A 72,089-nucleotide genomic window follows, 5' to 3' on the forward strand; every position below is an offset into this window, starting at 1 on the left:
CGCTTGAAAGTAATGGCACAGCTTCCGGGAAGCGATGAGCACGGCGTAGAGCAGCTTCTGAGCCTGGGGATACCTTGCTTTGGCCTCCCGGAGAACTTCACTGACGAAATACACCGGTCGTTGTACCCGGCGGACCCGGGCGGCGGCTTCACCCGAGGGGCTGTTACAGCCCCTAGGCTCGGCGGCGTGGTCGGGGTTGGTCGGGTGCCCGGGCTCGACTCCCTGGTCGGGAGGAGTAGAGTGCTCGGACTCGACCCCTTGCTCAGGGGGGCCAAGTGCTCGGGCTCGACCCCCTGCCCGGGGGGAGCCGCGAGGACTGGGGAGTGCCCGGGGGCGGCCGGGAGCTGGGACCCAGCACCTGGCCCCGCGCACTCGTCGCGCTCCATCACCAACACCATGCTTGCGACCTGAGGAGTGGCCGATACGTAGAGCAGTAGGGACTCGCCTTCGGAGGGAGCCACCAGCACGGGTGGTGAGGTGAGGTACTTCTTCAGATCGCGGAGGGCCTGTTCAGCCTCCGGCGTCCAGTCGAAACGACTGGTCTTCTTCAGAAGCTTGAAGAGGGGGAGCCCTCGCTCCTCGAGCTTGGAGATGAAGCGCCCGAGGGCCGCCATGCAGCCGGCGAGACGCTGGACCTCTTTGAGTCAAGCCGGGGGTCGCATCTGCTTGATGGCCCGGATCTTCTCTGGATTGGCCTCGATTCCTCGGCCGGAAACCAAGAAATTGAGGAGCTTGCCTGCCGGCACCCCGAAGACACACTTCTCGGGGTTGAGCTTGAGGCGGGTGGTGCGGAGACTGTTGAAAGTCTCGGCAAGGTCCTCGAGCAGGGTGGCGCAGTCTCGGGACTTGACCACGAGATCGTCGATGTAGGCCTCGACGTTGCCGCCAACCTACGAATCAAGGGTAATGCGAATGGCGCGCTGGAAAGAAGACCAAGCATTGCGCAAACCAAAAGGCATTGACATATAACAGTAAGTCCCCACCAGAGTGGTAAAAGCAGTTTTTTCTTTGTCCTCAACGGCCATGCGGATCTGGTGATACCCGGAGTTTCCATCTAAAAAACATAAAAGATCGCATCCCGCGGTTGCATCTACAATTTGATCAATGCGGGGCAAGGGAAAAGGATCTTTAGGGAAAGCCTTATTCAGGTCGGTGTAGTCCACACACATGAAGCTTGCCGTTGGCCTTCGGGACGATGACTGGATTTGCCAGCCAGTCGGGGTGGAGGACCTCTCGGATAAATCCGGCGTTAAGGAGCTTGCTGACCTGCTCCCGGATGAACTCCTGGCGCTCAGGCGCCTGCCGCCGGACCTTCTGCTTCACCGGGCGGGCGTCCGGGCACACCGCCAAGTGATGCTCGATCACCTCCCTGGGGATCCCGGGCATGTCGGACGGTTGCCATGCAAACACGTCTGCGTTGGCCCGGAGGAAGGTGATGAGCACGCTTTCCTATTTGCTGCCCAGGTCACCGCCGATCCGGACGACCTGGGTAGCGCCTTCGCCCACCACGACCTCCTTCGTAAGAACAAAGGCATCAGCGGCGAGTCGGGGTTTGGATGAAGAGGGTCCCGGGCCCCCTGTGCAGCCTTCGACTTCGGCCCGTGCTGAAACCAGAGCCATGTACGACTGCTCGGCGTAGGAGACGGCGCCGCCGGAGTTGGCAATCACGGAGATGGGGCCTGCTGGGCCCGGTATCTTAACCGTGAGATACGCATAATGCGCGGCCATCATGAATTTGGCGAGCGCCGGACGCCCGCGGATGGCGTTGTAGGGGAGGGGGAGCTCCGCGACGTCGAAGAGGACGTTCTCCGTGCGGAAGTTGTCCCGACTCCCAAAGGTCACGGGTAGCTCGACCTGCCTGAGGGGCAGGGAGTGCCCGGGTGTCACTCCGCAGAATGGGAGCGACGGCTTTAGGCGCCTGGAGGACACCTGCAGCTTTTCAAAAGCCTCCTTGGAGAGGAGGTTGAGGCCTGCACCACCGTCAATCAGCACTCTGCCGACCTTGACATTGCAGATGGTGGGGGACACTACCAGGGGTAGTCGCCCCACGGCTGCAGTACTCGCGGGGTGGTCGGCCATGCTGAACGTGATCGGGGCGTATGACCACCTTAGGGGCCTAGCGGCTTCCTCGCTCGGGGTTGTCGAGCACACCTCGCGCCGCATGACCTTGATGCCACGTCGCGAGGAAGGCGTGTAGGCGCCTCTGTCGATGAAGGCGATGGTATGCTCGGGCTCCTGGAAGCCGAGCTCGGTGTTGCCAGGGCGGCCTCAGCATCGCCTCCCCCGCGAGACTCGTCGCGCTCCTTCTGGCGTTGCTTGATGAGACCTTTGACCATACGACACACCGTAAGATCGTGCCATCTGGTCTGGTGTATGGGGCACCATTTTCCTGGCTCGGGCCCCGCAGGAGCGGGGACCCTCGCTGGAGCAGGAGCCCGGCCAGGTGCCGGGGCTCTTGCGGGAGCCGGTGCCCTAGCTGGTGCCGGGGCCCTCGCAGGGGCCGGGGCCCGAGGAGGGGCCCTGGCAGGGGCCCTTGCGGGGGCGGGCCGTCTATCGGCGGTCGCCCGGCGTTCTTGCCGGCGGTCGGGCTCTTGGGCCGGCCTATGGGCGGGGCCCTGGGCCGGTTCGACAGGAGCGGCTTTGTGCTTTCTTCTCTTCTTCTTTTCCCGCCTGTCGGAACGGGAAGAACTTGGCTGGTCGGCGGTGGGACGCGGAGCATGCCACGCCCGGGCCTCCGCCGCCTTGGCGCACTTATCGGCCAGTGCGAAGAGCTCCGTAGTGGTTTCAATTTCGTGCGTACCTAACTTTTCGAGCATCCGCTCGTCGCGGATGCCCTGCAGGAAGGCGACGATGACAGCGTGGGGGGCTACCCGCAGGATGGTGTTGCGGACCTGGCTGAAGCGCTGAATTAAAGTGCCGCAGCGTCTCCCCCTCCTGTTGCTTGACGGCGTGGAGGTCGCACTCCAAATCGGGGCGCGTGAATGTTCCCTGAAAATTAGCCACAAACTGGTGGCAGAGGTCATCCCAGGAGCTAATAGACCCTGGGGGTAAGTTCATGAGCCAAGAACGGGCAGAGCCCCTCAAGGCAACATGGAAATAATTTGCCATCACCTTTTCACTGCCCCCGGCCGCTTGGACGGCCGTAGTGTAGATCTGGAGGAACTCGACGGGGTCGATGGACCCGTCGTACGTCTCCGGCAGCTCAGGGCGGAACTTGGAGGGCCATTTGACCCGATGGAGCTCAGTGGTAAAGGCACGGCAACCGGTGCTGTACCCCATGGCGCGGGTGGTAGTCCTTGGTGGCGAATGCCGACGAGCTGGGGATTCCTGGCGATCGTGGGCCGGGAAAGAGGAAGCCTGATCCTCTGCCTCGGCCTCCTGCTGGGTCTCCCGCTAGCAATCGAGAGTGACGCGCGCATCTTCGTGGCCCCTCCGCTCGTTGAGACGCAAGCGGAGGTCCCGGGCTTCGGACGCGGCCAGGGGGGTGGCGCTCCGCCTGGAGGCCCCCCGGCCCGCACGAACGTTGCCCGTTGATGAGCCAGTTCTGGTAGCGCCACGCTGGGTGGTGGCGCGAGAACTCCCGGCCAGCACCTGGCAGCGAGCAGTGCCGACCAGGGCGACGACGTCTTGGATCCACCGGCCTTCCGGAGTGTTCGGCGTTGCCTGGATAGGCGGATGCCTGAGGAGAGTGTGCGCTGCAAGCAGCGCGCTCCCCGGGCCGGCCTCGCTGAAAGCGAGTCTACGCCGAAGTGGCACCCGGCATTGTCCAGAGGCGGACCTGGCGGTCGAAGTTTCGACCACCTGATGGGGGTCGGACGGTGCACCGGCGGCGGCGGCGGCGGCCCTGCTGGGCCCAGCACCCTGGTCCCCTTGGGAGGGGAAAGCCGCGCGTGCAGATAGTGGCTGCTGCTGAAACGCAGCAGCGACTGGGGCCTCCTGGACGTCGGGCAGCATTTCCTCACTGGAAGTGGAGCCGGAACGCTGGAGACGGTGTCCACCGGCCATTTTTCCTGCGGAAGAAAACAAACGAACAGATTCAGGGATGTTCCCCCCTACCTGGCGCGCCAGCTGTCGGAGGATTAACTCCTGTTGCAGGGATCCCGAGAGACCCCTTTTTAGAGATTCGGCCGGGGGGATGATCCTGAATAAGTTCGTCGGAGAAATAAATGGAAGTGGAAGTAAATGCAACAGCCGGTGGTGGGGGATGATCGACCTAGTGCAACGGGAAGCAAGTGCACCGGAGTTTAGACAGGTTCGGGCCGCACGGGGGCGTAATACCCTACTCCTGTATGGATGCAATAACTTATCCTGAGGGGGATCCCTCAAGGATGTATCTGGTTACAAGAATGTAGTGTCTAACTAAGAGCTTGAGGCTCCTTGTTCTTCGGCAGGAGCTCTGCTCAGGCTTGCTTGCAATGTTTTCATCTGTTGGCTTGGTTCATTGTGCGGTTCGTCTTTTTCGTCTGAGTGTAGCACGGTCGACTGCTTGGGCTTGTGTTCAATCCAATTGTTCTATCATTCTTATCTTCTCTCTGTATGCCGATCCTTTTATGCACTCGCCGGCCGCGACATACCCCGAACGGGAAGGAAGGGGCACAAGTTCCAAGACGCCACGACTGAGAAAGGCGTCATCATTTTCTCTGGGCGAAGTGACTGGGGCGGTGGAAAAACGCGACGCGCGTCCGGTCACTCGTCACTATGGACGCCCTGGCGACGGGCGCCGTTGAGAGGGCCCACCGGGCAGCCACAGAGGCACCTGGCGTGCTCGCCCTGACTTGTTCCTCTGCCACGGCAGGGCGGCAGGCGGAACGCCTTGATCCTGGTGACGTTATCCCGAGACACACCGGATGATACGGGACGGGACCCGTGCAATTAATGGCCCCACGCGCTCTCTACCAAAGCATGGCAGGGACTGACACTGCGGCGGGAGCAGTTGGGGATGTCAGGCCGTGCACGCCCATTAAATGCGGCCTCGAACCTCTGACTGGTTGACACCTCATCGGTGGGCCCCTCGGGGGCCCTTCTGGGTTGTCGGGGCACCGAGTGTTCGGGGGTACTGTTCACCTCCCCGAGCACCCTCTCCCGAGAACTCTCGCACGAACCTTCGGGGAACCGAGTGCTCAAGGGCTGCCACGTGCAACCCCGAGCACTCTCTCCCGAGCACTTTTGCACTGACCCTCGGGGAACCGGGCGCTCGGGGGCTGCCGCACGCAGCCCCCCGAGCACTCTCTCCCAGAACTTAGCTCTTCTGATCGTCAGGGGACTAGGGTGCTCGGGGGTGACCGGGCACCTCCCCGATCACTTTCTTTCCGGTACTTGGACTCTGCGGGTCGTCGGGGAACTGGGGTGCTCGGGGACCAGAGGCTGTGGCCCCGAGCGCCTTCTCCCGGAACTTAGATTTTGCGGGTCGTCGGGGAACTGGGGTGCTCGGGGACCAGAGGCTGTGGCCCCGAGCACCTTCTCCCGGAACTTAGATTTTCCTCATCCCGCGGGAGGGACCTCGCGGGATGGTGACACATGGCAGATGGCTGGCCTGGCCTCGGACCTCAGGGACTCCCGGTTCCTGATACGCCGACAACCTTCACTACTTTGACACTCTCTGCTAACAAAGAAAATAGTTAGAGAACAACAAAGTTTAAAAAGGTACCGAAGGGAATCCTTGTACTTACTCGGCGCCCCTTCGCAGATGATGTTAAACAGGCGAAGGCCATCCACGGTGCCAGTGGACGAGCCTTCGAACCTCCACACTCCATGCTTAGCAGCCAAACTCCGACCGTGCAGTAGTCCTCAATGAGGTCATGCACACCAAGCCGTCAGGCGATCATCGTGATGGTGTCGACCTTCACTGTGATGGATGATACCATCTTTACCACCAGCTTCTAGATGAACGCGATCCCCTTGGCCTTTGAAGACATCGTGTAGCCCTCCGAGACGCGGTGGTAGAACCAGTAGTCAGCCCAGTCGTTGCTCTACCGGTTTAGGTTGGCCTTCACTAGGAGACGCTGTCATACAAGGCCACGTGGTTGACCCCATTGATCTGTAGCTGCTTCAGCCGGTAGTGAGCGTAGTAGAGATGGGCAAAGGCCGCGGAGCTGAGAGCTTGCCCTTCAATCCTCCGGGACCAAGCGAAGGTTTAGAGGCGGGCAATGGAGTTTGGTGTGAGATTTTGGATTACTAACTCGTACTGATTCAGGATGCTGGCCACCATATTCGTCCATGGGTAGCGAAGGATGGCCGCGAAAAACTCGATGAAGATGAGCACTTCGCCTTCGCGAGGTTGGGGCCTCTGTTCCCCTTGAGGGGGCACCCACTCGTTGCTAGCCTCGCGAAGCCATCCGTTCTCCACCATTTGTGCACGGATGTCTTCGGTGAACTTGCTGGCCCCGAAGAGTGGTGTTGAAGGCAGTTTGTTGCTGGCGTGCTGGATCCCGGACTTCGACATGATGATTGGAGGGAGCGAAGCGAGTCTCGAAGGGGGCGGCTATGTTAGCTCTGAAGGGTCATTGAGAACTCAACGAAGGCAAAGGAGTGAGCACGGAAACGAGTGGAAGCAAAGCAAATGGCTAAGTTACCATCAGGAGGGGGGCAGTAACTCTTATATATACTACTCCCCGCCCATGCGAGCGAAAAACTAAGGCACACTCGCACACGGAGGGCACATAGCAGAGTGACTCGTCTCTAGGAACCGAAGTGTTACAAATCAACGCGGAAAACCGTTCGTGAATTAAAATCAATTAGAGATGCTTAATTACTCCATTAAGGTGAAAAATTAACCTAAATTAACTTTATCTGTTATAAATCATTTAATCAAGACATAATTATCATTTCAACGTTATTTTGGGGTGAGTTCGGTAGACCAAAGGGGGGGAACCGAGCGAAAGGGTACCATCCCACCTTCTAAAGAATCTCAGCTTCGCCTCCCCGAAGTCGAACCTCAACCGTGAGGGGCCACTATTGGGAGAATCGTACTGTGCTAGTTCTCTAACCCCTTATTGGCTTTGACCAACCTTGGAAAATTCTAGACAAGAATGGACAATGCTAACATAATAAAGAAGTGGTTTTGGAAGTTGTCTTGCAGAGATGAAGTCGAGGGGGAAGGCCAACGCCAAGTACAAAAACCGGAGGTCTTGAAGGGCACATCGAAGGCCTCAAGAGGCCCCGAAGGGATACTGGGTGAGGGCCGAAGGCCTGGAGGCCAAAAGCACCCCTACGGGAGGCACAGACAAAGAGCGAAAGACCATCTACGACGAAGTGGAGGACCCAAAGGAGATTCCGGAGGTGGTCAACCAACAGCCGAAGGGAAGCCCGAAGGTGGTCCACCACTGGGCGAAGGGTTGGCTGATACGCGCAGCTGTAGACACGTGTCACGTCTAGGATAATATAACGTTATAATAGTGTATTGGTTGTAATATCCCTGGAATATCCTAAGAATATTCCAAAAAACAGGGACACTAATGTAAATGATGATTATGGTGGTTAAGGTATGGTTATAAATACCACCACCCAACTGATGTGATGGAATGAATAGTCAATATACCACTATATACCAGCCCACTAATGTGTGATTGTCTAGTGTGTTAATACTGTTCATTGTGTTGACACGAGTTGTGTCGCCACCCGCGCTGCCGGCTGCAGTGGCCGCGCCGGCACCAGCCGTCGATGTGCTGACACCAGCTGCCACGCCGGCCGTGCTGACGCTGGCTGCAGAGGGAAGAGCTAGAGAGGAAGGACTGGAGTATATGTACAGATAATTAGTGAACTGGTAAAGCTAGCAGAGGGAATAACTAGTATACGCTATTAATTAATTATTTTCAGAATATGTTTGGACAGAGGGGACTGGAATGCCCATCCAAATTCCTAAGTTCAGTTCAAAATTAAAATTAATCATAAAAATTCTAGGAGCAATCACTTCTTGCAAATAATCCCTTTAAAGTAAAAAAAAAAAAAACTGAACCAACAATGAGTCACTGGCTGCAACTTAATCAAAGAAGTTGTTTCGTGGAAGTTAAATTCAAATTTGCGTGTTATCTTAGTCAGCAAAGTTGTTTAATGGATCTATCTAAAAGGCTTGATTTCTGATTCCTTTTTATTTATTTTTGAACTTGCACATGATTTTTTAACAGGCTGGTAAGAATGTAAATTGCAAATGCTGGGGTTAGAGAATAATTTGCATAAACCAGGGTATAGCTGTGAATATTGAGCAAAATCTTATCCGCACGTAAAAGGCTTGGGGAACCGGATGGTTGTTGTTTCGTCAAAGTCAATGCACCACCAAAACAGCAGGACGCAGAAGGTCCAAGGTCCCACCTCCTACCTTGGGGAGAGAGAGAGAGAGAGAGAGAGAGGGAGGGAGGAGGGAGGGAGAGAGAGAGAGAGAGAGAGAGAGAGAGAGAGAGAGAGAGAGGGCCCTCATGGATCCTGCTTTTGAGGTGTGATTTCTCCGGTGAGTTCCACCTGTGAGAGAGAGAGAGAGAGAGAGAGAGAGAGAGAGAGAGAGAGGGCCCTCATGGATCCTGCTTTTGAGGTGTGATTTCTCCGGTGAGTTCCACCTGTGATCTCTGCTTCATCATACCTTGGCTCTCTTACTCCTGTTGAGAAGTAGCAGTAATCTTCTTGTGTTTGTGTTCCGTCCGCAGGCAAAACAAAAGAGACGCGATGGATGATTCGATTACTTGCTCGCTCGGCGCCATGGGCCCCCTGCTTGCGCAACTCCATTCACTGACGGATACCGAGCGGAGTCTGCCACATGGGATTAGTAAGGATGAGCTCCAGGGTCTCATACAAGATCTCGAAGAAATTAACAGCTCCGTCATGGATCTTGCAAAGGAGGAGGACCCTCTCTCCACGGACAAGTTCTGGATGAAGGAGGTGCGGGAGATTTGTTATGACGCGGAGGACTACTTGGCAACGGTGATGCACGCCGGTGCCAGAAACCGGATTGCACAAAATTTCTCAGAGTTCAGGGCTCGTTTGAAAGATGAAAACGAAAGGCACGAAAGATGGCTTGCTGGTCTGAGGGCGCAAAAAAGACGCAAGAGGAACAAGCCTGATCTTGCTGATTTCGAAACCATCGTCGAGTTAGTGCTACAAGCTCCACATGCACGCCCTGACGGGCCCATGAATGAGCTCGTCAGCTTGCTAGCTTTCGACAGGGACCAGCAGCTCAAGGTGGTGCCTATCTTTGGATCTCCAGGTGTTGGGAAGACAACACTTGCAAGAAGATTATATCATCAATATGGGGGGAGGTTCCAGTGCCGAGCTTTTCTTCGGGTATCTCGGAATCCAGATCGCATGAGGCTTCTCACCAGCATGCTCTCACAAATTAAGGGGCCTCGGCCCCGCGGCTTTTTTGATGTGCAGGATCTCACCGACAACATCAACAAACATCTACAGGGCAAAACGTACGTATCTTCATCTATCATGTACAAATGCAAAAGGTCTTGTCTTAGTGTGCTATACGGTCACTAGTCAATTGGCCCGCACAAGAGCATGGTCATACAACATGGTATCTTACAATAGAATTGTATTATTTTAAAGTCAAGCTATTCTTAAATAAAATTAGATGCACACTAGGATTAAACTAGCACTAATCAAGTCCTTAATATTGTGCTAATTGTCTTGATTTTCAACTTCAACTCAAATGTGCCTATGAAACTCTCCGAGATAAGTATGTATCTTCCCTGGAGCTTCAGCCACCTCAAATAGCTAGGAGTGGAGTATTTATATAGCGGACTCTAAAAACTAGCTGTTGGAGTAATCTACCTAGAAACTTAAATCACCGTAAGATACGATGACTCGCACTGTATAATATGGTGGCCTACTCCCAACGGTCAGAAATTTGATAGTTGGGACCTGCCAGTACCTCACCGTATCATACGGTAACTCCACTATATGATATGGTGGCCTTCAGTCTTGAAGTTGCTACTCTATGGAAACGTAGTATGGTGATCATCGTCCTATACCTTCAAATGATTCAATGATCTCCACCATATAATATGGTGACTTAATCATCTCATGCACCATTTGATAAACAATCTGTCATGTGGCACGATACCCCACCGTATGATACAGTGACCCCACCGTATGATAAGTGACTCTGAAGAATTGTTGATGTCTTATGTTTGCCTTTTTCCTTTATCACTATATGTTACGCTGTCCCATTGTATGATATCATGACCTCACCGTATGATACAGTGAACTATTTTCTAGAGTGGACTTGTCTAATTCAATACTACTCAAGTTCTAGTCTTTGTAGCTTCTTTTCTTTGATGTCTTGGATATTTCTCTGGTCTATTAGAGCTAACTAAGTTTAGTGTGCATCACCTACTAGATAACTAATAATAAAGATATTAGATCAAGCTATTAAACTTAAACCTCTCTTATATTACAACTAAAGGAAACAAACTATCTACATAAGTGATGCTCTCAACATTATAATCGTTTGTCCAAACAATTGATCCTTATATTTTTATGAAGCTCTTTTTTTACCTTGATGTTTATCCTATTGAGGTGTTTGTAACCCTAAATCTATCTCATAGCATCTATGGGACTAAACCTTATCCACTAGCAAACTATGTTAGTCCCCTTAACTATATTAACATTAATCATCAAAATTAAATTGATCCAATGCTAGGGCTATTGATTTTTCAGCGGACTAGGGCGGTAATGGTCATGCAATCGTGCATGATTTCTGTGGGTAGGCGGTGGCCCAGTGGAAGTTGCGAGCGATAGTGTCAAAAGAAAATGACTCTGGTCGGCCGGGATAGTGTTGAAGAAGCAAGGTGGCCAATGTGGTCGCTCGGACCAATATCAGCCGTGTGTGGTTGTTCGGCTTTGGCCATAGTGGGTGGTCTGATCTGTTCAGCTATATTGGCTGATTTGTTCCAGTCCAATGGGCCGTGTCCATATTGTTTAGTGACCAGTAACAATATATTGGGTAATACATCTGATAGTAGAAGATTTCTATAATTTATTCTTTCTTTGTGTTTCCTTAATTACCTTTTGTTTCTTTGGTTGATTGAAATATAATGTACTTATCATGCACAAAAATGTTTTGCAGTTATTTGATTATAGTTGATGATTTGTGGGATGCATCAGTGTGGGATATCATCAGGCATGCTTTTCCGGCGGGTAATTGTTGCAGCAGAATAATAGCAACCACACAAATTGAGGTTGTTGCTTTGGCTTGCTGTAGTTATTGCTCAGATAATATATATAAGATGAGACCTCCCAGTAATGATCTATCACAAGAAATATTCTTTGGTAATTTTGAAGTGATGAAAGAAGTGGTAAACCTTATCTACAATGATCTTTCATCGTATTTGAAGACATGCTTGCTATATCTTAGCATATATCCTGAGGACTACACGATCCGGAAGGATGATTTGGTGAAGCAATGGGTAGCTGAAGGCTTTATCAGAGCAGTAGTCGGGCAAGACATCGAAGAAGTTGCTCGGGGTTATTTTGATGAGCTTGTGAAAAGAGGAATGATCCAGCCTTTGTATACCAATGATAATGATAAAGTGTTATTATGTACAGTTCATCGCATGGTACTCGATTTTATTACATTCAAATCCATGGAGGAGAACTTCGTCACTATTGTAGATAATTTTGAAGCTGATACTGGACTTCCTGATAAGGTTCGTCGACTTTCCATGAAGTTTGGAGGTGCAAAAAGTGCACAGATACAAGGAAGCTTCAGAATGTCCCAAGTTCGGTCCCGTATATTTTTTGGATTCTTCAAACGTGTACCTTCCATTGTGGACTATAAGCTTGTTCGAGTTCTAATTCTTCATATTTGGACTGATCAAGACACAAGGAGTATTGACCTTGCTAAAATCTGTGAACTATTTCAACTAAGATATCTGAAGATTGAATGCAATATGACCGTCGAACTTCCGACCAAGATTCTAGGGTTGCAATACTTGATTACTCTGGAAATAGATGCAAGAGTAACTGCTGTTCCATCAGACATTGTTCGTTTACAGAGTTTGTGGCACCTTCGCCTTCCGAGCGAGGCTGATCTGCCCAATGGGATTGGGTGCATGACATCACTACGCAGTCTGGGCTACTTTAACCTCAGCACTAGTTCAAGAGAGAATGTGCTGGACCTCGGCAAGCTGACCAAATTGCGTGATCTTCATATAACCTGCTGTACAGATCCTGCTAACCGTCTGGTTACCAACATGGAACTTCTTGCCTCAATTCTGGGGGGATGCAGCAGCCTCAAATCTCTGGTTCTGGATGGTGGAGCTTCCTCAAGCATGTGCATTTCTTGTGATGATGGCTTGGGCAGCATGTCTACTCCTCCGGCCATTCTTGAGAGGCTTGAGTTGTCTTGGAATTGTATGTTTTCCAGCCTCCCCAGGTGGATTGGAAAACTCAACAATCTTTGCATTTTGAAGATTGCACTAGGAAAGTTGTCAAGGGATGACATTAATATTCTCAAAGGACTCGATGCCCTCACTGCTCTCTCGCTGTATGTCTGGACCGCTCCTGCAGAAAGGATCGTCTTTCACAAGGAAGGATTCCCAGTTCTCAAGCACTTCAAGTTCATCTGTTCTGCACTTTGCCTAGCCTTTGAGAAAGGAGCAATGCCCAATGTCCGAAGGCTCAAGCTAGGATTGAATGCTGAAAGAATAGAACAATACAGCTTGGCAGGTGCTGGCTTCGAGAACTTGACAGGCCTTGAAGTGTTCTCTGCAAAAATTGGGTGTGCTGGTGCTGCTGAGTCCGGCAGTCAGGCTGTAAAGTCTGCACTGTACGACGCGTTTAGAAATTGTGTAAGCCGTCCCGTCATCAATGTACTAAGCGTGGATTGGTTTTTTCATGGTGACAAAAAAATGAGTACCGTATCTCAAACGGAACAGCCCCAAACTTTAGGAAAAATAGACGTGATCACAAAGGGAGGCTCAGATGAACAACATAGAACTGGAGAAAAGGGTTCAACGGAAGACACAAACGTACAAGCTGATAGCAGGTACAGACATATTTCCTTCTAAACTCCTCTCATGCAGCCCTTCGCCAAATCCTTAATACTACCTGTATTAGTTTAACCCATATTCTAATGAGTGCTAAACATTTTTTGCCCTTAGGTTTACTCTGCCATCGGAATTCCCTTCACATATGCAGATTTCAGGTACTCTTTTATGTTTCATTTTGCAGTTCATTTGCCTTTTCTGTTCCACAATTTATTTTACCGGCGATAAGTTCAACATGTATGGTTCCAAGGTTGTCTGTGTAGGATCAAATATGCGCAAAATACCCAATCAGAAGGGGGTGAATGATTACGGAAGTTAAATTTAAAATTAAATCACCCTAATCAAATATCCAATTTATTCGCGAAATTTAGTTCAGGACAGACTGCTATCACGTCACTAAAAACGATTATCACGTTACTAAAAGCGATGCCCAGAAAGATTCAACCGTTATATTGTCCTAAAACTTTTACTGTTCCTTTGTTTTTGGTCAAAGGCAAGAAATTCTCCTTTCTTCAAAATCAAAATTCTCCCACTGAGAGAAATAAAAAGAAGAAAAGAAAATCTCACCTTTGACCAAAACAAAGGAATAAAATCCAAAATCTCTCCCCTTTTGACAATGAATTCATCAAGAATACAAAAGATATATTTTTTAATCTCTCTTTCATTTTTTATCATATGTTTATATAACGAGCATCATAATTTATCCACATATATAGCAAATACTCAACGAAGCTATGATATCAAAAATAATTGCACCAACATGTCTACACATGTAAAAATGTATTGTAAGTGCAACTCATCAAGTACAGTTTAAGATTTATTTGCAAGGCATGGTCTCCCAATCTCAACTACTTCAATCTCAGAAAAACATTGAACCTTTATAACCTTTTGTGCTTCAAAAACTGATTGATTGCTTGAAAGCATATAATATAAAATTCATTTGCAAGAAATTATATGCACCATCAGGCTTACTTTTCAACCATACCAAACCTATGTAAAAAAGACAATCAAAAGCTTAAGATCAATAATTTCGGTCATATACAACTTCTTTAAAGTTTATATCAAAGTGCAATGATAAGCAGTCTCATAAAGAAGAAGTATGACAATGCATATTTTCTTGATCTTTCACCTATCAACTATTTTTCAGTATTTAGCACATAACTTTGATACTTCACATTTAGCACTTTTAGAAGAGATCAAAGCAATCAAGAAAATTTGACCATGCGATTTAATTCAAGTTTTCATTCTGATTAAAAAGTCATGACAAAAACTACATTGGTACACATATAGATATGAAAGTGCAAAAACCTTGTAGCATAAACATGACTTCAAATGTCATATATGTATAACGTACCACGCTCATTACATTTTTGTTGTTGTTTAAAGAGCAAAAAACTCCCCTTCAAACTGATCCTCTCAAAAACTCCTTTTTCAAGGCAGTTAAGCGAAAGAAAAACCTTCCCTCAAAGCAAAACAAAGGAATTTTCAAAAATTACTCCCCCTCAACAGAATAACCAATGAAATCAAGGGAGACATGTGGATATGTGTTTGAGATATCATGATATGTTCTTTTAAGAATAAATATGAATCATGATCAGCACATCTTAAATGTGAAAAACCATGATATATTATATAACATGATCGAACATATGGGGATATACAAATGATCATATAAACAAGCATCTCACTCATACCACAAAGTAGAAATTTATGAATATAAAAAGTATGAGTGTATAGAATATCTCACAAAATCGGTGAAGATGCTATCGTGTCCATCAAGCCTCTTGAAGACCATCATAAGGGTATGGAAAACCATTCATATCTTAATTACATCAAGCAAAGAACCGAGATCAATCAAGATTTTGTTCTCCATCCCTTGTTCCAAAAACCTACATATCACTTGAAGATGTCGAGGCCTTGGTGCTGGGGTTAGTGATAAAATATTTAGGAATCCAGTACTGAGACACATGACCAAAAGTAGGCACAACACGAGTATTCTTATGAGCAACATTAGTTTTAGCATTTCTCGTGTTACTAGGAACAAAAGGTGATAAATGTTTCACCCGATGCACAAAATAAGGAGTCACAATCTCACGTGGAACAAAATGCACCTTTCTCAAATTAGACCTAGCCTTAAACATTTGTTTCTTTTATTGTTTAGCTAGTCTAAAGAAAAAATCTACTAGATGACCATCTCTACTACAATGAGTGCAAGTGTCCATATGTTTGAGATTTAACATGTTACTTAGATTTAGAAGAAGAAACAACATTTGCATTCATGGTAGAAGATAAAAATTCAGCAGACTTAAAAGCAACCTTCTTAGGTTCAGCAAGAGTTTCAAACTTATCATGATTAAGAGCTCTAACAACAGTTAGTGCATTTGACTTAGAACGAGCATAAGGATCAAAACCTAAACCTTATTTACACGTACTTGTCTTAGATGTATCTAAAATCAGGTTTAGATTTTTCTTACACTTAGAAAAGCGCTCTAAAACTTCTTTTAAGTAATCAACTTGTTTAGAAAGAGCTGGGCATTTATCACAAGCAACATTCATGGGTTTGTTTTGATTATGACAATTAGAGCATGAAAGAACCTCATGAGTAATCATGTCACTAGCTATTTAAGAAACTCTAGTATTAGCATCGTGCAACTTCAATTTAAGAATTGAGCAATTAGAACAAGAAGTTGAACCAAGCAAATCAGAAGTTGAACAACTAGCATTATTAACTTGTTTGCAATTCAACATAGCAAGTTTCTCATTCTTCTCAATTTCTTCTCTAAGTTTCTCAATAGTTGAAGCATGAACATCTCTAAGAAAAGTAAGCTAAGAATAAATTAAGTCATGTGATTTGCAAGAATCATAAAATTTTAAGTCTTGCAATTTCAGATTTAAGCGATTATATTAAAATATCATGTTTCTTAATTTTCTTGTTACATTTATCTAAAATAGTACCGAGACGAACAACAGTATTAGATAATTCATCATAAGTGGGTAGATCATCGTTACCGTCGCTGTCAAGTTCATCCTCAGTAGAGCTTTCTTTGTTGCTTGCCATAAGACATAATCATGTCAAATCACGTACCTTCTTACCTTTGGATGTTGTGTCATCTTTGTTGGTCTCCGGATCAATATCGCTCAAATCAACTTGCTCAAGCGCCGCAAGAACTCAATGCACCACCTTGTGGTTTAGAAAGTTCTTTTTCTTCTTGTTCTTGTCGTTGAAAGAGCGCTTCTTTTTCTCCTTCTCCTCACTTGATAATATACCTGCAAGCTTAGATAATTTATTTTTCTATGATTAAGCTCACTGAATTTGAAACATCTTGGAGGTTATCTTCTTCTTCTATTCCTTGCTCTCACATTCTGCAAAAGATTTATTAAAACGATTAGAGAGCAAAGCTAAATCTCCTTCAAAAATTTCCTCAAATTGATCATCGGTTAGTGAAGATAAAAAGGATAAAACAACACTTGATGAAGAAGAATCAGAATTAGACATGTTATGTTGGGAAACCAAAGCAATTGATTTATTCGGATTCTTTCTAGCAAATACATCTAGCTCATGAGTTTTCAATTTAGAATAAAGAACTTATGATATAAGTATACTCATGACAGTAGATTCTCTAATAGATGTCACTTTCATCTCCCAAACCGACATATCTAGAGCACCTAGTAATTGACGTGCATTCTCAACATCCGTATATGTAACATTAACAGCACGCAAATTACTAAGAATTTTATTAAAGCGAGCAAAGAAATCATCAAGTGACTCACCAGACTTCATCTCAAATTTCATGTAATCTTTTTTATATAAATATTGGCGTACCTCTTTTATATAAATCTTGTCGCACGGCATCCTCTTCTTTTATTTGTTGGTCGACGATTCCCAAACCGACACGATCTCTGAAGCGCCCGCTTGGACCATGACTCCTCCGAGCATGTTGCACATATCAAAAACACAAAACTATTATGCTACCATGAACATCATCGTCACATGCATATCAACATCAAAACGAGGGGGTCTGTGTCTTTACTGTTCATTGTAGCTACAATAAATTACTGTTCATTATAGCTATTTTTATGATAATTTTGGATGGGAGGGGGTGCACCTATAAGGTGGCGTCGCCCTGGATGTATCTCAGTCCCTCATATTTATTGATGTCCTAATTTTATGGTGCGTGCAACAATGAGGTCTTTACTGTTTTTGAAGAGATACTAAGACTACTCCCAATGGAAGTTTCATTTTTATTTAATGAGGTGCCATATAAGCATTTTTGATGATGTGGTAAGCTAATTAAGAAAGAGATCAAAGTAGTTTCATCTAAATAAAACCACCTGGACACGAAGTCCAACACCTAATGAGTCTTGCATGAAGAGCATATGAAACAACAAAATGAAACTATGCATTGGAGAAGAGTGTTTCAACCATCAATTTATTGTTATCTTGTTGATGTGGCACTTTTGGAAACAACATTATAAAACTCCCCATTGGAAGTAGTCTAAGACGTACCATGTTAACTTTTGTTTGTACTCCTTCATAAAATTGGAGGTGCCAATAGTAGAATTACGAGGCACCAGTGTAAAAATAATTTTGGTATCTCCCAAGGACTATACAAGACGTCATGTACAATAGGGTCTCCGTACCTAGATATATAGGGTCTTGTGGAAGGAGTTAGTTTCTAGTATTACATACATATACTCGACTAAAACTACTAGATATGTTTCGTTCTAAAAAAAATCTTCTTATTCGGTATAGCCAAGTGTTTATACATGTATGGAATTCCTTCCCAATCACAACACAACAGTCCATTGTTCCAAAATATAATTCATACTCATGGGCACAAACTGTTGTGTCTTTTTACCGTGAATTTTGGTCATGTTGTTTTCTGTTGTATTCCCTTTACCCTTTTCCCGTTTGCCTTTTTTCCTATGGGAAACTTACGTGTCTTGTCTCACTTGTTCATATCCCATCAAGGGGAATATGAGAAAACAAGGACACAAGAGAAAAAACACCATACTAGAGAAAAACAGGATGAGATTTTGGAGGGAGACTCAGATGAACAACATGGAACTAAACAAAAAGGCTCAGGAGAAGATACAAGCAAAAAAACTGATAGCAGGTACATATAATATTTCTTCTTATTCTTCAGTATCTCCCATTAATTACCTTACCTCTACTTGACCCTGACCATGACTTCCTCTGTAGTCTGTACAATGCCTGTCTAAAGAAGCTAGACGATAAAGAAGGAAGCGCTGGGATTGCATCCATCACGCTGGAGAAGGAAGCGCTGACTAGGATGATAGAGGAGTTGGATAGTAGAGCAGGGGAGCTGACAGAGAAAAGGATCCTACAACTGCAGGACCTAGTTTATGATATTGAGGACTTCATAGATATGTACAAGTACACCAAATCATGGCGAAGTCTCTCTTATATTATCCATTTCCAGCGTTTGAAGCGTAGGATAAAGATCCTACGACGAGAGTGGGAACAATGGCTGAGCGGAGGCATTGATGTTGCATCCGGGACATCAGCTGGATCCACTCTCCCTGCGTATGCACCAGAACACGAGCTCGTTGGCATGGACAAGCCCAAAAGAGAGCTAATGCAATTTCTAGAGCTTGAAGTGTATGATGAGCAATCAGAGATGCTGAGGGTGATCTCCATCGTGGGATGCCGTGGCGTGGGCAAGACTGCCCTCGCAAGAGCAGTCTATGAGGACCCTAGTGTCCAGCGTGAATTCGAGTTCTTTGCTTGGGTTGTGGCATCCGAGTGCAGAGATGGGAAGGACCTTCTAGACAAGATTGAACAAAAACTCAGTAAAGTGCCGCGCAAAAGGAGGTATCTCTCTCTCTCTCTCTCTCTGTGTGTGTGTGTGTGTGAGAGAGAGATCTCGGGTACATATTAAATAAACCTACGTTTTCAGAATAAAATAAGTAAAACCGTTTATTTGGGGTCAATTTTATTGAAATATGTACATCTGGACTTTTAGGTAACTGTAGTTCTAGTTACCCATGTATACATTAGGCTACGTGCACAAACTCAGTGCAGACGATAGACTTTTTTTTTAAGAGAGATTGCCTCGATTTATATTGAAAACCAATAACTAGAACAACAGCGTCTAACGAAAGAAAGAGCAAAGAAAGAAAACACAAGGCTGGGCAAACCAGCAAAGTATCCAAAAAACATCAAACCCAAAAGTACAGGGTGGCAAACTACAAAGCCCGGAAAGAAATGTAGCTTAGATCTCACAGACATCCGACAAAGGACCATCCGCCGAGGTAAAGCTCTGTAGCCACTCCCGGACCTGGGTTGATGCCTTGTCCGCCATGGCCCTGTCATCGTCAGTGAGGAGGATAATCCATTTCTGCACGAAGGATACGGCTAGAGTCAGCACTTCAGCAGGCTTGTGGGGGAACTTCTTCTAGATCACCATCGTGTTACGCGTCCTCCAAATGGCCCAAGCTATCCCTACAAACAAAAATAGACCCAGCCTTTGAGAGACTTTAAACTGTTTCGGAAGCCAGCTCGCCCATAAGTCGGCTACTGAGATCGGGAACCCATTCCAGCCGAAAATGCCTCTCAGAGCACTCCAAACAAATCGTGCCAACACACAACCGAAGAAAATGTGATTGACATCTTCCTGATTATTGCACAGGCAGCATTTTGAACTTCCTTTCCACCCCCTTTTCTTGATGGAGGTGGACATCGGAAGTTTGTTGTGTAGCATTTGCCACAAGAAAAACTTAATTCTCAGAGGAAGTTTACAGGCCCAGAGGGTCATTGCCCCCTTGCAAGACACCCCATCAAAGGTTAGGAATTTGTACAGAGATTTAGTTGTAAACTTCTTTGACTTGTCCAGAGCCTAAGTAATCACATCTTCCCTATCATTTAACCGAACCAGCTGAAGCATCTATAACAGCTCCTCCCATTGGAGCAGATTACTAGTGATTAAACTCCATTTGAATTGCACCTCCCACTCATCATGAGTCTAGTAGTTAGCAACCACAGCATCCGGCTCAGCACACATCTTGAACAAGTTAGGAAACTGAATTTTTAGAGGAGTTTCACCAAGCCACATGTCTTTCCAGAAGAAAACCTTATTGCCATTGTTCACTGAAAAAACAGCACCCCATTGGAAGAGATGTTTGACCTTATGCAGACCCTTCCAAAACTGTGAGGTGCCTTTCTGTCTGGATGAGAAGAAGTTCCCATCTGGCATGTATTTGGCCTTCAACAGTTTATACCAAATGTCCTTAGAGCTAGTTGAGATCTTCCATATCCACTTGACCAGCAAACATTCATTCATAATCAAAGTGTTTAGGATACCAAGACCCCCATAATCTTTGGGTCTGGATATGGCTACCCATTTTATGGTATCTGTTCCCATCTTCAGCCCCTCTCCAAAGAAATCTTGATTTGATAGTGTCCATCTTCCTGTGGATCCCCTTAGGGAGAAGGTAGAACCCCATGGTGTATATAGGTAAACTAGTAAGACAGGAATTTGTCAGAGTCAATCTGTCTCCATAGGTCAGATTTTTGCCCTTCCATGGGTGTAGCCTTTTAACCATCTTTGAGAGGATTCCAGATGAGACAGCCATGCCTAGCTGATAGTCAGAAACAGGAATGCCTAAGTATTTCAATGGGAGCTGACTTAGACTACAATTAAGCATATTTGCCACCCTTCCCTGTTCTGCATGCTCCATGCCAAAGCAGAAAACCTCACTTTTGTGAAAATTTATCTTTATCCCAGAAAGCCACTCAAAGCAGTATAGAATAATTTTAAGGTTAAGGATAGACTTGTCAGATCCATCAATCATTAAGATAGTGTCATCAGCATATTGAATATGAGTAATCCCCCCTGGGATCAGATGTTCAACAACACCACTCAATAAGCCCTTAAAAGAGGCTTTGTCCATCAAAGCATCTAGAGCATCAGCTGCAATGTTGAACAGCAAGGGGGATAGGGGATCCCCTTATCTCATCCCTTTGTAGGTTCTGAAATAAGGGCCCCTTTGCCCATTGATATTTATGCAGACTCTGCCCCCTTGACAGATTGCATCACCCAATCAATCTAGCTGGGAGGGAAGCCTTTCCCTTTCATGACTTCCTCTAGATAATCCCATTAACTTTGTCATATGCCTTTTCAAAGTCTATTTTCACCAGCACCCCCTGATGTTTTGTTCTCCTCAATTCATGGATGACTTCATGGAGGATCACCACCCCTTCTAAAATGTTTCTACCCTTGATGAAGGCAGATTGTTTAGGGCCAACCACTTCCTTGGTCACTGGCATCAATCTGTTATTTAGGACCTTGGTGAAGCCTTTGTAGTCTATGTTAAGTAAGAAGATGGGTCTGTATTGCTTAATATTATTGGCCTCCTTGACCTTAGGGAGTAAGGTTATGACACCATAATTAATTCTTTTCAGATCCAGGACCCCTGGATGAAGGTTGTTAAACATTTCAAAGATGTCTCCCTTGACATACTCCAAGAACACCTTGAAGAAGGTAGAGGTGAAGCCATTAGGCCCAGGCGCAGAATCTTCTTTCATACTCTTAAAAGCCTCCTCAATCTCTTGCTCAGAAAAAGGTTGGACCAGAGCTTCTTTGACATCAGGTGGCAGGTTGTTATGGTTATCCCAGAAGGAGTTAAGAAACCTAAGTCCTTCTCTAGAGTCAGATCCAAAAAGGGTTTTATAGAAGTCATAGATGTGTCCTCTAATCTCCTCCTGGGAGGTGAGCAGGCCATGTTCAGTTTCCATGGATAGGATCAAATTCTTCCTTCTTCTTCCATTGGCTATCAAATGAAAAAATCTTGTATTGTTGTCACCCTCTTTGATCAAGGAATTCCCACATTTCTGTTTCCAGAAGATCTCCTCCATGGAGAGAATTTTCTCAAGGCTATCTTCCATCCTATATCTATATTCCCACTCCTCCATGGTCAATTCTTCATAGTCTGCTTTGTTATCTAGTATAGTAAGCTGAGCCAGCATATCTTGTTTATTTTTGATCTGTTCACCAATGTGTTTTCTATGCCAACCCCTCATGAAATCTCTAATGTCACATAGGCTACCATGCCATACATCCAAAGAGTAACCATCATCAGTCCTTCTTGCTTTCTTCTCCAGCCATCTTTGTTGCACACTCTCTTTGAAATTATCCATCAGCAGTCACTGCCTCTGAAAGGTGAAATACTTACACCTCAGCACCCCAACTTCCCCTGAGTCCAGGTAGATGGGACTATGGTCTGAACCAACCCTAGTCAGGCTCCATGCATGACATAGGGGAAATGATGTTCCCAATCATTGGACATCAGAAATCTATCCAGATTCACCATAATTGGTGTCAGCTATTTATCGGTCTAAGTATATTTGGAGCCAGCTCTCTTCACTTCCCTTAAGTGAAATTTCCAAATAAAATCATTAAATAGGTTCATCAAGTTCTTATCTATGATGCTAGTATTTTTGTCCTGAGCCTCCCTAATGAGGTTGAAATCGCCACCCAGGAGGATAGGAAGGGACACCTTGTCACAAATACTTTCCAATTCAACAATAAAGTCCATGAAACAATTGTGGTTAGCAGGGCCATACACAGTGATGATCTCCCATCTTAGGTTGGTGATCCTCATCCTTATAGTTACCTGGATGTAGAATTGGTGAACTACACACTGTTCCACTTCCATTAACACATCCTTGACCCCAACAAGGATCCCACCAGAGTGATCCTGAGCAGGTAGAACACACCAGACCATGTTCTCATTCACTGAAATTTCCTTAAGCTCTTTTGTTGTGAAGTTCTTCTTCACAGTCTCTTGAATCCCTATGATGTCCAATTTTTCTTGCATAAAATAGTCCTTTATATGTTTTCTCCTTACAGATTTGCCTAAACCCCTAGCATTCCATACAAGAATCCTCATTTGTTTTTCTTCCTTGGTCTGCCTCTCCCCCTTATGTGCATAGATCCACTCCTTGTGGGCTCTGTGACACATGGGTTAGGGTTATCAAGATCTCTAGCAGAGTTGTCAATGACCTCCATAGCCATATCCTCTTCCAGGCCACCCCCTCTTGAGGCTTCTTGTTCACTTTGTTTTTGCAGGAAGGCTCTATAATTAGCCTCAGCCATCCTAGCCCTAGATTTCCTCAGCTTTAAAGGCATCAATTTGAGTATCAATATTGTCAGCTACCAAATCTAACTCATGAATAACATTAGCTATATACATATTAGAGGAATTATTCAGAATAGCAAACTGATTGGAAGCAGAAGAGCTACCTGCAGTGGAGTTCCTTTGTTGGGCTCTCTTCATGGCTTTGGCCTGAATTGGTATGCCATCTCTAGGAATTCTGGAGCTTGCCTTAGTTGCAATTGCTGGGCCTTTCCTCTTGGGAGTTCTGATCTTTGTTTTCTTGGGGACAGGCACCCATCCTTGGGAGCTGTTATCATCTTCAGTTCTGGTGCTAACATGTGATAAGTTGTCAAACTTCTCATCTTCTCCTAGCATGTTAGAGGGCTGCACCCCATTAGTCAAGTGTTCATCCTGACCCACATGCAGAGTTTCAGAAGTATTGTTTTGTGGGGGGGGGGGGGGATAGGATTGGCCAAGAGGTGGCACGTAACAAATAGGGGCCCTTCTGGTTGTGCACCAGCATCATCCCATCGGGGACATGTATGTCCTGTGAGCATTGACCATCCATCCCTTGTTGGTCCTCTTCCTTAGTCTGAGGCACCATCAGCTCAGATGGAGGAGGAAGAGGCTTCTCCATGGAACATCTTTCCTCAGTATCGTGATGAGGGGTGGGTAAAGCTAGCAATGGGACTGAAGGGGGGGTGACCGTTGACCGTTTACCTCCATGGCAGGATGAGATATTAGGAATTGATTTCTTGTCTTAATTAAGCTTTGTGTTGTGCTGGGGAGCTCTGAGTGGCCCATCCCTTCCCCTACTTTACTGTAAACTTTGAATTCCCCCAAAATTGGATCAAAATATGCAAGGGGAGAGATTTCCTTGCAGCTTTCGGGCAGAACTGTCTCCCCAGTTACTTGCATTCCTTTTCCATTGGCTTATGGGTTCTTGTCTGCGGTTTCTTGCCCTTATCTCCCTTCTCTTTCTTTGGCAGGTCACCTTGATTAGCCTCTTCATCAAAATCAGATAGGTCATCATCATCAGACCCTTTATCCTCATCATCATATGGTTTGCTAGGTGTATCACCAGTTGAGGTCTTATCATTAAAGCATTCCATGACATACCTAATCAAATGACCTTCCCCATTGAAGAAAATCTCAATAAAATTCTTGATCTTGTAGGGGTCCCGGCACAAGACCTTGACTCTGACTGGATCATTCCTTAGCAAGCTGAGTTCATCAACTACCAAAGGTTCAGCCACCAAAGATGATATCTCTTTTACTGACTCAACATCTTTAGCAAAAACTGGGATCCCATAGATCTTGATCCAAGTGGTTTTTAGCACATCAGTAACATCTGAGTCATTGCCGTATTTACTGATCTTAACCTTCAAATTATGTAAAGCTAGTTCGATGGAGTTAAATCTGGTGAAGGTTGTTAAAGATTCCTTGTTGGGGAACACTACCATGAACTCCTTTTCCTCAAGCTTCCTAACCTTCCAATCCCATTTGGGGTCAATAAGGTGTTTCAATTAAGCCTCTATCTTGTCAGCTGTGGCCTCACCCATGAGGACTGTCAGCAAACTAGAAGTTCAGAAAACTTGAGTCTTCTGTACTGGGATGTGCATGGAGTAGAAACCTAGGTTCTGAGTGGCAAATCCATACATCTGGATCTTCCTGCTCTTGCCAAACCCAGTAGCACAGTCCACAACCATATGGCTGGTTTGCTTGCATTTGTAACATACAGGTTCATTGGTACAATCCGCCTGGTGATGTCCGTCCTGCTGGCACCTAAAGCAACGTATCTTCTCAACCGGAATGGTTGGTTTTGGGTGCTTACCTTTGGAAGCTTGCCGTTGAGCGCCCCTGATGTTGGCCGCCCTGCTGCCATTCCTCCGATCTTCCATCTTGCTTCCCTTCTTGTTTGCCCCATGGTTCTCCAAAGCCCTTTTCAGATCTGTGGTCTCCAGATCCAGATCCCTGACCCCCGTAGTCAGGCTGGGATCTTGCGTCACCATAAGAGCCGTCGCGGCCACCATGGCTACGAGAGTGGAGCTCTTCGCTCGCTTGAGGACGTGAGCTTCCTTACTCACCTTGCACGCCAAAGTTTCGCTGGAGCTTGTGACGCAGGTCGCGCTCTCTCTGCAGATCTCCTCCATGGAGATCTTCTTCATCCAATCGGCTTTCTTTTGGCCTTCTCTTCCCCCACAACCTCCCTTGATCTTGTTCCTGCCTACGAGCCATGGATCCCGCCTTCAGAGCCTGGACGAATGAGGATGAAAGAGGCTGGGGGGATTCACACGTCTAGCCTTCCTCGCTCTCGGGCCAAAATGTCGGATCTCCTCTCTTGATGCAGGGAACCCTAACCCTAGGAGACTGCAATTTTTTGGGATCCAAATGAATGGGTGTGGCACCGGTTGAGTGGAATGAGAGAAAATGTGTCGGTGAGAATAGTCAAACCCAAGCTCCCCAGAGGGCCGGGCTGAGATACTGTTCAAACGGCCCGAAACAGATTCGGCCTGACCCGAAAGAACCTCCCCTTTCTGAGGACACGCCGGAAACGGAGAAGAAGCGCAACACGCCGGTGAGATCTTCGGCCAAACATCCGATCCAAGATCGAACTGCCTAAATCCCAGCTCACTGACTCGAATCTCGGGGGAAAGTTCAACGGGCTCGACAGAAGACATTGGATGAGTGAATAAATGTTGTTTGATTACCTTTGCGAGATGTTTCTGTTCCTCCCGAACCAACCACCGCGGCTTCATCAGAGGGACTGATGAGCTCTCCTTCCACCTTCGAAGGATCTCCTCCTGGAGAGGGCTTAGTGAATAGGACTGTCGCTGGTTGGAGGTAGGTACCCTGCTCGGCGTCGCCGCTCCTTGCGGCATTGGTGGGCACCGCAACTTCCCAGCTCCGAGGTCCTGATTCCCCATGGGCACTAAGACGCCCTTGACTCCGCTCTTCTTATCACTGACGAGCGCCACCTTGGGCCCCTCGAAGGTCAATGTCGGCGTCGGCGTGGCAGGCATCGTAGAAGATGCTCCCCATCGAGAGCTCTACCAATACGGGGGCGCCGAGGCTTGTGGTAAGATTAGGGTTCTTCCACCGACGAAGGATCTCCTCCTCGCTTCCGCCCAACCGGGTTCTCCCACCGCCCCGCCGAATGCCTCAGTCAGTCCTCGTGGATGGGAAATTTTGGTGGCTTCAGGAAATCGGTCATTCCGCAGACGATAGACTTATTCCAATTGATGGAATAAAGCTTCATTTATCTTAAAAAAAGTTGCCTATGTATACATTAGGGATTCTCAAGGCGTCAATTCACCTCACACTTCCTTGTTCTACGTTTGCTTCCTGCAGTCTCCAGCTATAATTTTGATTGTTGATATTTCCTATTATTCATTTGCAAAAATATCAGCATTACGAAAATATTTTTTAGTATTTAACCATCAGCGTATTGAAAAATTGGTCGACCGCACAAAATAATGTTTATTAGATCTATCTTGAAACGTGCTTTCATAAGAGTTGAAGGGACTGGCCAAAATACAGCGTAAAGGCAAAAATATAGTGAGCATTTTGTTTACTTCCATTAGCTATAATTTCCGTAGTATTTATGAATTTATTATGGTCTGATATTGTAGCCAAAATCTTGCATAGGAGACTTCTGTAAGAAATAAACAGACATATATTACATGACAGAAGGAATTTACACATTATCGTATAAACTTACGTAATTTACACATTCGATGGAACGAACCATGATTGGCTTGTTTGTTCTTCTGAAAATTTAGTGTTGTATTTTGCTTTCCTAGGTTCCTGGTTGTCATCGATGAGCTGCAGCGAGCAAGTTTGTGGTACGATATACAAAGTGCCTTCACGGGTAATCGTGAGGGAAGTCGAATAATCGTCACCACAAGCATTGAATCAGTAGCCGCGGCCTGCACCTCTGGCAGTTGCATTTACAGAATGCGAGGTCTTGGCCGTTCCAAGTCTAAACAATTATTCTGGAGTAAGGTTGACAGTAGAGCAATTCGTACAAGTGCCTTGGAGGAGGCTTTAGAAGGCGTCTTCAGGAAATGTGGTGGTCTACCACTGGCACTGATTAGCGTGGCTAATTATTTGCGTGAGAAAGGACTAAATCTGGATCAGCTTGAACTGGGACCGGGCGCCTTTGAGGGAGTGAACAGATTGCTTATGCAGATCTACGACAGCCTGCCGGACAATGGTCACAAGAAGTGCTTGCTCTCTATAAGCACATTTCCCAATGGCTATCCGATCGAGAGGAAGAGCCTAATTAGAAGATGGATAGCTGAAGGACTGGCTGTGGGAGATGGCAGGCTCAGTGCGGAACAAGTTGCTGGTAATCGCTTTGATAACTTCATTGACCGGAACATCATTGAGCCTGTGCGGATTGGCAACAATTCCAAGGTGAAGAGGTGTCGAGTTCCTCCTGTAATCCTGGAGTTCATTGTCAACAAAGCGGTCTCAAAAGACATGGTCGCTCTGATTCGCGAGGATGAGCCTCTCCCAAACAAAAAAGGTGCCCATCCTGTCCGTCGATTATCTGTTCACGGGGGCACTGCAGAGACTGGCAGAGTTGCGGCGGAAATTGGATTGAATCATGTCAGGTCGTTAACAATCTGCAAGACTTGGTGGCCTTTTGATTCCCTGAGCTGCAGGTTTCTACGAGTCTTGGACATGGAAGGTTGCAAGGGGATTGGCGACCGTATTCTCCGTGACATATGCAGCGTCATGGTGCTTCTCAAATATCTGAGCCTCAGGGGTACTGATGTTCGCAGGATCGCCGATGGAATAAGAAATTTATATGACTTAGAGACGCTGGACATTCGGGAGACGTTGGTGAAAGTATTGCCGATGGAAGTCATGATGCTCCGACGGTTGGCTCATCTGTTTGGCAAGTTTCAGCTTCCTCCAGAACTCGAAAATGCGGAGAGAAGGGATAAGCTGCAGAGATTCTTCTCAGACGAAAGTAGACTGCAGACTCTGTCAGGATTTGTCATTGATAAGAATAGTGGTTTTGAGCTCATCCTGCTTCACATGAGGTTACTAAGGAAGGTTAAGATATGGTGCACTGATGATATCAGCATCCATACACAACGTCTTCTTGCGTCCTCCCTCGAGAAGCGTATTACGGGAAACAGTGCCCTTGAGTCTCTGTCTATCGATTTCGGGATAGAAAACATGAACTTCCTCGACGAAATACAACTCGAAGCTCCCTGCATGCTCAGCTCCATCAAACTGCGAGGGATGCTAATGAGACTGCCTAGTTTTATTGCATCACATCGTAGCAATCTCTCCGAGTTGCAGCTCTCCTGTATTGATCTGAGCCTCGAAGATTTATCCGTTCTGCAACACTTGCGTCGGCTGCTTTATCTGAAGCTGGTTGAGGATAGCGGTTTTGGCATATTTATGGGCGACAAATTAATTGTGGAAAGCGGTGGATTTCCAAGCCTTCGGCGGCTCTGCTTTCAGGCCGCAAAGCTTCCCCGAGTGCATATTTCTAAAGGAGGCATGAGGTCTCTCACCTCTCTTCACCTGCTCTACTACATGGAGTCTCAAACCTGGAAACCCTCGGACTTCAATTGGGAAATAGAAAATCTCGAAAATCTCCAGGAGGTGGTGCTGGATTCTTCTGTTGGTGCCAAAGAATTGGATGCCTGGAAGAGTAAAGCAAGGTCGCACATAAACAGGCCAAAGGTAATAACCCAGCAACCGAGTCCTTTTTGCTACTGAACTTTGGAGGGCCGACCCAACGTGAGCGGAGGAAACGTGTATGTTTGATTGGTGCTGTTACAGTGTGTTGCAGTGTTTGTTCTGTCATAGTTTTTCCGATAAAAGGGATATACCCGTACAAACAATTGTAATTCTTCTGTCCGGTTGTAATCTTTTTTTGTGTGCGATTACCATCGTTATACTTGCAATACTAGTTAACACCATCGTTAGACCTGATGGTTGTGTGACCCTTTGTTTTTCCCTTGTCGATGAAATACATGCACAGCGCGTTCTGAAAAAAATATATGTCACCATCGACCAAGCCTGGAGAGCTTTGTCCTTTTGACCCTGTCGATCTTTTGAGACCAGTCTATTGTATGTGGGTCTACTAATATTGGCTAATAGTTAGTAGATGATATACTCATTCAATACAATAATATCACAGTCTATTGTATGTGGGTCTACATTGATTTTAAAGACAACGCTATAATTTTACTGTTAGGGAGATTATCTATAGTGTAATCCATCGATAGCATGTACAACTTTTATTGATATTATATATCTATATTATTGGTGATGTTTTTATCCACGTTATAGGGGATGATTAATTACTAGTAAGGAAGTTATTGCTAGCTAATTATAAAGCACTCAAATCTCCCTTTCTATTTCTGGAATTAACCTGGTACCTGGCTTTGTGTTTCAAGCCAGAAAAATATATTCAAGTCAATAGTTCCAAAATAAAATAATCAACTTCTTGAAATATTTCAAGTAACAAAAATGTTTCGATATAAAAATTTCAAGTCCAAGCAAAGGTTGTAACTAAAAATTTTCAATTCAAATTTCCAATAAAAAATATTTCTAACTCAAGATTTTTCAAAACTAAGAGACTTCAACTACAAAAAATTTCAATTTAGCAAACAAGGAAAACTAAAAATAATTAAAAAAAAACTAAGGTTAGGACCTCAGCAATTCACTCATTACTCCACCATTAGGGTGAAGGTGAGCTCCGCTTGCTCTTCTGACACATGTACGCGACGGCTCGAACGAGCTTAGCCCCTTGTCGGTGTAATAGGTAAGGGGTGCCCTGTCAGGGGGCCCACACTACCAAACGTCAGCTGAGAGTAGATATTTTCAAGGCCACGGTCTCATCATGCGACAAGGGCGGGGAAAGTGTGACCAGCCCCCTGATCGCATGTTAGTCGTAGGGCAAGTACTGACATAACCAGTCAAATCGCATTAAATGTCGTCCACTCATGTTTTTCCCTTCCCTAGGCACATACTTTCGGCGAGCATAGTCGTGGGCATGCGTGAAGTTGGAGTGACACATCCTGTAGCATTTAATTCTACAAGATGGTCTCGCAGACGAACGTGACAGGGCACGGCGAATGTGACAGGGTGATCAGGACAGGTCGAGCATGCCTACTCCCCTGTCGTGATGAGCTAGGAGTAGTTGGCTTCGTCAGAAGTAGGACTACTATATAGTTTGGCACGGTCATTTTTAAATATTTTATTCCCCTGGTATGTAAAGGGGGGAGGACCTAGCTTGTGAGGACACTTGAGAACTAGTTCACACATTCATAAGAAAATAGATATGATGTAGGGCTATTATCCTACGGGAGGTCGGAACCTGGATAAATCCTTGTGTTATTGAGTTTATTAGATACACATCCACAGGAGACGCGGATTCACGTGCTTATCGTCCAGTATACATTGGATACATTGTTAGGGATCATACCCCAATAGTTGGTGCGCCAAGTAGGGGACGCGTTTTTGTGTTTCTTGAAATCTCAAGACCATGGTTGGGCTGCCCATGCACGAATCCGCAGCGACCATGGAGTCCCGCATCGAAGACCCCAGCAGTCGTGAGGCTTTTGTCATAGGGTATGACTCAAACAAGCCTGGTGTGCTTCCGGCATGGGACACCGAGACAGAGTCTGAGGATTCCGAGATCGAACATGAAGTTTGCATGGCGAAAAAATCAATGGGAAACAACAAGACTCATGTCTCGGAAACTAGAGGTGAGCCCTAGGTTACTCGCTAAGGGGGAAACCAGCCCAATACCAGGCATTAGGTGGTCCTACATTACCCTAACAACTACAACGTCACCCGGAGGAATGCCTGGTTGAGGTTGAGACCATGGTGGTGGCATCTTTAAGGCCGTCACGCCGACAAGGAATATGAGCACCAGGGGGCTCCCCCTCATGATGTCTCACCGCTCCACGGTCAGTGGCTCGACTATGAGGCCATGACTTCCGCGCAGAACCTACAGACTGTGATAGTGCTTCTTAGCCACCTACTGATGGCAATACCAGAGGGTTCACCAGTAGCATCATGGCTGCGCGACCTTTCCCTCTTGGTAGAAATGGCCCGACGCTAGACCGTGGTAGCAGCCACCTCGTCCATCATAAGGAATAGACGAGGTCTCGGTAGGCAGGGTTCATAGGGGGTCCCGCGGCAGGAGAGAACCCATGCTCCCTTAGAACCAGGGAGTACGCAGAAACCCCCATCGTGTCGCGGAATAGTCATCCCACTGACTTTTGTGACTCTCTTCGCACCTGCGATCTCCGCGGCATAATCCAAGGCCAAAGGGCCACCCGGGAATGGGAGGACCATGCCCAGCGAGAGCAGGACAAGGGCAAGTAGCCTTGCTACTTGCCTTCCCATCGTATGGAAGCGTCAGACTCCTCCATCCCATCGCCAAGGCCGTGACACCAATGACTCTCTCCCCGATCGTGTGAGGCTGCCCATCGACGGACGGCTCCCTGTTATGGGACAGGGTGCAACGCATTCTCTATCCGGTTGCGAGACGCATGCTAGTCAGACAAGTTTTGGGCAGTCCTAGCTGAAAAGTACGATGGCTCGACCAACCTGGAGGAGTTCTTGCAGATCTACACCACCATGGTGTAGGCCACGGGAGGTGATGAGAAGGTCATGGAGAACTATTTCCTGACCGCCCTGACTAGTTTAGGCCAGTCTTGGCTTATGAGCCTCCCCTACGGGTTGGTTCATTCCTGAGAAGACTTGTGCAACCAGTTCATCACCAACTTTCAGGGAACCTACGCCCGACCAGGGGTGAAGGACGACCTGTATCAGGTCAGGCAGTGGTATGACAAGCCACTGCGAGATTACATCATGCGTTTCACCAAATGTCGGAATATCATTCCAAAGATCACGGGCGAATCCGTGGTCATAGCATTCTAGAGGGGGGGGGGGGTCAGAGACCAGAAGGTGGTCGAAAAGCTGGCCACCAAGGAAGTCCAGAGCACCACCGAGCTCTTCAAGCTCATGGACAAGTGCGTGCAAGCCACTGAGGCCTAAGAGCGCCAGATTGGCATGAAGCCACAGCCGACCTCCTACCAGCCCACCTCTTCCAAAAGGGCCGGTCGGAAGGAGAAAAAGAAGAACAAGCGCAAGGCTGGACCACCCAGTGTCATGGGGGTCAAGTAGACCAGCCAACCGCGCTGACACTTTGAGAAGAAGGACGACAAGAAGTGCAAAGGCTACTACCCGATCCACTGCACTGACGCATAGGGTCTGGTGCAAGGTTGTGCATGGCATCATCGACAAGGAACTAGGGGCCAAAAGCCCAGGCACGATGATGATGGTGGAGACGGAGCCAACCCCGACCAGCCGACTCTGGGTTTCTAGCAGGTCGAACACATGGTCCACTATATCTTTGGTAGGGTCGTGACCTATTTCTTGAATAGGGAGTACAAGTCGGTAGTCCGCGAGGTATACGCGACCATGTCGGGTCCGAGTCCGCAACTGAAGTGGTTGGAGGTGCCCCTCACTTCAGCTAGGCGGACCACCCTGCATATGTCAAGTGTCCCGGATGTTACCCCATCGTGGTCAAGCCCACGATGCACAGTATCCAGATGAGGCATGTGCTGGTCAATGGAGGAGTTTCATAAACCTCCTCTTCGCTGAGGTACTAGACGCCCTACAGATCTTATGGAGTGCGTTAAAACCATCTCCCCACTTCTTTGGGATCACCCCTGACCCCTCAGCCAAGCCGTTTGGGTGGATCAAGCTGCCTATCACTTTTGGTGCGCCGAACAACTTCAGGGTGCATCAAACAACTTTAGGACCCAAAGGGTCCTGTTCAACATGGTAGATTTTGGGACCGCATATAACACGATCCTGGGACGACTTGCAATGGCCCAGTTCATGGCTATCACCCACTATGCGTACCAGACAATTAAAATCCCTGGTCCTAAGGGAGAAATCACCATTGTGGGCAATCGGAAGATGGCCATGTACTATGACAAGAGGAGCCTTGACATGGTCAAGCTGACTCTCGGTTTGTAGCCCGAGAACGCCGGGCCAAGCAACAACCCAGATTGAGGTCAGCCTGGACCCAAAATAGGAACTCGCGCTCATCACTTTCCTCCAAACAAATGTGGTTGTCTTTTCCTAGAGTCTGTCTGATATTCCTGGAGTCCCTAAGGAGGTGGTCAAGCAGAAGTTGTCAGCATGATCCGACGCACAACCTGTAAAGCAAAAGGCATGATGGTTCACACCTGACCGAAAGGAAACACTTTAGGAGGAGATCGATAAACTCTTGGAAGAAGTCTTCATCCGAGAAGTACAATATCCACAATAGTTGGCTAACCCCACTGTGGTCCAAAATCTCAATGATAAGTGGAGGATGTGCGTCGACTTCACTGACCTCAACAAAGCTTGCCCTAAAGATTTGTTCCCTCTGCGCTGGATTGACCAGCTTGTGGACTCGACTACCAGTAGCGAGCTACTATGCTTCTTAGATACCCATTCAGGGTACCATCAGATTAGCATGTGTAGGGTAAATGAGGAGAAAACCGCTTTTATAACACCCTGGGGTCTTTTGCTCTGTAAAGATGCGGGCCCGGGCCGAGCAGCTGGAGCGAGCATAGACCGAGGTGGCCACCCAACGCCAGGAGGTCCCGACCGTGAGGGGCATCCCTATCAGCGCCGCCGATGGCACCAGCCTTGAGGCCCGGCTGAAGAACGCCGAGGACGAGCTCGATACCGTCCTCTCAGAGTGGACGAATGTGAAGCTGATGATGCGGGACATCCTTCAGCAGGCACGGGACTTCGTGGAGGCATCCAGGCTTGGGAGCATGTTCGTGGGCGATCAGCTGCTGGATAAGGAGTCGATAGGCAATATCACCCTCGGGTTCTGAAAGTGCCTAGAGGGGGGGTGAATAGGCTTTTCTGAAATTTAAAACTAAAAACAGCGGATTAAAACTGCCGGATATTCCGGTGAAGGCCGGATACTCCAGTATGGTCCGGAGTATCCGGTCTAGTCCGGAGTCTCCGGCCTAAAAGGGATTTTCAGAATAAATGTGAACTAAAGATAATAGCTAGAGTCTAAGGATTACACTAGGTCTACTAGATATCACAAAGCTAGAATAACACTTAATACTAGCAAGATTGTCACTAGAGCAATTTAAATGACAAGTCACCAAATTCACACGATAAAGTAAATTGTGCAAATAAGAACACGTGAATTTATCCCGGAGTTCGGCCACCTCACAAAGAAGTGCCTACGTCTCCGTTGAGGAGCTCACAAAGAGCCGGGTCTTTTCCAACCCTATCCTCTTCTAGCGACCACCAAGATCAAGCTAGAAATTCTTACTCAATTCGAAGATGTTTACAAACTTCCCGAGGCACACCACAAGTTTTGGGTGCTCTTCAGGCGACTCCTTTCCTTCTAGAAGCCCAAAGCTTCAAAAGAGATGATTGCAGTAGATGCTCGATGAAGAACTCAATGCTCAAGTGGCTTGAACCCTCTCCAAACACAAACTCTCAAATTTTTGCAAACTTTGCTCTAAAGGTGGTTGGAGGGGCTTTGAATGCTCTTAAAGTGCTCAAGAGGTCTCAAGTGGTCTCAAGTTTACCAGCCACAGCAAGCTCTAAATGCTATGGAGAGAGGGCATTTATAGCACTCTCTCACAGACTAGCCGTTACTGTTTTTGTAAGAGCTTACCGGAGTATCCGGTGTACACCGGAGTCTCCGGTCTTAAATCCAAAAACGGCGTCAGAACGGTCACCGAACGTGTCAGAACTAGCTGTTACAGTTCTGTTGAATTACCGGAGTCTCCGGTGAACACCGGAGTCTCCGGTCCTGATAGTCCTTCCAAAAAGATTAAGTCCGGAGACCAGCCGGACCCTCCAGCCTCTCCAGGTACCAGAGTATCCGGTGAACACCGGAGACCCTGGTCTTTCTTTTCTTTTATCAAAAAGATTAAATGCTAACCGAAAGTCTCTGCTGAAGTCTCCTTCGGAGACTCCGGTTAACTCTAAACATTTTACCGGAGTATCCGGTGAACACCGGAGACTCCGGTCCCCTTTTAATTAAAAAAATAAATACTTAACCGAGACTCTCTGGCGGAGTCTCCCTCGGAGACTCCGGTCTGTTAACCCTTAAATTACCGGAGTATCCGGTGTACACCGGAGACTCCGGCCTTTTTTCCAAAAAGAATAAACCGTAACCGAGACTCTCTGCCGGAGGCTACCTCGGAGACTCCGGTTGAACACTGAGTACCGGAGTATCCGGTGAACATCGGAGACTCCGGACTTAGTGAAGATTTTCAGAAAGAATTCTGTGTCCGTGAGTGAATGTCTCTCTCAACTGGGTGGTTCTAAAGGATCTCTTGAGCATTGAGACACTAACCAAGCAATCAAATCCATCCTTCTAAAAAAGGCGTCTATCCTAGACTCAATTTCAAAAATAAATGAATGTAAACCCTATCTAGTACCCTTCGTTGATTCTTCATTTGTTTCGGCGGGCGTCAAACGTCATTTATCTTCACAATTTATGCTTAAACCTGTTCATCACTCGAAAAGCATGTTAGTTCTTTAATCGTTTTGTCATCAATAAGCCAAAACCCATTTAGGGAGCCTAGATGCACTTTCAATCTCCCCCTTTTTGGTGATTGATGACAACCCGATTAAAGCATACACAAAGATATATGAAATAAGATTTTGAATTCTAGAAGATATGGTGAGCTCCCCCCAAATGTGTGCATTGGTTTAAATGGAGTTATACACAAATGCACATATTTGAGATTTTAAATTCACGGGAGCTCCCCCTATATCCTAGAATCCGTGGGATACAATTTTATGATAATACATGGAACACACAAAACTTAAGAAAGTACGACAATCATCACACTAACATAAAAGGTCTTACAAATTAAATGACACAAAGTTCATCACAAACAATAGTCCAATTGTCCAACGGCGATAGAAATTAAATAGAGTCCAAAGCTAAGGAAACTAAGGAAACTAAGGAAATGGATAACTATCTCTCCCCCTTTGGCATCAAACACCAAAAAGAGAGAGCCTACTCGCTGCTGCCATCTTCATCATCATCTTCTTCTTCTTCATCACTTCCTTCGGAGTTGTTGCCAGAGGCGCCATCAGAGGAGTCATCTTGTGCTTGTTGTTGAGAACTCTCGGCAGCAGCTTGGGCTTCATCATACCATGCCCAAGGGTTCTCAACCTCAACTGGTGCACTCTCTGCTTCATCTGACTCAATAGGAGAGCAAGGTGGCTGGAGGTTCATGGATGTGTACATTTGTTTCTGAAGTTTCTCCATTTTCTTTAAGCGAGCACCTTGATCCTTGATTTGAGTGGCATTATGGGTGCAAATCTTGAAGATTGCTTTGAGAGCGCTCTTGATGAATGATGACCCTCGAGGAGGAGCACGTCTCGAGGCAAACTGTCTCGAGCTAGGAGGAGCACGAGGAGGTGATGGAGATGGGGAGGGAGCTCGTATGTTCAGGGGCCTCATCCTATAGGGTTCATGCTTAATCTCCTTCACAAAAATCTTCTTGGATACCTTCTCAATGATAAACATTAGATAAGGAGCATATCCACAGCTTTTGATTGGTGACTTGGATGTAAAGACAATTTCTACCCAAAGGAAGTGTGCCACGCTGAAAGGAGCATGATCATTGGACATGGCTGCAAGGAGATTTCTGGATATACTCTGAACTGTTGTTGCATCTCCGCTCTTGGGCGCCAAGGTGAGTCGAAATAGGGAGTTTAAACAACGATAGAAAGGCCTCATCCCTGTAAGCTTTCCGAGCTCAACTCGTCCATGATTCAGATACATGAACCCAACTTCTTCCAAGGTCAGCTGATTCTCATTGTGAATTTGATCTTTGGAAGTATCTCTGGCATCAAGATGGAAATAGTGAGCAAAGCCTCTGAAGCTAATTCTGTATTTGACTCCCTCTGTCATCCAGTGCATAATGGGATTTTCAGATCCCTCAAACCACACTGTAGCATAGAATTGTGCGATAACTTCCTCGCACCAATTATACTTGAAAGCCATAATATTTTTTACCTTCTTGCTCTCACAAGCTGCAATTACTTCAGTGAACATAGGGTCATTTTTCCTGGCCATATAATCCCAATCAATCCATTGCATGGGAGTAATAGGCTTTTTCTTGGCCAAGATCACTGTCTTATAGAAGTCTGCCTGAAAATCATTCCAGAAGCAATAATCTGCAACATTCTTCTCATAATCATACGGGTTGTTCAACCTTTCACTAACAACCCTGGAAACATGCTTCATGTAGTTCACTGTCTGCTTTGGAGTATCAATGACACAAGCAGTTCTCCGAGGTCTATGAAGTTTCAAGGGTCCAATAACTTCATCGGCCTGCTCTTCTTCATCATCCTCGGACTCAGACGAGTGATCTTGAGCAACACCTTTGCCCCTCTCTTCCCTAGAGGGCATTCCTCCTTGTCCTTTTCCCGCTGTCACTTTAGCTAGTCCCTTTCCCCTTCCACTTTCTCGGCCTCTCATCGCTTGAGATTTGGTCCTGCAAATGGTCAAAATGTCTCCCTCATGTTGTTGAGTGGCTCCTCCTTCTTCAATGTGGATGCCTCTGCCTGAGGCTACTTTGCGGACTCTTTCACCGCTAGTGTGACCACTTCCACTATCTTCCGAGCGTGCCGAAGCTCTTGTTTCTTGAGCACAAGGGTCACTTCTTTGTTTCTTTTTCCTTTCGAAAGTATGACCCTTCTCAAAACGATCTCCAGCCATTGCAAGAACACCTAGGTTATATGGAATGAACAAAGGATATGAGGAACAAAAGATTGGACAGAAACTGCTGGAAAATCAGTCTGATACCGGAGTATCCGGTGACACCGGATACTCCGGTCGGCCCCGAAAAATCCCCAAAAATCCTAGGGTTTGGAAGATTTGGCCGACTAGAGATGAAATAAGTTTGGGGAAGTGTTCTAGGAGGTACTAGGAACTATTCTACCAAGGGAAAACAACTCTAGACAAGGGCATTGAGAGATCGGGAAGATTGTTGAAAAAGATACCTTTTGAGCTCAAATCCTCCGGGGATCTTGATGAATAGGAATCTCCGGAGGTTCCGGCCTTCAATCCAAGTGAGAAAAGTAGCAAAACTTGTAGATCCTTGGTTTCTTCTCAAAAATCGCCAGAGAAGAAGCTATTGGGAGAGAGGGCTTGTGAATGGATGAGAAAAGAGAACTGTTCGGGCTGGGGGGAATATATAGGATTCTGGAAACACCGGAGACTCCTGTGTAGACCGGAGACTTCGGTCCTGACACTTTTACCGGAGACTCCGGTGGACACCGGAGACTCTGGTCCTGACACTTGTACCGGAGACTCCGGTGAAGACCAGACTATCCGGTAACTGGAAACAGGACAGGAATCAGCTGGAGCTGTGAACAGTGTCAGGTCCGGATACTCCGGTAAACACCGGACATTCCGAGACCTGGAACTGTCACAGAAAGATTTAGCGCTGAAATTCGGGGAGAAGTTTTTCCGGGGAGAAAAATGTTGGACAAGAGGACTAATTTGCTAAATGTGATCAGCCAACAAGCATCATTACATAACTATGATCACAAATTGCAAATTATGATCGAGAGATCAAAGAGCCAAATAATTTTGAGAAAATCACTCAAAAATGCAGTTTTCGCAAACTCTTAACTAAGAAAGCTATAAATCTATAACAAGCAAATGTATGCAACAGTTCAAGCCACGTTCCGAGAATCTAGGATATTTAATTCACTTCTCAACTCGCAAAACCTTTGCTCATCTAGTGGTTTGGTGAGGATATCGGCTAATTGTCTTTCAGTCCTCACATGGCGAATGTCAATATCCCCTTTTGTTGCATGATCTCTCAAGAAATGATGTCTAATGTCTATGTGCTTGGTTCTTGAGTGTTGTACGGGATTGTTGGCTATTTTGATGGCACTCTCATTATCACACAAAAGTGGAATTTTGGAAGTTTTGTGGCCATAGTCTCTTAGAGTTTGCTTCATCCATAGAAGTTGAGCACAACAAGCTCCCGCGGCAACATATTCGGCTTCGGCGGTGGATAGAGCTACGGAATTTTGTTTCTTGGATGACCATGACACTAAGGACCTACCCTAGAATTGGCAAGTTCCCGAAGTGCTTTTTCTATCCACTTTGCAACCGGCATAATCGGAGTCCGAATAGCCGATAAGGTCGAAGGATGACCCTTTTGGATACCATAAGCCAAGGTATGGAGTATGAACTAAATATCGAAGAATCCTCTTAACGGCCATTAAATGGCATTCTTTGGGAGCGGGTTGAAATCTTGCACACATGCACAAACTAAGCATGATATCGAGCCTAGATGCACATAAGTAAAGTAAAGATCCTATCATGGAACGATATACCTTTTGATCCACGCTTTTGCCTTCTCCATTGAGATCAAGATGTCCATTAGTTTGCATGGGCGTCTTGATTGGTTTGGCATTCTCCATGTCAAACTTCTTGAGCATGTCTTTGATGTACTTGGTTTGGCAAATGAAGGTTCCTTCCTTGAGTTGCTTGATTTGAAATCCGAGAAAGAACTTCAATTCTCCCATCATGGACATCTCAAACCTCCTTGTCATGATCCTACTAAATTCTTCACAAAATTGTTGATTAGTAGAACAAAATATAATGTCATCGACATATATTTGGCAAACAAATAAATCATTATCAACATTCTTAGTAAAAAGAGTAGAGTTGGCTTTGCCTATTTCAAAGCCCTTTTTGACAAGAAAATTCCTAAGGCATTCATACCATGCTCTAGGAGCTTGCTTTAGCCCATAGAGCGCCTTATGGAGTCTAAAAAGATGTTCGGGATGTTTGGGATCTTCAAAGCCGGGCGGTTGCTCCACATACACCAATTCGGAAATTGGTCCATTTAGAAATGCGCTCTTCACATCCATTTGATATAACTTGAAATCATGGTGAGTAGCATAGGCTAATAAAATATGAATTGACTCTAGCCTAGCTACGGGAGCGTATGTCTCACCAAAATCCAAACCTTCGATTTGAGTAAACCCTTGAGCAACCAAGCGAGCTTTGTTCCTTGTTACTATCCCATTTGATCTTGTTTATTGCGGAAGACCCATTTTGTCCCAATCACATTTTGTTTTGGCCTTTCCACCAAAGACCAAACTTCATTTCTTTTGAAGTTGTTCAATTCTTCTTGCATAGCCATTACCCAATCCGGATCATCAAGCGCTTCTTCTACCTTCAAAGGTTCCAAAGAGGAAACAAAAGAGTAAAATTCACAAAAATTTGCAATTCTTGAACGAGTAGTTACCCCCTTTTGTATATCACCAAGGATGTTGTCCACGGGGTGATCTCTTTGGATACTTTGATGAACGCGTGGGTGTGGCACTTGTGATTGATGTTGAATGTCTTCCACTTCATCATCCAAAAAATTATTTGGGTCTTCATGGTCTTGATGTTGGTCTTGTGGTCTCTTGTCGTCTTGATCTTGGGTTGATGTTGATGGTTCAACTTGCATTGATGAAGATGGTTGATCTTGATCATTTTGAGCTTCTTGAGTCTTTTGTTGTTCTAAGGGCTTGATTTCGCCAATTGCCATCTTTTTGATTGCTTCGCTTGGTATTTCTTCATCACCTAGCACATTAGTATCAACTTGCTCCACTTGGGAGCCATTAGATTCATCAAATGTTATGTCTCTCACAATTTCAACACACCCGGTGGTTTTGTTGAAAATGCGGTAGGCGTAGGCATTTGATCCATAACCAAGCATAAACCCTTCATCTACTTTTGGAGCAAATTTTGAACTTCTAGCTTTCTTGTTTAAAATAAAACATTTGCTACCAAAGACCTTAAAGTAGAAAATGTTGGGCTTGTTACCGGTTAGAAGCTCATATGAAGTCTTGTTCAACAACTTGTGTAAATACAACCGGTTGATGGCGTGGCATGCGGTGTTGATTGCTTTCGCCCAAAATTGATCCGATACCTTGTATTCATCAAGCATTGTTCTTGCGGACTCAATTAACGTCCTATTCTTTCTCTCGACTACTCCATTTTGTTGAGGAGAGTAGGGAGCCGAGAACTCATGCTTGATTCCTTCTTCATCAAGAAACTCTTCAACTTGTATGTACTTGAACTCACTTCCATTGTCGCTTCTTACTCTCTTGATCTTCACTTCGAACTCATTTTGGGCTCTTCTTACAAACTTCTTGAAAATGGCTTGAGTTTCGCTTTTATCATGCAAGAAGAATACCCAAGTGAAACGTGAAAAATCATCAACAATAACTAAACCATATTTGTTACCTCCGATACTTATGTAAGTGATTGGCCCAAATAAGTCCATGTGGAGGAGTTCCAATGGTCTTGTAGTGGTCATCATATTTTTCAAGGGATGAGATGCTCCAACTTGTTTTCCCGCTTGACAAGCACTACAAATTCTATCTTTCTCAAAAGACACATTTGTTAGTCATAGGATGTGTTCGCCCTTTTGAAGTTTAGACAAATTCCTCATGCCAACATGAGCAAGTCGGCGATGCCAAAGCCAACCCATGCTAGACTTAGCCATCAAGCAAGTTTTAGGCTTCACTTCATCCGTTGAAAAATCAACAAGATAGAGTTTACCCTTCAACTTGCCGGTGAAGGCTATTGAGGCGTCCTCCCTTCTAGAGACAATCACACCCTCATTTGTAAAAAGACAGTTATAACCTATTTCACATAATTGAGATACGGATAATAAATTGTAATTAAGAGATTTGACTAACAAGACATTTGAAATAGAATGATCATTTGAAATGGCAATTTTACCTAGGCCCATTACCTCTCCTTTTCCATTATCGCCAAAAGTGATGTTTTCATGAGGTCCTCCATTTTCTTCAAAGGAAGAAAACATACTCTTTTCTCCGGTCATGTGATTTGTAGATCCACTATCAATGACCCAACTTGATCCACCGGAGGAGTATGCCTACAAAACAAAGTTATGCTTTTATTTTAGGTACCCAAATTTGTTTGGGTCCTTTAGCGTTAGTCACAAGCACTTTTGGCACCCACACATTCCTTTTAACAATTCTATCTCTTGTACGGGGACCAACATAAAGAGCAACCACTTTACCACGGTGGTCTCTCTTTAGCATATATGAGGCATAAAAAGAACATTGGGGAGCATGAGCCTTCTGTTGCCGTGTTTGAGCCGTGTGATTAACTTGTTTTCCTCCCTTGACAAACTTGAGGTATTCCACTCCATTCAATAGCACACGATCATTTGGCTTGCTCGTGTATTGGTCAAATTCAAGACCTCTCTTTTGCTTGTTGTCTTTGGCTTGGATGGTCTTGTAAAGTGCGTCCTTTGACTTATAGGTTTTGATGCACCCATATTTGACCAAAGCATTTAGCCTCATTTTCCTTTTGTAATGCTTGCAAGGATTCAACATTAGTTGTACAAGCATTTATATCAAGGTTGGAACAACGAGAGCATCCATTGCTAGTAGATGCATTAGATAGTAAATTTGCTTCACTACAGTTGGATGAGCCTCTCTTAAGAATATCAATTTGTGTTTCAAGAGTTTTATAATTTTCATCTAAACAAGATAATTTCTCTTGAAGCAAGAAATTGTTACTCTTAAGGTCGGCAATTGAGGAATTGGCTAAATCATAATCTTTAGACAATTTCTCAACTTTTTCCTTCTCTTTAGCAAAGAGCTCCTCGAGTTCAAGGTTTCTCTCCTTTTCAAGGATGAGCAAGTCTTCTTGTCTCCCAAGGGTCTCTTCATAACTATCTATTGTATCCATTAGCTCCTTTATTTTAGCCATGACATTTTTATTCAAACCTTTGAACAAGTTATCACAATCACTATCATACTCACTATCACTATCTAGGAGCTTGGATTGAGATTTTACCTTGCGGCTTTTAGCCATGAAGCATTTTGGGGAGTCGTCATCATCATCACTCATTAAGAGTGATTTTCTTGGTGTAGGCTCATGAATAGCAATGGTGGCGACTCCTTCATCATCGGAGTCAGAGTCGGAGTTTGAATCCCACTCTTCTCCAATGTGTGCTTGACCCGAATACTTTTTCTTGTACATCTTGTTCTTGTCCTTCTTGTATGGCTTGACTTTGTTGTCTTCTTTGTCCTTTCCTTTCTTCTTGTTTGCACAATCGGCTATAAAGTGACCAATTTCGCCACATTCATAGCATGCCCTTCTTGATGTTCTCTTCTTAGGCATGTCTCTCTTGTATTTTGAATAGCCTCCTTTTCTCATGAATTTCTTGAACCTTTTCACAAAGAAAGCCATTTCTTCATCTTCGGAGCTTTCATCTTCACTTGTGCTAGATTCTTGGACTTGCTTGCTTTTGCTTGCCTTGAGTGCAATTTCTTTATGCCTTGAGGTTGAGCTTTGTTTTGCATGAATCTTCACTTCATTTGCTTCTTCTTCCATGAGCTCATGAGCAAGAATCCTTCCAAGCACATCGCTTGGTGTGAGCCTCTTGTAGTCCCTTCTCTCTCGGAGGAGCGTCACCAAAGTGGGATTTCTAGGAGCAAATGCTCTAAGTAATCTCTTCACCACTTTGTGATCATCAATGTCCTCGCTTCCGAGCCCTCTTAGCTTGTTCACAAGCACCATCATCCGATCATACATTGCTTGAGGAGTTTCATGATCCTCCATCACAAATCTTCCTAGCTTTCCCTCAAGCTACTCTATTTTGGATTCTCTCACACTTGTAGTCCCTTCATGAGCAACTTGAAGTGTGTCCCAAATTTGCTTAGCTTCCTCAAGTCCATCCACTTTATTGAATTCCTCCGGACTCATAGCACTAAGCAACACACTTGTGGCTTGAGTATTGCGATGCGTATTTTGTTCTTCACTTGAGGTGAGCTCTTGGTCTTCCTCCGGTAGCTCAAAACCTGTGCAAACAATCTTCTAAATACTTGGATGAAGAGAGATTAAATGCATTTTCATTTTGTGCCTCCAAGCGGCATATGTGTACCATCGAAGAATGGTGCACGCCCAGAAGGCACGGAAATGTAATTGCTTGAAGAATTCAAACGATCATAATTGAAAGGAATTTCACTTCCCTTTCCTTTACCATTACCATCATCACTCCTTGATGGATCATCTTTGAAACCCCTCGGACTTCCGGATGTCGACATAATGATTCCCTCCAAGCGGTGAAGCTTTTTAGGAGGTTAGGCTCTGATACCAATTGAAAGTGCCTAGAGGGGGGGGGGGTGAATAGGCTTTTCTGAAATTTAAAACTAAAAACAGCGGATTAAAACTGTCGGATATTCCGGTGAAGGCCGGATACTCCGGTATGGTCCAGAGTCTCCGGCCTAAAAGGGATTTTCAGAATAAATGTGAACTAAAGATAACAGCTAGAGTCTAAGGATTACACTAGGTCTACTAGATATCAAAAAGCTAGAATAACACTTAATACTAGCAAGATTGTCACTAGAGCAATTTAAATGACAAGTCACCAAATTCACACGATAAAGTAAATTGCGCAAATAAGAACACGTGAATTTATCCCGGAGTTCAGCCACCTCACAAAGAAGTGCCTACATCTCCGTTGAGGAGCTCACAAAGAGCCAGGTCTTTTCCAACCCTATCCTCTTCTAGCGACCACCAAGATCAAGCTAGAAATTCTTACTCAATTCGAAGATGTTTACAAACTTCCCGAGGCACACCACAAGTTTTGGGTGCTCTTCGGGCGACTCCTTTCCTTCTAGAAGCCCAAAGCTTCAAAAGAGATGATTGCAGTAGATGCTCGATGAAGAACTCAATGCTCAAGTGGCTTGAACCCTCTCCAAACACAAACTCTCAAATTTTTGCAAACTTTGCTCTAAAGGTGGTTGGAGGGGCTTTGAATGCTCTTAAAGTGCTCAAGAGGTCTCAAGTTTACCAACCACATCAAGCTCTAAATGCTATGGAGAGAGGGGGCATTTATAGCACTCTCTCACAAACTAGCCGTTACTGTTTTTGTCAGAGCTTACCGGAGTATCCGATGTACACCGGAGTCTCCGGTCCTAAATCCAAAAACAGCGTCAGAACGGTCACCGAACGTGTCAGAACTAGCCGTTACAGTTCTGTTGAATTACCGGAGTCTCCGGTGAACACCGGAGTCTCCGGTCCTGACAGTCCTTCCAAAAAGATTAAGTCCGGAGACCAGCCGGACCCTCCAGCCTCTCCAGGTACCGGAGTATCCAGTGAACACCGGAGACTTCGGTCTTTCTTTTCTTTTATCAAAAAGATTAAATGCTAACCGAAAGTCTCTGCCGGAGTCTCCTTCGGAGACTCCAGTTAACTCTAAACATTTTACCGGAGTATCCGGTGAACACCGGAGACTCCGGACTCAGTGAAGATTTTCAGAAAGAATTCTGTGTCCGTGAGTGAATGTCTCTCTCAATTGGGTGGTTCTAAAGGATCTCTTGAGCATTGAGACACTAACCAAGCAATCAAATCCATCCTTCTAAAAAAGGCGTCTATCCTAGACTCAATTTCAAAAATAAAAGAATGTAAACCCTATCTAGTACCCTTCGTTGATTCTTCATTTGTTTCGGCGGGCGTGAAACGTCATTTATCTTCACAACTAATGCTTAAACCTGTTCATTACTCGAAAAGCATGTTAGTTCTTTAGTCGTTTTGTCATCAATAAGCCAAAACCCATTTAGGGGGCCTAGATGCACTTTCAGGTTCACGGAGATCTCCTGGCGCCTTAAGGCCCTTCCTGACGCTGTGCAGGAGCTGGTGACCCGGGAGGGGCGTGCTCTGTTCCAAGGAGTGGCCGAGCACATTCTCGCCTGCTATCGCAGCCGAGACCCCACCTTCCCGCTGGAGCCAGCCCGGTAGGGCGTGGTTGAGGCGGAGGAAGCTGCCGCCCGGGAAGCTGTCCGTGACGTCACCGCCGAGGTGACGGCGTGTTTTGTGCGGGAGCCGGAGCCGGGCCCGAGCAACGATGGTAGTAGAGACGCGTCCTCTCCTCCACCTGAGCCTGTAGATAGTTAGTGTTTTTTGTTTCTTGGAATGTTGTAAATATGGGAGTGATCCCCTCCTTAACGGTTCCTTTTAATGTAATAGAAACCACTCTTTGGGATCGAAACTCCGCTCTACATTTGTTCTGTGTTGTCTATTTTTTGCTTGTTGTCCCGAGAGGTACTGACCGGAATGAGCCCGGCAATCTTCCCCCAAGAAGTTCTATTGCCCCGACCACTCACTGGTCAAGTAGTGGGACCACCCGAGCGTCTAGCCCCCGAGCCCTCGCGAGTCCGCAGTAGCTGAGTCAAAGAGACACAAACACGAACCTCTTTGCTCGGGAGATAAGTCCATCTGGCACGGTACACTCCACATCCAGTGAACACTTTTCATCCTGCGACCTCTCAAACAAGTAGACCGGAGACGCGTGCTCGCAGAAATGTGACCAAGAGTCCCCACGGTTTGGTGGTGTCCAGGGTAGGACTGACCAGGCCGAGCACCAACAGCCCGCCCCTGGGGTCTAGGCGGTCCCGACCACTCTTTGCTCAAGTGTTAGGATTACCCAAGAACCCCAGAGGCTCGGTAGTGGTCAGGGTATTGCCAAACTGGCCGGGCACCACGGCCACCATAAGGGACCTAGGTCAGCCATTGCCGCCTGTACGGTACACCGACTACTGTCTCTTTTTGTCATTCCAGAAAAGCGAGCACGTGGGCGGGGTTTTACACGCGAGGAGACCATCTCGCCAAACAGATTAGCATGCGAGGGTCCCGAGGATAACTCAGGAATAATAGTTTATTACGTATGTATGAAAGGAAATTCATATAACTTTAGTGACTCACTGGGTACCTATCAGCCTTCCGACCGACCGATCCAGGAGGGGGTAGATGCCCTAAGCTCGGGGCGCCTGGGAACCTGTTCTCCCTTGTGCAGAGCGCCTGAGCCCCCATGACATCGTTTCAGCACCCGAGCATTGGAAACCCGGTGACTGAACCAGGGGCTAGGCGGTCCCGACCACTCATGTTCGAGTGGTAGGATTACCCGAGGACCCCATAGATTCGAGCAGCACCTTGGGCACTGAGGCCCTTGCGGTCGGGCTGCTTGGTTCTTGATCATTGATCTGTAAACTTAGGAAATAGGCAAAGGTTCTTTGCTTGGTGTGCTCTGTTAGTGTGGTACTCATTATAGACTGCTCTCATTTTTGACCTGAGACCTCTCGAATACCCGGACCGGCGAAGTGAACAGACAGAGGCATAACCAAGAGGTCCAATGGTTCGGTGGTGCCCAAGGTAGGACTGACCAGGCCGAGCACCGACAGCCCACCCCTGGGGTCTAGGCGGTACCGACTACTCATGTTCGAGCAGTAGGATTACCCGAGAACCCCAGAGGCTCGGTAGTGCTTGGGTACTACCATGCAGCTGGGCACCACAGCCTACCATAACAGACTTAAGTCAGCAGCTACTGCCTACGCGCATACCAACCGAGATCCGTTTTTATCAGCGGGAAAAATGAGAGAGCGTGTTTTCTCGCATAAATCGAGCATCTCACCAAACAGATTAAACATATGGATTCCAGAGAGAAAACTCAGAATAAGAGTGTATATTGACAATTTGTGCAAAAGTGGTAACTTACATGTTTGGTGGCAGCCCCCGGCCAACTTGGGCAGGGGGGAGGCCCTGGCCTAGTTGGCCCGAGCACGAACATACCGACCTAGGGATAAAACTTGCGCAGATACTCGATGTTCCACGTGTTTGGGAGAGGCTGCCCGTCCTCTGTGGCCAGCACCGGTCACGATGAAGGGGCCTTCCCACATAGGGGAGAGTTTATTCTTTCCTTCGCGCATTTGGGCGCGTCGGAGAACTAGATCCCCAACCTCGAGTGATCGGACCCGGATGTGGCACTGATGATAGTGTTGCAGGCTCTGCTGGTACCTGGCAGCTCGGATGGCGGCTCGTCACCGACGCTCCTCTAGGTGATCGACGTCGTCGCGTCTTCGCTGTTCCTGTTCGCCTTTTGAATAAGCGTTCACCCGAGGGGAGCCAAGAGTGAGCTCGGAGGGGAGGACCGCCTCGGTGCCGTACACGAGGAAGAACGGCGTCTCCCCGGTGGCACGGCTTGGGGTGGTCCAGTTGGCCCATAACACAACAGGCAGCTCATCGATCCACTCTTTACCATGCTTTGCCAGCACGTCGTAGGTCCAGGTTTTGAGCCCCTTTAGTATCTCGGCATTTGCACGCTCGACTTGCCCATTGCTCCGAGGATGAGCGACAAAGGCAAAGCAAAGCTTGATACCGAGGTCCTCACAGTAGTCCCCGAACAAGGCACTTGTGAACTGGGTGCCATTGTCGGTGATGATCCTGTTCGGGACTCCGAAGCGACTTGTGATACCATGGATGAATTGGATTGCCATGTTCTTGGTAACCTTGACAATTGGGACGGCCTCCGGCCACTTGGTGAACTTGTCGATGGCGACGTAGAGGTACTCATAGCCCCCAATTGCTCGGGGGAATGGACCTAAGATGTCCAGCCCCCAAACCACGAAGGACCAAGACAGGGGGATGGTATGGAGAGCCTGAGCTGGCTGGTGAATCTGCTTTGCGTGGAACTGGCACACCCTGCAGCGCCAAACCAACTCGGAAGCGTCCTGGAGAGCTGTAGGCCAATAGAAACCTTGCCGAAAGGCCTTCCCAACCACCGTGCGGAACGATGCATGGCCACCGCACTCGCCCTCGTGGATCTCGGTGAGGAGCTTACTGCCTTTCTGCCCGGGTGATGCATTTCAGGAGGACACCGTCCGTGCCATGCCGGTAGAGATCCCCATCTACTATGGCATAGCGTTTGGACTGCCGTGCAATCCTCTCCGTAGAGGCATCATCCCCGGGAAGGATACTTTTTTCAAGTACCCTCGGATCTCGTCGATCCACGAGGCATCTTGAGAACCACCGGCAAACGCAGCGCACTCACGAGCGACGGCACCCTGACGGGACCTCCCACTGAGGGTGCTGCCTGGGCTCCCTCAACTAGGCTCAAGGGTTCCCCTTTATCTTGGTCGGCAGGCAGGATGGATAGCCGTGTGAGCCTTTCTTCAAAGGCTCCAGCTGGGACGAGCGCCCGGGCAGAGGCCAGGCAGGAGAGGTCATCGGCCAGAGCGTTGTCGCGGTGAGGTATTTGCCGCAGTTCCAGGCCATCACAGTGCCTCTTCAGCCTCCTGACTTCCGCCACGTACAACGCCATCTAAGAATCCGCGCACTAGTATTCCTTGGATACTTGATTGACCACAAGTTGGGAGTCTCCCTTCACCAGTAGCCTCCGGATCCTGAGACCCACCGCTGCTCGGAGGCCAGCGATGAGGCCCTCGTATTCCGCCATATTATTGGTTGCTCAAAAATATAGCTGCACTACATACTGGAGTACTTCACCCGTTGGGGAGGTGAGCACCACTCCAGCCCCCGTGCCTTTAAGTGTGAGGGAGACATCAAAGTGCATGACCCAGTACCTGGGCCCATCTTGCCCGGGGTACGCGAACAACTCTTCATTGTGGACCTCGGGGACCGGCGTCCACTCTGCCACGAAGTCAAACAGAGCTTGACTTTTGATTGCTTGGCGTCTGATGAAGTGCAGATCGAATTCTGCGAGCTCGATCGCCCATTTGATGATACGCCTAGTGCCTTCTCGGTTCCGCAGGATCGGCCCCCGTGGGTATGTGGTTACCACCGAGACCTTGTGCGCCTGGAAGTAGTGGTGCAGCTTCCTGGAAGTGACGAGCACTGCATAAAGCATCTTCTGGGCTTGGGGGTATCTTGTCTTGGCGTCTCAGAGGACTTCACTGACGAAGTACACCGGTCGCTGTATACGGCGGGCCCAGACTAAGGCCTCCCTCGAGGACTTGTCACAGCCCCCAAGCTCGACGCAGTGGTCGGGGCTGGCCGAGATCTCGGGCTCAACTCCCTGGTCGGGAGGAGCCGTGTTCTCGGGCTCGACCCCCTGGTCGGGAGGAGCCGCGAGAACTGAAGGCTGCTCGGGGGCGGCTGGAAGCTCAGACCCAGCACCTTACCCCGAGCACTCATCACGCTCCACCACCAGTACCATGCTCATGACCTGAGGAGTGGCCGAGACATAGAGCAATAAAGGCTCACCCTCGGAGGGGGCCACTAGTACGGACGGTGAGGTGAGGTACTTCTTCAAATCCTGGAAGGACTGCTCGGCCTCCGGTGTCCAGTCAAAATGACCAGTCTTCTTTAGCAGTTTGAAGAGTGGGAGCCCTCGCTCCCCGAGTTTGGAGATGAAGCGCGCCAGGGCTGCCATGCAGCTAGAGAGACGCTGGGCCTCCTTGAGTTGAGCTGGGGGACGCATCTGCTCGATGGCCCGGATCTTCTCCGGATTGGCCTCAATTCCTCAGCTAGAAACCAAAAAACCGAGGAGCTTGCCCGCGGGTACCCCGAAGATGCACTTCTCGAGGTTGAGCTTTAGGCAGGTGGTGCAGAGACTATTGAAAGTCTCGGCTAAGTCTTCCAGCAGGGTGGCGCGGTCTCGGGACTTGACCACGAGGTCATTGACGTAAGCTTCGACATTGTGGCCAACCTGCGTATCAAGGTTAATGCGCACGGCTCGCTGGAATGACGATCCAGCATTGCGCAAACCAAAAGGCATTGACACATAGCAATAGGTCCTCACCAAGGTAGTAAAAGATGTTTTTTCCTCGTCCTGTTTGGCCATACGGATTTGATGATAACCCGAATTTGCATCTAAAAAACACAAAAGATCGCATCCCACAGTGGGATCTACAATCTGATGTATGCAGGGTAAAGGAAAAGGATCTTTTGAACAAGCCTTGTTTAGGTTGGTGTAGTCGACACACATCCGCAGCTTGACGTTGGCCTTCGGGACGACGAATGGGTTGGCCAGCCACTCCGGGTGGAGGACCTCTTGGATGAATCCGACGTCGAGGAGCTTGCTGACTTGCTCCCGGATGAACTCCTAGCGCTCGGGCCCCTACCGCCAGACCTTCTGCCACACCGGCCGTGCGTCTGGTCACACGGCGAGGTGGTGCTCGATCACCTCCCTAGGGATCCTGAGCATATCGGACGGCTGCCATGCAAACACGTCGATGTTAGCCCGGAGGAAGGCGACGAGCGCGCTTTCCAATTTGTCACCCAGGTCACCGCCGATCCGGATGACCTGGGACGAGTCTTCGCCCACCATGACCTCCTTCGTGGGGATGGAGGCGTTGGCTGCGAGTCGGGGTTTGGATGAACAGGGTCCTAGGCCCCCTGGGTGTCCTTCGACCTCAGCCCGAGCAGAGACCAAGGCCGAGTATAGTTGCTCGGTGCTGTCGGTCTTGGCGGGCACGGAGATGGGGCCAGCAGGGCCCGGCATCTTAACCGTGAGGTAGGCACAGTGTGTCACCACCATGAACCGGGAGAGCGTCGGGCGCCCGAGGGTGGCGTTGTAGGGAGAGGGACTTCCGCGACATCGAAGATGACGTTCTCCATCCGAAAGTTGTCCCGGCTCCCGAAAGTGACGGGCAGCTCGACCTGCCCAAGGGGCAGTGTATGCCCCGGCGTCACCCCGTAGAAGGGGAGTGACAGCTTTAGGTGCCTTGAAGGCACCTGCAGTTTCTTGAAGGACTCCTGGAACAGGAGGTTTAGGCATGCACCCCCGTCGATCAGCACCCGGCTGACCTTCACATTGCAGATGGTGGGGGTTACCACCAGAGGTAGTTTCCCCATGCCTGCAGTATTCGTGGGGTGGTCCGCCAGACTGAAGGTGATCGGGGTCTCCAACCACTTCAGGGGCCTTGCGGCCGCAGCACCTGGGGTAGCCGAGCACACCTCACGCCGCATTGTCTTGATGCAGCGATGAGAGGAGTGCGTGTATGCGCCTCCGTCGATGAAAGCGACGGTGCGCTCCCGCTCTTGGAACCCGAGCTCTTGGTTTTTGGGGGTGGCTTTGTCATCGCCACCCCTACGGCGCTACTCGCGCTCCCTCTTGCGCTACTCAACGAGCCCTTTGACCGACCGTCACTCAGTGAGGTCATGCCAGTCAGTTTGGTGGATCTCGCACCACTTTCCTGGTTCGGGCCTCGTAGGAGCGAGAGCCCTCGCGGGAGCGGGCTTCTTGTCGACAGCCGCCCGGCGTGCCGGCCTACGGGCAGGGCCCTCCGCCAGCACGACAGGGGCAGCGTTGCGCTTCTTTCTCCTTTTCTTTTCCTACCTGTCAGAGCGGAAGGACCTGCCTTATCGGCAACGGGTTGCTCAGGGCGTGGGACATGCCACACCCGAGCCTCCGCCGCCTTGGGGCACTTGTCGGCCAACGCGAAGAGCTCCGCGGTGGTTTCGACCTCATGTGTACCTAGCTTTTCAAGCATCCGCTCATCGCGGATGCCCTACCGGAATGCTACGATGATGGCATGGGGGGTAATCTGTGGGATGGTGTTGCGGACCTGGCTGAAGCGCTGTATGAAGCGCCTTAACGTCTCCCCCTCTTACTGCTTCATGACATGGAGGTCGCACTCCAAGCCGGGGCGTGTGAAAGTGCCCTGAAAATTGGCCACGATTTGGTGGCACATATCATCCCAGGAGCTAATAGATCCTGGGGGTAAGTTCATATGCCAGGAGCGGGCAGAGCCCCTCAAGGCTACGTGAAAGTAATTGGCCATAACCTTTTCACTACCGCCCGCCGCTTGGCCGGCATAGAGGAAGCCTGGTCCTCTGCCTCGGTCTCATGCCGGGACTCTCGGTGGCGCTCAAGGGTGACGAGCGCATCCTCGACAGCCCTCCGCTCGTTGAGGTGTAGGCGGAGGTCCTGACCTCTTGTTGTGGCCAAGGGAGCGGCACTCCGCCTGGAGCCCCCCCGGCCGGTTCTGCCGCCATCGAAAGATGGTCCGGCTTTTGTTGCGCCACGGTGGGAGGTGGCACAGGAACTTTTCGGCCAGCACCTGCCGGTGAGCCGTGCCCACCAAAGCAGCCACCTCCTACAGCCAACGGCCATCTGGAGTTTCCCCCGCTGCCTGGACAGGCGGGTGCCTGAGGAGTGCTTGCGCCACAAGCAAAGCGCTCCTAGTGCTGGCGTCACCAAAAGTGAGCCTATGACATAACGGTGCCCGGCGCTGTCCGGACGTAGATTTTGCGGCAGGGGCGTCTGCCGCTTGCTGAGGGTTAGGCGGCTTGCCTGCGACGGCGGCGGTGGCCTTGCTGGGCCCAGCGCCATTGTCCCCAAGGGAGCAGGGCGCCGTACGGGCCGACCCCTGCTGCTGCTGAGGAACAGCAGAAACTGGGGTCTCCTGAGCAATGGGCTCCACCTCTTCACTCGAGTTGGAGCTGGTGCGTTGGAGACGATGTCCGCCCACCATTTTTCCTGTAGAAAATAAGGCGGATTCAGGGATGCAACCCCCCTACCTGGCGCTCCAGCTATCGGAGGATGAACTGCTCAAGCGGGGATCCTGAGGGACCCCCTTTGAGATTCAGCCGGAGGGATGATTCTAAATCTACCTCGTACGTAAATTAATGAGAGTAAACGAGATGTAGGCGGGACGGATGATCGGATGCTAGTGGGAGTAAATGCTCGAGGGAGTTTAGATAGGTTCGGGCCGCACGGAGCGTAACACCCTACTCCTGTGTGTATGCTATAAATCCTCTGGGAATGCGTTTTTCTGGATCTCTTGCGTTACATGGTTTTTGTCTAAGTCTAGAGCTTCGGTCTTGCTTCGTGCTTCGTGTATCCTGACTTCGTTGAACTTCGGCTTGTTTGAGTCCCTCCGACCTCCTAAAACTTGTCCAACTTCTTTGTATCTTCGGGGCGCACCTCCCCCTTTTATACCGTCGGGGAGGCTTGGAGTGCCAAGAAAGGAGGGCACAAGTCCCCATGAGCCATAAATGGAAAGCAACCATCATGAGGCTGTAGTTTGATGTTACGGGGGGTTGAAAATGCATCCCCGACTGGTCCTATCGTCATCATGTCACTTTTTAGTGGGTGCAGCAGGGGGGGCCCACCGGGTAGCCATCGAGCAACCCCGCGTGCCCGCCCGGTTAGAGCAGGCCTGTCACAGTAGGCGACAGGCGATATGCCTCGAGCCCAGTGACGATATCTCCAAGCCGCGTCGGATGACGCGCAATGGGATCCGTCGCATTAAATGTCCCCACGCTCCCTGCCAGGCGGTGGCAAGGACTGACAGCAGGCGTGGGGGAAGTGGTTGGAAGTGACAGGCCACACTTTCTCTTAAGTGCAGCATCGGGCCTCTCACGAATTAACACCTCACCACTGAGCCCTTGTGGGGTCCATCGGCAAGGGGCTTCTCAAGTCCTCAGGGAACTATGGGTGCTCGGGGACTACTGTTCATAGCCCCGAGCGCTCTCTCCCGGAACTGTCTTCTCGGGTCCTCAGGGAACTCGGGCGCTCGGGGACCACTATTCATGGACCCGAGCACCCTCTCCCGGAACTGTCTCTTCTCGGTCCTCGGGGAACTTGGGCGCTCGGGGACCACTGTTCATGGCCCCGAGCGCCCTATCCCGGAACTGCCTTCTCGGGTACTCGGGAGCCACTGTTCATGGCCCCAAGCGCCCTCTCTCGGAACTGCCTTCTCGGGTCCTCAGGGAACTCGGGTACTCGGGGACCACTGTTCATGGCCCCGAGCACCCCTCCCGGAACTGGGTCTTCTCGGACCTCGGGGAGATAGTCCCTGAGGGAAAATGCCACGTGGCATTCTGCTGTCCTAGCCTCGGAACTCGGGGACCCCTGGTTCCCATGTCACCGACACTTACCCAGAACCTTGCCCGGAGATTCTGATACCCAAAGGTTCTAGGTTCAACCCGGACCCTCCGGATTTTACTATTCATCAGAGGTTTTTTCTTTTTATTTACTTTGTTGATAGTTTATAAATTTCATAGTTAATTCATATGAACTTCAAAAATCATGAGACCAGTTGCGTTAGCTTTGTATGAGTATGAAATATATGTTAAAAATGTTGGAACTCCAAAAATACTTTGTATAATTAATTAATTATTTAAATATGTTTTGTATTAATTAAATCACAATTAGACCCTTCCCTTCCTGAACAGTGTATGGATGCCTGTTGTAGTACCACTTGTTGTCGGATTTTGATCAGAGCAAACTGTGGCATCTCTAACGGCAGCTAAACTAGTCGAAAAATAAACGCAAGTCAACTACGAGCTGAGGATAGCCAATATGGACCCCAGTTTTTCCAAAGGGAACCAAACAAAGCTACGAAAGAGGGTACAACCCATTAATAAGATGGGACAGCAGGAAATAGAAGCAACCAGAACACAGGAAAGAAGATGGAAACCATACGACACACAAAACTTACAGCCATAGTAACAGATGATTTGAGGAGAGGAAATTAAAGTAGCGCGAGAGGCAACAAGGTGGATCGACCACCAGTCAAGCACAAAATAGATGTTCACAGAAATAACATTGTCCCAAGACACCCTCACTAAAAGCCTATGAAGAGTTCTGTCCATCAGGATAAGAGATCAAAAGAGAGTCACCGTGGTCCTGGTGTTCGTCTAGCGCCTGCCTCGGATCTTGTCACACCCGGTTTTAGAAAGGGGCAAAACCAGATGTAAACCACATGTATGCCAGGATCAAGTTTCATACATGCAGCGACTTCATCAGTGTATCACATCCAGTGTCATTATTACAACATTTTAACTATAACAAATAATGAGACCAAAAAGTCTTTAACAAAAAGCACACAGCGATACTCCGCGAAACTCCAACTTCCACCAGCACTTGACCGAGGGAAACGCCAGCCTAGCAGTCTTCCTCTTCATCATCGAAGAAATCTGGATCTCCTTCATTGTCTGAGCAGCGCTTGAACGGCATTTGGGGTAAAAGCAACAAGTGTGAGTACAACTAGTACTCCGCAAGTGTGGGAAATAAAATGCTATGCAAGCTTAAACAAGGAACAAATAATTACAATTATAGTTTTGCATAAAAGCCAACTGTACTAACGAAGTTTTATGAAAGCAACCTACTTAACTAGGTTCATCATCATTAGGCCTACTTAACTCCTAGAACCATCTCCACAGTTTTTCCCTCCACCTGAGTTCCCACATCAGGCTCCCAACAGACCAAAACAACCCAACCCTCTTGGCTAATCATGTGAGGATCGAAGTCTCTCATAACCGTGAGCATGGCTGTTATAACAGTTTTACACTCTGCAGAGGTTGTCCAGCTTTCCCCACAAGTCGTGATTTTCCTTGTTGCCGTGTCCGCGAAACAATTAACACACTCCAGTGGTGTGTCGCCCGGAAAGTCACTACAAAGCCATTACAAAGTTTCATCCAGTAAGTGCATACCCGCTAGGTTTCACCGCCGTCAAAGTGGCATCACACCACCCAGAAGCCCTCTTTTGCGCCTTGTAGCTCCAGGAAGTTTTCACCCTTCCCTTCCACTACACATCTCATACCACTAACCAAATGGTTCTGGCCTTTGTCGTCCCCACACATCCACTCTTCCGTTTGGCACGCACAAAAACTGGAATCCACTAATTAATAGGCTAGGCCTGTCTCATACCAGGTCTCGTGGTTGGTACGATATTTCTTGGGTTGTCGCTACATGAACCGGTCCTTACTTAGGTTACTTGAGCAAAGACTAAACCAACATCATAACTTTATCATCACTGACCCAACTTTGCTCAAGGCCTAAGATTCTATGTTGCTATTGCCATCATTAATATTCCCACTCATAATTGCATTAATTAGTTAATCATGTTTAACCCTTAACCCTTCAATCCCTTTGTGCGAAGCTAAGCATGACTACCCATCATATCCTCTATTATCAACATGGTGACAAGGAATTATATGGAACAGGGTACTATACATACATAGGATTCAGGATTAACAGCATGCATGTTTGAAAAGAACGCATTTTAAACAAACTGGGATCAAAATGTTCAAGGACACTTGCCTCTCCCAACTTGCTGCTCAGACTCTTCAAAAACTTGGTCCTGAAGGTTCTCAAACTGCTCTTCGTCTGCTTTCGACATGCACCGGAAAAACAAACAACAAAACCAACAAAGAACAGTACACCATATAGTAACTAATATTTATGAAAAAGGTACTACAAGATAGTACACGTTGCTACGAACGCGGGAGCGCCAAAAATCGTCTGAATCAGAGCTAGAATGAGAAAGTTATGTGTCGGAGGATGAACTCCTGTCGCAGGGATCCCGAGAGACCCCTTTTTAGAGATTCGGCCGGGGGGATGATCCTGAACGAGCTTGTCTGGGAAATAAATGGGAACGGAAATAAATGTAGCGGCTGGTGGTGGGAGATGATCGACCTAGTGCAAGAAAGATGGGTGCCCCGGGGTTTAGACAGGTTCGGGCTGCACGGAGGCGTAACACCCTACTCCTGTGTGAGTGTTATATCTCTCCTTGAAGGGAATTCTTCAAGGATGTATCTGGCTACAGGGGTGAGCTGTCTACAGAGAGCTTGAGGCTCTCGTGTTCTAGCTTGGCTTGAGTTTGTTTGTGATGTTCTTCGTCTTTTGATCTGGGCTTCGGGTGCTTCCGGGTTGTCTCTTGAGAGCTTCGGGGGGCCTCAGGAGTCTATTGAGAGCTTCGGGATCTGTCTTTATGTGTTCTCCATCCTTTCCTTTCATAGGCGCACTGACCTCGACTTATCCCGAATGGGAAAGAGGGGGCGCGAGTGCCAAGGCGCCACGGAGAAAAGCGTCATCATTCCGTCATGGCGAAGTGACAGGGGCGGTGGAAAAATGCGGCATGCATCCGACCACCCGTCATTGTGGATGTCCTCTGGCGCCATTAAGGGGGCCCACCGGGCAGCCACAGAGGTGCCCGGTGCGCCCACCCTGTCTTGTTCTTCTGCCAGGGCAGGGTGGCAGGCGGAGCGCTTCGATTTTGGTAACGTTATCCCGAGGCACCCGGGTGAAACGGGACGGGACCCGTGCATTTAATGGACCCACGCCCCCCCCCTGCCAGAGCATGGCAGGGTCTGACACTAGGGCGTGGGCAGCTGAGAATGTCAGGGTGTCAGGCCGTGCGTGCCTATTAAATGCGGCATTCGGGCCTTTGACTGGCTGACACCCCGACGATGGGACCCTTCGGGTCGTCGGACGATCTTGCGCAAACCTTCGGGGAACCGAGTCCTCGGGGGTTGCCACGTGCAGCCCCGAGCACTCTCTCTCGAGCACTCCGGTGAGACCTTCGGGGGACCGAGTCCTCGGGGGTTGCCACGTGCAGCCCCGAGCATTCTCTCTCGAGCACTTGGGTGAGACCTTCGGGGAACCGAGTCCTCGGGGGCTGCCACGTGCAACCCCGAGCACTCTCTCCCGAGCACTTGGGGGAGACCTTCGGGGAACCGAGTCCTCGGGGGCTGCCACGTGCATCCCCGAGTACTCTTTCCCGAGCACTTGGGGGAGACCTTCGGGGAACCGAGTCCTCGGGGGCTGCCACGTGCAGCCCCGAGTATTCTCTCCCGAGCACTTGGGGGAGACCTTCGGGGAACCGAGTCCTCGGGGGCTGCCACGTGCAGCCCCGAGTATTCTCTCCCGAGCACTTGGCCGTTTGGATCATCGGGGGACTACAATACTTGGGGGTAGGCGAGTTCCCTTCCGAGCACTTCCTTCCCGGTACTTGGACTCTGCGGATCATCGGGGAACTGGGGTGCTCGGGAACCAAAGGCGGCGGCCCCGAGCACCTTCTCCCGGGACTTAGCTTCTTCTTATCTTGCAGGGAGGACCTCGCGGGATATTGACGCGTGGCAGATGGCCGGCCCGGTCTCGGGACTCAGGGACCCCTGGATCTTGATACACCGACAGTAGCCCCCGGGTCCATTGGTAGGCCACGGGACGGAGACGGCGGATGGGCCCTTCGTCGCGGCCGAGGCCGAGGCTGGTGCAGATGCCATGTGGCAGGCTTTTGAGATGTGGTCTTTACGGACCCAGACCTCAAGTACGCCCAAGCGGGAAAATGAATGGACGCGTGTCCACACAACTTCCGAAGGGTATGATGACCGTACGGACGGCACGCGCGGTCGCCGCGCAGATCGAGGATGATAGGCCTGGCAGCCGCTGACACTGCACGATCGGCGGGAGATTCGCCTGGCGGTTGCACCGATCGAGGCGACGCTTCGCCGAGCGAACCGGTTGGGCGGCAGTTTTTTGAACTTTCAAGATATAAAAGGGGGATAGGATCGGTCTGTCCCCCTCTTTACGCTTTCTTGCTCTTGCGCTCTTGCCTTCTGTGTGCTCCGAAGCCCTTAGGAAATTCTCAGGCGACCGAAGCACTCTTCCTTCTCTCTCTCTTTCTACTGCCAAAACACCTTTCATTCTTGCCGAGATGACGAGGGTTGGAGGAGGACGCCGTGACAAGGCTTCGGACAGCATCTTGCCGGAGTCTCGTCTGAGGAACGAGGAGGCGGCGGACAAGATCAGGAAACTGCTGGTGCCGGAGGGGCAAGCAGGTGCCGTGGTGGTGACGCCGGCGAGCCTGACGCCGGCGACGATCGTCCCAGGACGGATCGTCCTCTTCACCTCCTTTGTGGCGGCGGGGTTGGTGCCGCCGTTCTCCACCTTCTTCCTGCAAGTGCTGGAGACGTACGGCATTCAACTGGTGCACCTAAGCCCCAACTCCGTGGTGGTGTTGGCGGTCTTCGCGCATCTCCGTGAAATGTTCATGGGGGTGGCGCCGTCGATGACGCTGCTTCGCCATTTCTTCGTCCTTCGGCCGGTGGGGAAGAAGAGGGGGCACTCCACGGCGGACGTCGCGGGGTGCTGCAACCTTCAGCTCCGGGACGGCCTGGGGGATCATAACATTCCCCAGGTGCTGCGTAGCAAGTGGGAGGAGTGGCGACGGGACTGGTTCTTCGTCGACGTCGACCCCCACGAGCGCCTCAAACTGCCAGAGGCGGCGGCGGAACCTCGGCGATCGACGTGGGAGGCGCCGCCGCCAGAAGACGCGAGGCTGAAGCCGGTGTTGGAGCGCATCCTGGAGTTGCGCGAGTCCGGGCTGACCTCCGTCATGGTGGTCGTAGACTTTCTGCGCCGTCGGCTGGCGCCTCTGCGAGAGCGGGCCCGGACGAGCTGGTTCTACACCGGGCCGGAGGACATCACCAGGACCCAGATCGGCGCGAGCTGGGATCTGGGGCCGGTGGAACTGCGGGGGATGACAAGGGTGATCAGCGGAACGGAGGACATGGGCCGGGAGGAACTCCCGTGGCCGGAGATGGCGCTCTGCGCCAACCCCGACCGGGTGGCCATCATGGCGCGGCTGCCGGAGTTCGACGCCCAGGGGCCCGTGGACCGGCCGAGAAGACGGAGTCCCGAGGCCTCCGAACTCCCCGAGCTGGAGGAGCTACTTGGCGAGGAGGCCGCTGGCAGCTCGGTGCGGGCTGGCGAAGGGGTCGCCGTAGGCAGCAATCGCCGTGCCAGGGAGGAGGGTGTCGCTGAAATCGTCGAGGAGGTGGCGCCGGGAGACCGGGGAAAGCGTCCCCGGGCCCTGATTCTCGTGCCGAACTCTCCGCCATCGCCAATGGCAGCGGCGGCATTCCCGGTGCTGGAGCCGCGGCTGGTGCAGATGGGGCCTGCGCCGGCGCCCGCGACCCGCGCGGTGGAACCCGAGACCCGCGCAGCGGCACCCGAGGCCCGCGCAGCGGCCCTGCCGAGCCCCCAGCGGAAGAGGCGGCGGGAGGAGTCCGGACCGACGGCACCGGACCCGGACATCAGGCTCCCTGCGGCCAAGTGGCAGTATCGGTGAGTCTCCTTTCTTACTTTTTCCTGGGTATTTCTGGCCCGAACTAAGCTTTGACATTTTTCATCTGTCTCCCATAGGCCGACCGCAGGCACCACTGCGACGGAGAAGGCGCGGGTGCCAAGGCCAGAGCCGAGCCCGCCGGCTGCACCGACGAAGGCGGGCACAGGAACGGCGGAGGCGCCAATTGTCGTGGCGGCCACTGGGAGAGAGGTGGAGGCGGCGGCCGAGAGGAGGACGGAGCAGCCGTCCGAATCCTTGGCGCCGGCGGAACCTACCCCGGGCGCGGAGAGCCCGGGGCGGATGACGATGGAGGTGGATGCTTTGCCGGGGCCGGCGGACAGGGCAGCGCCGAACCAGCTTGGAAGCATCCTGGAGAGCTGTAGGCCAGTAGAAACCTTGCCGGAAGGCCTTCCCGACCAGCGTGCGGAACGATGAATGGCCACCGCACTCGCCCTCGTGGACCTCAGCGAGAAGATCGCCGCCTTCTGCCCGGGAGATGCATTTCAGGAGGACACCTCCTGCGCTACGCCGGTAGAGATCCCCATCTACTATGGCATAGCGTCTCGACTGCCGAGCAACTCTTTCGGCAGACGCCTCATCCCCGGGTAGGAACTTTTCTTTCAAGTACCCTCGGATGTCAGACATCCACGAGGCATCTTGAGAACAGTCGGCGAGCGCAGCTCACTCACCGGGCGGCGGCGCCCTGACGGGGCTTCCCACTGAGGGCACCGCCGGGGTCCCCTGAATTGAGTTCGAGGTTTCCCCTTCATCCTGTTCCGCAGGCAGGACGGAAGACCGCGCGAGTCTTTCTTCAAAGACTCCGGCAGGGACGCGCGCACGTGAGGAGGCCAGGCGGGAGAGCTCGTCGGCCAGAGCGTTGTCGCGGCGAGGGATGTGCCGCAACTCTAGGCCATCGAAGCGTCTCTCGAGCTTCCTTACCGCAGCCACGTACGCCGCCATTTGAAGATCCGTGCACTGGTACTCCTTGGATACCTGGTTGACGACCAGTTGGGAGTTCCCTTTTACCAGGTGGCGACGAATCCCGAGCCCCACCGCAGCCCGGAGGCCGGCGATGAGACCTTCATACTCCGCCATGTTGTTGGATGCGCGAAACTGCAACTACACGACGTACCGGAGCTCTTCACCCGTTGGGGAGGTGAGAACCACTCCGGCCCCTGCGCCTTTCAGCGAGAGGGAGCTGTCGAAGTGCATGACCCAATACCCGGGCGCGTCGCGCCCGGGATAGGCAGAGATCTCTTCTAGGTCGACGTAGGGGACGGGCGTCCACTCTGCCAAGAAGTCAGAGAGCGCCTGGCTTTTGATTGCCTGGCGACTGACGAAGTGTAGGTCGAACTCTGCCAGCTCTACTGCCCATTTGACAACGCGTCCGGTGCCTTCCCGGTTCCGGAGAATGGGCCCCAGTGGATACGTGGTAACCACCGAGACCTTGTGCGCCTGGAAGTAATGGCGCAGCTTCCGGGAAGCGACGAGCACAGCATAGAGCAGCTTCTGCGCCTGGGGATATCTTGTCTTGGCTTCCCGGAGGACTTCACTGACAAAGTACACCGGTCGCTGCACCCGGCGGGCCCGGACGGCGGCTTCACCCGGGGGGCTGCTGCAGCCTCCAGGCTCGGCGGCACGGTCGGGGCTGGCCGGGCATGCGGGCTCGACTCCCTGGCTGGGAGGAGCAGTGTGCTCGGGCTCGACCCCTTGCCCAGGGGGAGCCGCGAGGACAGGTGAGTGGTCGGGGGCCTCTGGGAGCTGGGACCCAGCACCCGGCCCTGAACACTCGTCGCGCTCCACCACCAGCACTATGCTCACGACCTGAGGAGTGGCCGAAACGTAGAGCAGTAGGGGCTCACCTTGAGAGGGAGCCACCAGCACGGGTGGCGAAGTAAGGTACTTCTTTAAGTCGCGGAAGGCCTGCTCGGCCTCCGGCGTCCAGTCAAAACGACCGGATTCCTTCAGAAGCTTGAAGAGGGGGAGCCCTCGCTCCCCGAGCTTGGAGATGAAGCGCTCGAGGGCTGCCATGCAGCCGGCGAGACGCTGGACCTCCTTGAGTCGAGCCGGGGGTCGCATCTGCTCGATGGCCCGAATCTTCTCTGGGTTGACCTCGATTCCTCGGCCAGAGACCAAGAAACCAAGGAGCTTGCCCGCCGGTACCCCGAAGACACACTTCTCCGGGTTGAGCTTGAGGCGGGTAGAGCGGAGACTGTCGAAAGTCTCGGCAAGGTCCTCGAGCAGGGTGGCACGGTCTCGGGTTTTGACCACGAGATCGTCGATGTAAGCTTCGACGTTGCGGCCAACCTGCGAGTTAAGGGTAATACGAATAGCGCGCTGGAAGGAAGACCCAGCATTGCGCGGGCCAAAAGGCATCGATATGTAGCAATAAGTCCCCACCGGAGTGGTAAAAGCAGTTTTTTCCTCGTCCCCTATGGCCATGCGAATCCGGTGATACCCAGAGTTTGCATCTAAAACGCACAAAAGATCGCATCCTGTGGTTGCCTCTACAATTTGATCAATGCGAGGTAAGGGGAAGGGATCTTTAGGGCAAGCCTTATTTAGGTCGGTGTAGTCCACGCACATGCGGAGCTTGCCGTTGGCCTTCGGGACGATGACTGGGTTTGCGAGCCAGTCAGGGTAAAGGACTTCTCGGATAAATCCGGCGTCGAGGAGCTTGCTGACCTGCTCGCGGATAAACTCCTGGCGCTCAGGCGCCTGTCACCGGACCTTTTGCTTCACCGGGCGGGCGTCCGGACGCATCGCCAAGTGATGCTCGATCACCTCCCTAGGGATCCCGGGCATGTCGGAAGGTTGCCAGGCAAACACGTCTGCGTTAGCCCGGAGGAAGGCAACGAGCGCGCTTTCCTATTTGCTGCCCAAGTCACCGCCGATCCGGACGACCTGGGTAGCGTCTTCGCCCACCACGACCTCCTTCGTTGGAACAGAGGCGTCGGCGGCGAGTCGGGATTTGGATGAAGAGGGTCCCGGGCCCCCTGTAGAGCCATCGACCTCGGCCTGCGCTGAGACCAGAGCCATGTATGACTGCTCAGCGCAGGAGACGGCGCCGCCGGAGTCAGCGATCACGGAGATGGAGCCTGCGGGGCCGGGCATCTTAACCGTAAGGTATGCATAATGCACGGCCATCATAAATTTGGCGAGCGCCGGACGCCCGAGGATGGCATTGTAGGGGAGAGGGAGCTCCGCAACATCAAAGAGGACGCACTCCGTGCGGAAGTTGTCCCGGCTTCCGAACGTCACGGGCAACTCGACCTGCCCGAGGGGCAGGGAGTGCCCGGGGGTCACTCCGCAGAAGGGGAGCGATGGCTTTAGGCGTCGGGAGGACACCTGCAGCTTCTCAAAAGCCTCCTTGGAGAGGAGGTTGAGGCTGGCACCACCGTCGATCAGCACTCTGCCGACCTTAACATTGCAGATAGTGGGAGACACTACCAGAGGTAGCCGCCCCATGGCTGCAGTACTGGCGGGGTGATCAGCCATGCTGAACGTGATCGGAGCATCCGACCACCTCAGGGGCCTTGCGGCCTCCTCGCTCGGGGTTGCCGAGCACACCTCGCGTCGCATGACCTTGATGCCACGGCGCGAGCAAGGTGTGTAGACGCCTCCGTCGATGAAGGCGACGGCGTGCTCGGGCTCCTGGAAGCCGAGCTCGGCGTTGTCGGGGGCAACCTCAGCATCGCCTCCTCCGCGGGACTCGTCGTGCTCCCTCTGGCGCTGCTCCACGAGTCCCTTGACCGTACGACACTCCGTGAGGTCGTGCCATCTGGTCTGGTGTATGGGACACCATTTACCTGGCTCGGGCCCCGCGGGAGCGGGGGCCCTTGCTGGAGCAGGAGCTCGGCCGGGGGCCGGGGCTCTTGCTGGAGCCGGTGCCCTAGCTGGTGCCGGGGCCCTCGTGGGCACGGAGGCCCGAGGAGGAGCCCTAGCAGGGGCTCTGACGGGACGTCGGTCGACGCCCGGTCGGCGCTCTTGCCGGCGGTCGGGCTCTTGCGGCACCCTGTGAGCGGGGACCTGGATCGGCTCAACGGGAGCCGCCTCGCGCTTCCTTCTCTTCTTCTTTTCCCGCTTGTCGGAGCGGGAAGAACTTGGCTGGTCGGAGACGGGGCGAGGAGCATGCCATGCCCTGGCCTCCGCAGCCTTGGCGCACTTATCGGCCAGTGCGAAGAGTTCCGCAGTGGTCTCGATCTCGTGCGTACCTAGCTTTTCGAGCATCCGCTCATCGCGGACGCCCTGCCGAAAAGCAACAATAACAGCATGGGGGGCCACTCGCGGAATAGTGTTGTGAACCTGGCTGAAGCGCTGTATAAAGCGCCGTAGCGTCTCCCCTTCCTGCTGTTGGACGGCGTGGAGGTCGCACTCCAAACCGAGGCGCGTAAACGTGCCCTGAAAGTTGGCCACAAACTGGTGGCACAGGTCATCCCAGGAGCTAATAGACCCTGGGGGTAAGTTCATAAGCCAAGAGCGGGCGGAGCCCCTCAAGGCAATATGAAAATAGTTTGCCATCACCTTTTCGCTGCCTCCAGCCGCTTGGACGGCCGTTGTGTAGATCTGGAGGAACTCGACGGGGTCGATGGACCCGTCGTACTTCTCCGGCAGCTCGGGGCGGAACTTGGAGGGCCACCTAACCCGGCGGAGCTCGGTGGTGAAGGCACGGCAGCCGGTGCCGTACCCTGCAGCACGAGTAGGGGTCCTGGGTGGTGAGTGGCGGCAAGCCGGGGATTCCCGGTGGCCTCGGGCCGGGAGAGAGGAAGCCTGGTCCTCTGCCCCGACCCCCTACCGGGTCTCCCGCTGGCGCTCGAGAGTAACTCGGGCATCCTCGTGGCCCCTCCGCTCCTCAAGGCGCAAGCGAAGGTCCCGGGCTTCGGACACGACCAGGGGGACGGCACTCCGCCTGGAGGCCCCTCGGCCCGTGCGGGCGTTGCCCGTTGAGGAGCCGGCTCTGGCGGCACCACGCTGAGAGGTGGTGCGAGGACTCCCGGCCTGCACCTGGCGACGGGCAGTGCCAACCAAAGCGACGACATCTTGGATCCACCGGCCTTCCGGAGTGTTCGGCGTGGCCTGAACGGGCGGGCGCCTGAGGAGAGCATGCGCTGCAAGCAGCGCGCTCCCTGGGCCGGCCTCGCTGAATGCGAGCCTGCGCCGAGATGGCACCCGACGCGGTCCAGAGGCGGACCTAGCGGCCGGGGTCCCGACCTCCTGCTGGGGGTCGGAAAGTACGTCGGCAGCGGTGGCGGCGGCCTTGATGGGCCGAGCACCTTGATCCCCTTGAGCCGGAAAAACTGCGCACGTGGATGGCGGCTGCTGCTGGAACGCAGCAGCGACTGGGCTCTCTCTGGCGTCGGGCAGCACTCCGTCACTGGAAGTGGAGCCGGAACGCTGGAGACGGTGCCCACCAGCCATCTTTTCCTGTGGAAAAAAGTGAAACAAACAAATCCAGGGATATTCCCCCCTACCTGACGCGCCAGCTGTCGGAGGATGAACTCCTATCGCAGGGATCCCGAGAGACCCCTTTTTAGAGATTCGGCCGGGGGGATGATCCTGAACGAGCTTGTCTGGGAAATAAACGGGAACGGAAATAAATGCAGCGGCTGGTGGTGGGAGATGATCGACCTAGTGCAAGAAAGATGGGTGCACCAGGGTTTAGACAGGTTCGGGCCGCACGGAGGCGTAACACCCTACTCCTGTGTGAGTGTTATATCTCTCCTTGAAGGGAATTCTTCAAGGATGTATCTGGCTACAGGGGTGAGCTGTCTACAGAGAGCTTGAGGCTCTCGTGTTCTAGCTTGGCTTGAGTTTGTTTGTGATGTTCTTCGTCTTTTGATCTGGGCTTCGGGTGCTTTCGGGTTGTCTCTTGAGAGCTTCGGGGGGCCTCAGGAGTCTATTGAGAGCTTCGGGATCTGTCTTTATGTGTTCTCCATCCTTTCCTTTTATAGGCGCACCGACCCCGACTTATCCCGAATGGGAAAGAGGGGGCGCGAGTGCCAAGGCGCCACGGAGAAAAGCGTCATCATTCCATCTTGGCGAAGTGACAGGGGCGGTGGAAAAATGCGGCGTGCATCCGACCACCCGTCATTGTGGATGTCCTCTGGCGCCATTAAGGGGGCCCACCGGGCAGCCGCAGAGGTGCCCGGTGCGTTCACCCTGTCTTGTTCTTCTACCAGGGCAGGGTGGCAGGCGGAGCGCTTCGATTTTGGCAACGTTATCCCGAGGCACCCGGGTGAAACGGGACGGGACCCGTGCATTTAATGGACCCACGCCCCCCCTGCCAGAGCATGGCAGGGTCTGACACTAGGGCGTGGGCAGCTGAGAATGTCAGGGTGTCAGGCCGTGCGTGCCTATTAAATGCGGCATTCGGGCCTTTGACTGGCTGACACCCCGACGATGGGACCCTTCGGGTCGTCGGACGATCTTGCGCGAACCTTCGGAGAACCGAGTCCTCGGGGGCTGCCACGTGCAGCCCCGAGCACTCTCTCCCGAGCACTCCAGTGAGACCTTCGGGGGACCGAATCCTCGGGGGCTGCCACGTGCAGCCCTGAGCATTCTCTCCCGAGCACTTGGGTGAGACCTTCGGGGAACCGAGTCCTCGGGGGCTGCCACGTGCAACCCCGAGCACTCTCTCCCGAGCACTTGGGGGAGACCTTCGGGGAACCGAGTCCTCAGGGGCTGCCACGTGTAGCCCCGAGTATTCTCTCCCGAGCACTTAGGGGAGACCTTCGGGGAATCGAGTCCTCGGGGGCTGCCACGTGCAGCCCCGAGTATTATCTCCCGAGCACTTGGCCGTTTGGATCATCGGGGGACTACAGTACTCGGGGGTAGGCGAGGACCCTTCCGAGCACTTCCTTCCCGGTACTTGGACTCTGCGGATCATCGGGGAACTGGGGTGCTCGGGAACCAGAGGCGGCGGCCCCGAGCACCTTCTCCCGGGACTTAGCTTCTTCTTATCTTGCAGGGCGGACCTCGCGGGATGGTGACGCGTGGCGGATGGCCGGCCCGGTCTCGGGACTCAGGGACCCCTGGTTCCTGATACACCGACATTATGCTACAAACAAGTTTTAGGGTTAATCTAAAAAAAAGAAAAGGACCTAATTTGAATTAAACAGAAAGAACAGGGACCTTTTTGCAAAAAAATAGAGGGACCTAATTGTAATTATGGGAAAGATCAGGGACTAAACTGCAAAAAGACAGGGGCTTTTAACTAATTGTAGAAGAGTTCAGGGCTTTATTGCAAAATTACCAATTTTTGGAATTCTTGGAATTATTTTTGTATTGAAAAAGGCTGATTTTGCTGACTGGGCTGCTGATGACTGGGATGACACGTCGGCATGGGTGCTGAGGTGGCAGGCTGACGTGGCGCTGACTGGGTTTAAGTGGTGCCACATGGCGGCTCAGGATTGGGTGGCCGAAGGGGTATCGGGATCTAATCTGGGCCATCCAGAATAGATCTGACGGCTTTGGGCGAGGGGAGGCGCTCCGATGGCGGCGGCAGAGCAGACGTAGCGGCGGGAGGGGAACGGCGTCGGCGACTTCGCCGGCGAAAGCGCAGACCTAGTCGCCGGGCACGGGGGACGACGGCGAGCGGTGGAAAACGGAGAGGGGCACACGGGGAACTCGATGGACGGCTCACCTTTGACGGCGCGGCTCGGGAAGGGGGTCGGCGACGGAGAGGCTTCGGCTGCGCTCGGCTCTTCGTCGGGGATGGGGCTCCGGCGGCGGTAAGGCGACGACGAGTGGCAGGGGAGACTCTACGCAAGCACGCGGTCACAACGGCGCTCTTAGAAGCGGCGGAGAGGCGGCGGCAACAGCGGACGACGAGCTCGACCGGGAGCAATGGCGGGCGGCGGCGCAGCTCGGCGATTGGATCTGGGCAAAGGGAAAAAAAGGGGGGCTCGGGGCTTTATATATGCTAGGAGGGCGCGGGGATAAGCACGGTGCAACCGATTCGAGCTCGGGTTGTTGGGATTCAACGCGAAGATGGCGGTGCAATGCGGAGACAGCGCGGAGACGGACTCAGCGAGCGGCGCGGCGCGGAGATGAAGACGGCGCGGGACCCACATGCCAGCGACGGGCAGCGAGGGCGAGCGCAAGCGGGAGGAGAAGCTGGGCGGCCAGGGGAAGGAAGAGGAGGAAAAGCGGGCCGGGCCGGAAGAAAAAAGAAGAAGATTGGGCCGGCGGAAAAAGGAAGAAAAAGAGAAATCGGCCCGGGAGGATTTTCTGAATTTCTGATTTAGGATTTTGCAACGATTTCTTCCACGATTTTTAAATGGCTCCTCGCGGGGTTTTTCAAAAGGGACTTTCCACACAATAAAACCCTAATGCATCTACTCCAACATGAATGTGACAAACAATTCCTAAATTAATTATTTTCTTTATAAATTAATGTTTTTCTCTAGGGTTTCAAGAGCTAGCACAACACCTCTAACAAAAATTCATTACTATTAGGAAAAAGTTGAGAATTAGTGTGTTACAGATCCAACAACAACTTGGCTGGCATGTCCGCAGGAGCGATTGTCACAAACCTCTATTGCCCTCTTCTGAATGGCCTCCACAGAAATTTCAGGATGGATAACCAATCAAATACCTCATTTCTTAAACTTGATGCTTCTAGCGCCTTATGCAAGCCATCAGTATCCTGATAACAACATGCAATATTATAAAACTTGAGCAGTGCAAAAAAAAAGGAACTGTCAATAACTCCATATAGAATAGGACTACAACACCCTTTGGTGTCGCTATTCAATAAGCACGCATGAATATATGATGCGCTGGCGTTCATATATGTGAGGATCACAGATTTAGATGTGCCTTTGTATAAGAAAATCTTATTCATTCAAGACAACACTAGAAATTGCTGCCAAAGTACCGAGGCAGGAAACCAATTATCACATGCCATTTGATTCGTAACCTTATGGCTGAAACCAGTGTTATCTGGACACCCGTGTCTAAATTTATTTGCCGAATAGAACACCCCGAATCCAAGTCGGATTCTGACACCCATGTCGGATTCCGAGTTGTATTTTGCGTGTCCAAATTTTCCTTACCGAATTGGACACCCGAGTCCGAGTCGGATTCCGACACCCATGTCCGTGTCTAGGTAACACTGGCTGAAACTACATAATGTATCTCCAAAACTAAATCCTTTGGAATCTTGAAGGAAAGAAAATAATCAAAAGATCAAGTAAAACTTTCCAATATATCAGTATACAGCAGTTTTTCACAAGTTTGTCATTTGGGCAATTCAACAAATCGCACAATAAGAAACTAAAATTACCTCAATGGGCCAACCATCATCAACAAAAACAGCAAGACGATAATTATCTATTGTTGAGAACACGTTTGACTCGCTTGTTGGACTTAATCCTTGTCGTAGGCCTTGGGGACTCGTTTCACGACAGTGCGGAAGCAAGGAGTTCGTATACAGTTCGTATACGGCTATAGCATCGTTCGTATGTGTGCAGAGTTCGAGTCAGAGTCAGATTGTGGGATGGCATGATTCATGTTAGGATTCGGAGTTAGCAGATCGCTATAAATATGAGTTGCAATATCTAAATTGTAAGCAAGACACAAAGTCATGCAAGTCATGAGTTAAATAGAGTCTAAAATTCCCTCCAGAGAATTTGTGTCTTTTTATTGTTCTCGTCGAGATACGCAAGTTCGCTCTCGCCGAGTAGTACGCGACTCAAGAATAGCTGAGCATTGCTGGTCGATCGACGTGATCGAGAGCAGCACATACACGGCGGATAGCCAGACTAGTCGTGGTTACGCACATGATCCAGTGGTCGGACCCAACATCTGGTATCAGAGCTGGTAGTGCGCAACACTAACTCATGAAGATGTCTATCGTACCTCAGGGCGAGGTGGCGCGGGAGAGCGGCGGTGGGCCATTCCTGTACCCGCAGTTGACGACGACGAACTACACGAGCTGGGTGATTCGCGTGTAGGCGATGATGGAAGATCAAGGTGTCTAGGAGGCAATCGAGCCAGCGGCTAGTGAGGCCGTCAACAAGAAGAAGGACAAGAAGGCAAGGTTGCATCTCTTCCAAGCGCTCCCGGAGGATCTCCGGATGCAGGTGGCAAGGAAGAAAACTGCAAAGGAGGTATAGGATTGTCTCAAGACAAGGTTCGTCAGCGCGAATCGCGTTAAGAATGCACGGCTTCTAACATTCAAGAGCGACTTCAATGCCATGCTCATGCAGGAGGGAGAGAGCCTGGACCAGTACGTCGGAAGGCTCAACAGCATGTCCGTCAGGTACACAAACCTAGGGGAGACACTTGACGACGCTGGATTGGTCAAAAAGCTATTTGACACCGTGTTGGATCGATTCCTAAGTGTGATCGCCAGGATCGAGTAGTTCTACGACCTCAACAAGATGTCGTTCGAGGAAGTCGTGGGGTGGCTTAAGGCGTTTAAGAATGTACTCGCCCGTGTGCATCCGGTGGCAATAGCATCGGCGACAGCCAGCTTCTATTCACTCAGGCCGAGTGGCAGGCACGGCGGAAGAAGGATGGTGGCAACTCCTCATCAAGAAACAATGGTAAATCCCACAAGTGGCAAAGGCCGTGGCAGAGGTGGTCGTGGCAAGATGTCACGCAATGACGAGGAGAGCGGCTCTGGCGGCGGTCGCCGCAACAAGAGCCACATCAAGTGCTTCAACTGCCACAAGATGGGGCACTACGCGAATGAGTGCAAGGCACCAAAGAAGCAGGAAGTGGAGACTCATCTCACTCGTGCTGACAACACCCAGCCGGCCCTACTACTTGTGGTGTTAGAAGAGCCAGCACAAGAACAGCAGCACCAGCGGGGAGTTGTACTGCTGAATGAAGAGAAAGTGAAGCCAGAATTGCACGATACATCAGAGGGAGGCTCTAGCTCTGAGCTCTGAGGTCTTTTAACATTGCAGATTTGAAACCTTACTTAGGAGCCGATGATGAGCTTGAGTCGAGGACGACTCCAATTCAAGAGGGGGAGGATGATGAGGACATCACTCCCTCGGATACATACAATGATCCTCCATTGAACTTTCAAGGTCCAATCACAAGAGCTCGCGCACGACAATTAAATTTAGAGGTGAGCTCGTTCCTAAGCAACTCTTTATATAATTTTGAGAATAGATTACTACCTAATGATTATGTGTTGCTTAGGAATCATGGAGAGGACAAGGAGACACATAGAGGGAGGCTTGGAGGCGTGGAGGAGCAGCTAGGACGTCCAACAACAGCAGGAGGTCCAGTCCAACTCGAGTCCGAATCAGCCTCGACCTCCAGGACCAGCGA

At 49.9% G+C, this 72,089-nt stretch overlaps 1 protein-coding gene across 1 annotated transcript; it reads left to right on the forward strand.

Moving 5' to 3' along the window:
• The first annotated feature begins 8,367 nt into the window (after positions 1-8,367).
• LOC133901703 (uncharacterized) lies at positions 8,368-29,071 on the forward strand. Its single transcript, XM_062343157.1, has 7 exons — positions 8,368-8,538; positions 8,637-9,401; positions 11,060-12,979; positions 13,095-13,138; positions 17,953-18,097; positions 18,184-18,816; positions 26,903-29,071. The coding sequence occupies exons 2-7, from the start codon at positions 8,656-8,658 to the stop codon at positions 28,842-28,844; spliced, it is 5,430 nt and encodes a 1,809-aa protein (XP_062199141.1). The 5' UTR covers positions 8,368-8,538; positions 8,637-8,655; the 3' UTR covers positions 28,845-29,071.
• Positions 29,072-72,089: the final 43,018 nt, after the last annotated feature.

The sequence above is a fragment of the Phragmites australis genome, chromosome 20, assembly GCF_958298935.1.
Source record: "Phragmites australis chromosome 20, lpPhrAust1.1, whole genome shotgun sequence".
NCBI classification, from domain to species: domain Eukaryota; kingdom Viridiplantae; phylum Streptophyta; class Magnoliopsida; order Poales; family Poaceae; genus Phragmites; species Phragmites australis.

Bases quoted from the DNA above. Each gene is read 5' to 3' on its own strand.
- LOC133901703 (XM_062343157.1), top strand. From the start codon at position 8,656: ATGGATGATTCGATTACTTGCTCGCTCGGCGCCATGGGCCCCCTGCTT. The intron at 12,980-13,094 runs GTACAGACATAT...TTTTGCCCTTAG, and splicing joins AACGTACAAGCTGATAGCAG to GTTTACTCTGCCATCGGAAT. The intron at 18,098-18,183 runs GTACATATAATA...CTTCCTCTGTAG, and splicing joins AGCAAAAAAACTGATAGCAG to TCTGTACAATGCCTGTCTAA.